General features: G+C 36.9%; 1 protein-coding gene across 1 annotated transcript; it reads left to right on the top strand.

Moving 5' to 3' along the window:
* Positions 1-3,786: 3,786 nt before the first annotated feature.
* LOC149153155 (putative ABC transporter C family member 15) lies at positions 3,787-41,139 on the top strand. Its single transcript, XM_089440554.1, has 4 exons — positions 3,787-4,123; positions 4,347-4,410; positions 40,282-40,521; positions 40,653-41,139. Exons 1-4 carry the CDS (start codon positions 3,986-3,988, stop codon positions 40,781-40,783), a joined length of 573 nt encoding a protein of 190 aa, XP_089296680.1. The 5' UTR covers positions 3,787-3,985; the 3' UTR covers positions 40,784-41,139.
* The last annotated feature ends 30,950 nt before the right edge of the window (positions 41,140-72,089 follow it).

The raw sequence follows: 72,089 nt of genomic DNA on the forward strand, positions 1-72,089 counted from the left end.
GACATTATAGTCTTTTCGGTCCCCAGATCAAGTCTGTATGGAAAAGGGTTGCCCAAGACCATACCAGAGCATCAGAACGACAGGAGTGTTGAATGATGCTGTAACAAAGTTTTTTTGGCAAAAAAAACTTCACTAAGGTAAGGGTTGACAACCTCAACAGATCGAAGGCAAAAAATCAACAAGAAGCATACGTTAAAGCAAGAAAACTATACAAACTACCAAAGTTGGGTTTGAAAGGAGTACGTAGGTCCTACGTTCGATGTCGATCCCGTAGTGTCCAAACCCTCTACTTCCTCCCAAGTGAGCAGACTTGCAGCACAGTTCAGGGAAGCATATACATAGAAAGTAGTTCAAAGTGTGTGCATAATAAACATGTTAGATCATCAAGCATAAACATATAAATCATGACATATTACACATGAATCATAAAAACATGAGATAATAACATATCGAAAACTAGATAGAGCTTCTTCACTGATATCAGCAAAGAGTAGTGGAAAGATACACCCTGATCCGACCACGGCACCAACGAAACCTTCCTCCAGATCCGTCCAGCCCAAGCCTCAAAGATCACCTCTCAAGCATGTGCAAAAGGATGCCATATAATGAAGGATGAGCATCTATGCAAGGGAACAAGGGTTTCTCATCACTGGGAGTGCAGGAGGCATAGGGAAAATCAGACTTGATCTGGGGACCGAAAAGACTATAATGTCAATATCCTATCTCCCTGATGTAATTAGGCCTTCCCATGAGGTTTATAAATACCACCATAAATCAGTTGATTTAGTTAGGCCACGGGCTCCTGTAGGTGGGTTTTTGGTGAAACCTGTAAATCCAGCCCAAAAAATAGATATTATTTTATTTTTCATATTCTAAATAATATACACAGGTTCTGTATTATGGTACCCGCATGTGTATGCGCTTTTTAAAAGGCAGAGTCACGTATGGAATTCAAAATATTGTTTTTTAATAAATGATCATGTCTATATGGGAAAGGGTTGCCCAAGGCCATACCAGAGCGTCAGAACTATAGGAGTGCTGAATGATGCTATAACACTTATGACAAGGTAACAAATGTATATTCTCTGTAGCTTATCGTAATATCTCTGATTTCATGATAACTCTGAAGTAGAAGCCAATAATTACAAGAGCCACATACAGGCTACTGCAAGATCAACAGAGAATATTAAGGGACTAGAGAGATTATACTATTGCGCAATTATCTCTGCTTCTGCAAATACCTTTAAACTAGGAATGCTTCATATTCTGATTGACATACGATGATACACAAAGCAAATGTACTTGCAGCCTCTGTCATCAAGGCTACACCTGAAACCCTGTTCTTGAAGCAATAGAAATGAAATTGGGTTTCGAGTATATCAAATCTTGCTTGTAAGCTCACTCGAAAATAAAGATTTAATAAATTCTTTCGACTTTGGGGGCTTCAAAGATTAGGACAATGCATAAATAGGTTGGGTCCAGCATTCATGTTATTTACCTCAATTGTCTTCCTAATCAAACCTGTAACTATGTCATCAGGCTGTATACCAGTGCCACTAATCATGTTATCCCATATATCCAATATCTTTAAAGTTTACAGTGAATACACCTCAAGGAGATGAGAACACTGAAGGAAGCTGGCATATTTCTGGCAAAGCTCAAATTTTTTTGTAGTGGGTCATTTTGCCAAGAAAATGTTACAACATCTCCAATGAAGTATGCCAAGAATATGCTCGACAAATTATTGATGATGTATTGTAAGCCTATTCCAACATCCATGGAGACAAGACTTCAGTTGTTCGGTTTGATCCATCATCGTAGGTAAATGTCACTTTCTATCATCAATTGATTGAGTCTTATTTACCTAACATACACTAGGCCAGAAATCAGCCATGTTGTTTGCTATTTTTTATGATTCACACAGTAACCAAAGCTGAGTCACTAGAAAGCAGCAAAGCGCATATTGAGAGATATTGAGGGTCCTATGTAATACAGCTTAGAGTACAAGGAAAATGATTATTTCTTCTTGACAGGATACATGAAATCAGATCATAGAGGTTCCTTTGATGACAGGAAATCCACCTCTAGATTTGTTTTCTTTTTAGGATCTAGTCCTATCTCATGGGGGAACAAGACGTGGAAATTTGTTTCTCAATCTTCCTCTGAAGCAGAATATTGCACAATATGAGGAGCTGTCGGCGATGCAGCTGCATTGCTACTTGCAAGATTGGGTGTACCACAAATACATCAGACGATCCTGTAGTGCGACAATTAAGGTGTTTTATAACTTGTTTGCAATCCACTATTTCATGAGCACACAAAATACATCAAGGTTCAGTACCAATTCAAATGCAAACATGTTCAACAATGCAACATTCAGCTCCAATTTTCTCCACTCGAGATCAGCGTGCAGATATCTTCACCAAGTCACTTGCATGTGAGAATCTTGAGGCATTCCAGGAGTCTCTCTCTTGTACTTCTAAGACCCTGAACTAATTGAGGGGGGATGTTAGAATAATTACATCATAGTATATGTAAATAAACCAATGCAAATGAGGCGTTCGGCAGTACCAAACTTACAAGTAGAATACATTTAGTCCATTCTATTATATTCTCAGAACAGTTTTGAGATCCTAATCTATAAGAACTAAGTTAACTTTTCTGTATAAAATATGCATATGCTCCGATGAATAAATCAAGAGTGCTAAGTGTATATTTGTGCTACGAAGTTTTGTATCCTACGTCACTATGGAATAGGTAGTGTTAGCCAACAGCAAAGTAATGTACATGGCAAAGGATTGTGTAAAGATGGGATGTCCTTTATTCATATTTGTAATTCTATGAGTTAAATTGTCTTGGAGTCCTTGCTCTAGCTTATAGAAAGATCTAAAGATTTGTCCATGATTAGATCTAGAGAACTATTATGCAAAAACATCTAATGGAATTGAATCTTAATCCTCATCAAACGTTCCTTTATCATCAGCTTTGCTCTTGAATTGGAAAGCTCTTTCAAACAGAGCTGTACAGAATATCTTATTCTTCTTATCTAATAGCCTTTGACTTTTCCTCCATCTCGCATTATTAGACTGTGCTGTGTATTCTATGCTTACTTATACATCTTATGGCTGGAATTATGAATATAAAAATATGGGGAGCATAAATAGTTGTATCAACAGTGTATGATCTAGTTTATGAATCTGCCACAGCTCTGAATTTCAGTCAGAAAATTGTAGTTCACGTTGACCCTGCAGATTTTGGGACTCATGCAAGCCAGCAGTAAGTTGTAACAATGTTTCCAACCTGGTAACTGCAATTTATGACAGTTCTGTTGTGTTCTGCAACTTTTATCATCAGTCACCTCTTTTCTTGACAATTGTCATTTTCTTTTTCCATTTTTTATGAAAAGGTTTCAATGGTCTTCTGAAGTTTGTGTGATTCTGTAACAAACTGACCATCAGACTTTACAAAGCAACATAAGCTGTTTTTTCCCATGACTAGCAAACTAGCCATAACATTCTTGGCATCCTATTTTTGGTTGAAAGTACAATGCATAAATGCAAAAAGAATGAATAGATAAAAATAATAATATATAGATATAGATGTTAAAAACTATCTATCAGTACAGATCCTGGAAAGTTTCACAAGGACCAAGGAAAAATAGATTTCTTGATTCTACACAAGGTCTATTTAAAGTTAACAATTTCAAGAAACCACTGCATGCATATAAGACTAGGTAAGAAGCCATACATGTTCTTGTATCTAGCCCTATGTAATTGAAGTTGAAACTTGAAACTTAACACTGTTCTGGGGCTCCCAGGTCCGCTATGCCAAACACTTACCATTTGTCTTGAGAGATCTCACATTAACATTCCCTGGAAGTCAAAAGGTTGGAGTTGTTGGGCGCACAGGAAGTGGCAAATCTACTCTCATTCAAGTTCTCTTTAGGCTTATAGAACCAACAGAAGGAAAGGTTATTATCGATGGCATGGATATCTGCACAATAGGTCTACATGACCTTAGATCCAAATTGAGCATCATCCCTCAAGAGCCGGCAATGTTTGAAGGAACAATGCGAGTTAATCTAGATCCACTTGAAGAATACTCAGATGTCGATATCTGGCAGGTAAGCACTATAAGCCCAAGCCCCAGAACTCATATGACATGAATCTTTGCAGTCATTTATAAGTATTTATGATAACTAACGTTTTGTAAGCTTATGTGAGTGTCTTCCCAGCAGTACTAGGTAAAAAGATACGATGAAGCATTGGGTATGTTTTGTAAAAAAAGACGGCAGTTACTGAAAATTGTTTAACTGGCTTGTTGTTTGTTTGCCAATTCTTTCTCAGGCTTTAGATAAATGTCAGCTGGGGGACATAATACGGGCAAAGGAAGGAAAACTAAATTCAACAGGTATCTTGCATTATTTTACATGCTTAACAATGTTTTTATTAAAATCAGGATATATAACCAACCTATACTATACACTCTAGCAATTACTCTTGAATCTCGAGTCTCAACAGATAGTTTCAATGTATCAAGTGGCCTGATAACAGACAATGCATATCATTGCACCTAGATAACATGATATTTCATTTAAATAAATGAATATTCGACCAATAACATATTTGATATAAATGAATGCTGGAGCAATGCAATCTATCAGAGACTCACATGATGTCTCACGTCACATATTTATAATACTCCCAAGGTAGTTATATTATTGAGTGATATTATCTTAACACCCTCTTCACAGAAAATAACATTTCTGATATTTTACCACGTCAATTGAAAGATTCCCAATGTATGAATTTTATATAATCAATATATTTACAATATCAATATCTATTGTGTCTTACCTTATTGGTACTCTATTGACTATCATAACCCTCATTTTGAAGGTAGACTCCACCTGACTTCACTAATAAATTGCATTGTCATCACCCACTTTTTTTTTTCAAAGGTACAGTGTAATTGCTTCCACTTGTTTTTCGAAGGTAGACTCTGGTTGGCTCCTCTAGCTAGTAACTTCACCCGGCAATCCTTTCCAGTAACATTTTATCTCAAGACATTTGCAGCTATTCAGAAAAGGTAGTCTAAACTGGCTTCATCATCAGTCTTCACTTCTTTTTGGCACCTTTTATTTTCGTGGATAAAAACTACTGATGGTGTAAACTGAAAAATGTTTCTTCTGAAAATATTTTCTGTGCCAATGGGGCAAATATTTTGTTCTGAAAATGGTGACTAAAATACAGCTTGATTAATCACCTCTGCTTTTAGTATTTTTTAGAAATTAAAAAATACATCTTTTCTTGTCCTCCTGGAAGAGGCCTGACGAGTGAATTGTGCCCTGAAAATATCTCCAGACTGCCTGGACATCTACTAAGTTACAAATCTTTATAGAAACTTGCATGTTTCTGCATAAATTACTTTCATAGAGAAATAGGAGAGCATTGTTTTCATACACACCAAAAACTATGTTGAGTGATCTCTGTAACCAATGTAATAGTACACATAAATACATCAATCTTGCCTTAAGATAGACACTATCTGAGCACTCTAACAAACTGTTGAGAGAATATTTCAACCAGACACCAAAATAAAAGCCAATTAGTTGGAGAGAATCTCTCTTATTCAACCCGTTCTAACAACTTAATAAAAACTTAGAATAAAACTATTCACATAGAGATAAAACTCTACAATGATCAATAATAATTATTAATAACAACTACAACTTTTAGTGTGACCAAGTATCACACATAAGACAAGTAGGAGTTACTCATCCCAACACTCCCCTTTAACGAGTACTTGTCTCTGTTAGGTCAAGCCTACATCACCAATCCGATGCATCAAATACTCCACCAAGAGTTGAAGACACCTCTGATCAGCAAAGTCTATTTGGTCCAACCTAGGACTTGCATCTCATACCCCATTCATGTAGACATTAGCAAACTGTCGAAGTCCATATAAAGGAACAACCATGTACCATAATACCTGGGTACCTAATCACTGCAATAATCGATCTAATAGGATGGCCTTCAAGTACATGATTCGATCAAACCTTTCGATGAACTTCCCCTAAATGTATATAACATTTTTTGTTTCTAGGCCTAACACACCTCCCAAAGTCTACAACCAAAACAATCCAATCATAGAGTATCCAACCAACACATGGCCCACTCCTCAAAGTGTTAAAAACTTGATCACAAAGGTCATACCAAACAAGACATCCTAATCATCAAGGACACATGACTCCATCTCATCGAGGCACTAGGCCCCAGTTGCAAGCTTTCATAATATCACCTAGGTACCATAGAATACTTCTCCCAAGTACCAATTCTAGATAAGATACAAAGTTAAAATTTTCAAGAACCAATATATACCATCTTAGATTTGTTAAAAATACAAGGTGTGATTCACGTTTCCATATGGTCGCTTGATTTTATTGAACACAATACATAAACTTTAGTGTAATGTTCCAAAATAGGAAAAACAGTGATATGCAAGTAAATAACAATTTTTCACCACAAAAAATTTAAAACAATTAGAATACTCCCATAACAATAAAAAATATGGAAGCAGTTGAGCCATTTTATTATAAATTAGTGCTAGAATAAAAATATGGAAGGAATGCACCTAGGCTTGCCTCAAAGGCAAGCGGACAAAAGCCCAGGGGAAGCAATGACAATCCGAAGCTACAAGAAACTATCCAACTGTTGCACTGCACAGTCCCTAGCAATTTTGCACCGTCTGCTGCAAAGATATGGCTGAAAACCCCACTTCTGGTGCTTAGAAAATTCTGCAAAATTATTTCTAGACTCCTCAAGCAAAACCCACAAAAACCCAAAAATGGTTTGGACTGGGTTTGACCTCCAAAATCGACCCCCAAAAGGCCCTACGCGCTCCAGAACTGTTGAAGCACACTGTCTGTCAATACACCAGCAAAATCCTCCTCCAACACTCCAGAAAGGTAGCAATCATCTCCTCTAATAATTCCCTTATCTCTCCCAGCAAGGAACAACTCCAATGGCTAAGTCTTCACCTCCCACGTGTGCCTAGTCTCTTCCTTTTGCACTGGCCCAGGGACTGCGAAATCCTCACTGAAGAAGGCTAACTTCATCCCAAAACTCACTCAAATGAACATCAAATCACCAAGGCTTCTTCCCGGAATTTCTCTTGACGATAGCTCCTTTGAAGAATGAAAAAGACCACAACTCGATTTCCCGATTGAGTCCTCCAGAGATACACGCCACTGGGAAAACTCTAAATACAGATGCTGGAAACCACACTGAAAATCACCTCCAGAAGATTATAGATGAACCTCTCTAGGGTAGCACTCGAAGTCCCCCGACGAAAGGGTGAGTTATCTACTCGGAAAACTCATGCTAAACAACAAGTGACTCGACTACACAGCTTGAGCATCTGAGAAGAAATTCGATATGCCAAAAGATGTCCAAATGAAGAGTGTTGCCTCCCTTTTATAGATTTCGTGGAGCCTTTGCCTTCTTTTTTCCCTCCTTCATGGGTCCCTCACCAAGCCTACAATTTTCTCTCTCGTGCATTTTGAACCATAGGCTTAGGGAGTGTGTATTTCCTTGTGTGGGTGACCCCCACATGCTACTAACAAAAACCCAAAATAACTTACTTCTAACTCCTAAGTCTTCTAATAAAAATCGAATGGGCCCCGTCTCCTCCAAAATTGGTCCCAAATGTAGAAATTAATTATGTTCCAAAATAATTTAGGAAGGGACATTAGAGTCTTCCCCTCCCAAATGTTGCTTGTCCCCAAGCAACTTCAATGTTGGCTGCTCAAGTATGTGCTCACCCTCCCAAGTAGCATCCTCATTCGGCAAGCTCTTCCAACGCACCAAATATTCTCTGATTGTCTAAGCTTCCTTTCCCTAGTCTCCAGGATGGCTTCCAGTTCCAAAATCAGATGCCCCTCATCATCAAGCGGTGGCAACTCCACAGCTGCTGTAACCTGTTGCCCCAACACCCTTTTGAGGCATGAAACTTGAAAAATATTATGGATCTTGCTCCCTGGTGGTAGCTCCAACTCATAAGCCACCTCTCCAACCCTCTTGAACACCCTGTAGGGCCCATAAAATCATGGTTGCAGCTTCTTAGCCCCCTTCTATTTCAAGTGGACCGTCAGTATGGTTGCAATCGAAGGTACACCATGTCCCCCTCCTTAAAATGCCTCTCAACCCGGTGTTTGTCAGCATATATATTCTATCGATTCTGAGGTGTTTTCAAATTATCCTTAAGAGCCTTGATGATGTCTTGGCTCTCTAGGATCCAATCTTTGACCTTTGGGGCCCGGCTGTCTCCAAAAACGATGTCAGCAAAAGATAAAGCATCATAACCATATAGAGCATGGAAAGGAGTCATACCAATTGACATTTGATGTGTGGTGTTGTAGCAGTACTCTCCCAACTGCAGCCATCGAATCCATGCCCTTTGTTGCCCTGTCACATAGCTCTTAAGATAACCCTTTAGCCATTTGTTTATCCTCTCTGTTTGGCCATCAGCCTGTGGATGGTAGCTGGTGCTCAGGGTGAGCTTTGTTCCACTAGCCTGAAAACTCCTACCAGAATCCCCCCCATAAATCAACTATCTCAGTCACTAAATATAGTCTTGGGGAGTCTGTGTAGGCGGAAGACCTCCCTAAAGAATAGATCTGCTCCCTGAGAAGCCGAATACCGTGTCAGAATGGCAAAGAAATGTGCGTAATTGGTTAGTCGGTCGACCACCACATAAATGCAATCCTTTCCCTGCACCGAGGGAAGCCCCATGATGAAATCCATAGAGATACTTTACCATTTCCCTTCAGGAATGGGGAGAGGCTGCAACAATCCTATTGGATGGGTCAACTCCCCCTTGTTCCTCTGACAAGCCTCACACTCCTGCACATATCTCAATATGTCCCCCTTGAGGCCCTTCCAAGTGAAGCGCTCTCTCACTGCCATGTAGGTCTTCCTGAATCCCTGGTGCCCAGACAAAGGGGAATCATGAGCTACACGAAGGATACGCTCTCTCAACTGTGACCCAGAACCAAAATATGCGCCCCTTGTAATATATAACCTCTTCCATCACTCAGTAGCGCTCATCTGTATAACTGCCCTTCAAGATCTCGCATGCCCGGCGATCCTTGGAGTACTCCACTAATAGTTGTGCCTTCCAGTCATGGCAAATGCTCATGAGTGAAAGTCCTACTGGTCTCCTAGATAGTGCATCGGCTACCACATTGTGCTTCCCCCGCACATACTCAATATCAAAATCATAGGCCTGCACCTTGTTGACCCATCTCTGTTGTCTATCGTTGAGGCCCTGTTGCCCCATGAAGTGGCGAAGACTGTTGTGATCTGTCTTCACCCGAAACCGGTTACCCACCAAGTACTGTCGAAACTTGGCCAATGCATGCATTATGGCCAACATCTCCTTGTCATATATGGAATACGACCTCTCATGAGGTAGGAGCTTCCGGCTCTCGAAAGCAATGGGGTGCCCACCTTGGGACAAAACTGCCCTGATCCCCTCACCCGATGCATTGCACTCCAATGTGAAGGGTTGCGTGAAGTTTGGAAGTGCTAATACGGGCAACAACTCATCACCTCCTTGAGGCGATCAAATGTTGTCTGAGCTCCATCTGTCCATGCAAAAGCCCCCTTCTTTGTCAGATCAGTGAGGGGTGCTGCCAACTGTGAGAAGCCCTTAACGAACTTCCGGTAATAAGTGCAGATGCCCAAGAACCCTCTCAGTGCTGTCACATATCTAGGTACTGGCCAATCCTGAATGGCCTTGATCTTCTCCTCATGCATCTTGACCCCATCTGCACTAATGATGTGTCCCAAGTAGAGCATCTTTGTCAGCCCAAACTCACACTTGGACATCTTGGCATAGAACTGCTACTCCTCCAAGATACGTAACACCGCCTCTAGGTGTTGCAAGTGCTCCTCCCACGTCCTGCTATAGATCAAGATATCATCAAAGAATACCAACACAAATCTCCTCAATTGACCTCTAAACACATGGTTCTTGCATGACTAAAAGGTGGCAGGTGCATTGGTCAACCCAAAGGGCATGACCAAGAACTCGAAATGTCCATAATGACATTTGAAAGCCGTCTTCAGGATATCCTGATACGTCACCCGAATCTAACGATACAGGACTACAAATCTATCTTAGAGAAGTACTTGGCTCCTCTCAGCTCATCCATCAACTCATCAATACGCGGAATGGGATACTGGTTCTTCAATGTCTTCTTGTTGAGGGCCCTGTAGTCAATGCACATGCATAGAGTTCCATCCTTCTTCACAAGCACGACTGAAGAAGCAAATGGATTGGAACTCGATCTGATGTGGCCCAATGCCAATAGCTCCCTGATGGCCCTCTCAATCTCATCCTTAAAGGCTTTGGGATGCCTATAGGGTGTAGTAATGACTGTGTGCACACCAGGCTCCAACTCTATAATGTGCTCAAACCCCATGCCAGGTGGCTGTCCTAGTGGTATATCTCCAAAAACTACCAGATATCTATCTAGTATAGCCTATATGTCTGGATGTGGTGGCTTGGTCTGTTCCCCAGCCTCTGAAATCCTCAGCTCTACTGCCCATGCTATGTCCCCATGCCTCAAATCGGCCTCCATCCTGTGGGCTGAAACTATCTGTGGAGGATATGAATGCATGCCTCGAAGAACTACTAGTTTACCATCCGGCCCGGTAAACTCCATCTCTAGTTTCCTCCAGTCGGTGGTAACTCGACCAAGGGAATACAACCATTGGACACCCATCACCACATTGGTGTCTGGTACATCCACCACGAAGAAATGGTCTGTCATCGAATAGTTCCCCATGGTCACTGTCAAAGTGGGGACATATCGAGTGCACTGCATAGTTCTGTCTCCTGGTACCAGAACTAAAAACCCCTCAAACTCTATAGTGGTGATGCCTCTCCTCTGGACCATCTGAGCATCAATAAAATTGTGGGTGGCTTCACTGTCTACTAAGACTGAGACACATTGCCCTTGCACTGTGCCTCTGATCCTCGTGGTCACAAAATTGGGAACCCCGCAAAAGGAGGCTAGGACTCACTTGGATGGTGAAAAAGGTGCTTCCCCATGTGGTGGTGCCCTCTCTGTCGGACTCTCGCTGTCTCCCCCACCAAACTCCAACACCACCTCATCCTCCTAATCGTTGTCCGAGAAGACCTCAATATAATGGGCCTTTCCCGCTGTGCACTGATGGCCCGATGCCCATGGCTCCCAACATGTAAAACACAACTTCCTCCTCCTGAGGTCTCTCCTGGTCTCATCGTCCAGCTGCCCTCACCCTTGGGCTATTCTCCGCACTAGAGGTACTCTAGTGTCACTCCCCTTCCAAGGGTAGGGAGTGCATGGTGGAAAGGGTGCCTAGATCTTGGGGATGGCCCCCTGCAAGTCTCTTGTACAAATCACAACCTCTAGTAGAGTAGAGGGCCTGCATGACTTCACCAGTCCACACAGTGGCTCTGTCATCCCCTCTACAAATGTGTATACTCGCCACGCATTCGACAAATCTGGTACCATGACCGAGACCCTCAGGAACTCCAAAATATAATCCTCTGGATGTCCTGTCTTCTTGAGCTGGATCAACTCACTAAAGTGAGCATCTAGATTCCTCCGATCAAAACGCTCCACTACTCTTCGTGTGAAAGCCATGAAACCACTAGTTGTATGCCTCCCCCTCCAAATGCAAAGTGACCGTTTTAATGACCTCTACCTCCATCATCTTGTTAAGCTGGAAATAGGTGTCCAGCTTCTCCACCCAAGCACGAGTTGTGCACTTGGTAGTGCCATTGTAAGTGGGGAAGTACATCTTCCCAATGGTGCACTGCAACTCATAGTTCTACGTGCCATGGCCTCCATAGCTCCTTCCCTTCTCATTCTGCTTGAGTTGGCAAAAATATTTGAAAGATAGTGCTTCTTTGAAGTTTGCTCCCATGGACTTCCACTCCCTGAAATGCTCCCCCATATGTGATTGATCATCAACTCCTCCCGGTTCACCTGGTGCCAAAGGTAGGAAAGAAGGTAGCGTGGCTCTAGTTGGCCCACTAGAGGATGGTGGCTGCGCAGTAGGTGAAGGGTGATCAAACTGTTGAGAAGCTCCTGAAGTCTCTCCAAATAGAAAATCTCGGTGAGTGCTTCGTTCCCGGTTCTGCATTTTGATCTCATCTAACATCTCCTTCTACCCCTTTGCCAAATCACTCAGGGCCTTCAAGAGATTGTCAAAGGCCACCTCTTCTCTGCTCTTGGGCTCCCCCATGTCTTCTACTATCACTGCCTTCCCACAATCCTCAGTATCTGGAGTGATCTCTAGCTCCCTCTCCCTGCTTCGGTACCTTTGCCTCCTGTAGGTAATATTTTGTCTGTCCTCCTCACTCATAGGAAATTTCCCCACGGCTAAGCCAATATCTGAGCTCTAATACCACTGTAATGTTCCAAAATAGGAAAAACAATGATATGCGAGCAAATAACAATTTTTCACCACAGAAATTTCAAAACAATTAGAATACACCCATAACAATCAGAAATGTGGAAGCAATTGAGCCATTTTATTATAAATTGGTTCCAGAATACAAAATATGGATGAAATGCACCTGGGCTTGCCTCAAAGCCAAGCAGAAAAAATCCCAAGTGAAGCATGACAATCCGAAGCTACAAGCAACTATCCAACTGCTGCACTGCGCAGTCCCCAACAATTTTGCATTGTGTGCTGCAAAGATATGGCTGAAAACCCCACCTCCGGTGCTCAGAAAATTCTGTAAAATTATTTCTAGGCTCCTCAAGCAAAACCCACAAAAACCAAGAAATGGTTTGGGTTGGTTTTGACCTTCCAAAATCAACCCGCAAAAGGCCCTACACCCTCCAAAACTGCTAAAGCACATTGTGTGTCAATACACCAGCAAAATCCTCCTCCAACACTCTGGAAAGGTAGCAATCATCTCCACTAATACTTCCCTTATCTCTCCCGACAAGGAACAACTCCAATGGCTGAGTCTCCACCTCCCACGTGTGCCCAGTCTCTTCCTTCTGCGCTGGCCCAAGAACTGCGAAATCCTCATTGAAGAAGGCTAACTCCTTTAGCCCAAAAACTCACTCAAATGAACAGAAAATCACAAAGGCTTCTTCCCAAGAATTTCTCCTGACGATATCTCCTATGAAGAATGCAAAAGACCACAACTCGATTTCCCCACTACGTCCTCCAGAAATACGCACCACCAGGAAAACCCTGAATACAAACGCTGGAAACCACACTAAAAATCACCTCCGGAAAATTATGGATGAACCTCTCTAGGGTGGCACTCGAAGTCCCTAGATGAAAGGGTGAGTTATCCGCTCGGAAAACTTTTTCTAAACAACAAGAGACCCGGCTAAGTAGCTCAAGCAATTGAGAAGAAATTCGATATGCCAAAAGATGTCCAAATGAAGAGTGTTTCCTCCCTTTTATAGATTTTGTGGAGCCTTTGCCTTCCATTTTCCCTCCTTCATGGGTCCCTCACCAAGCCTACGATTTTCCCTCTCATGCATTTCGAACCATAGGCTTAGGGAGTGTGTATTTCCTTGTGTGGGTGACCCCCACATGCTACTAACAAAAACCCAAAATAACTTACTTCTAACTCCTAAGTCATCTAATAAAAATCAAATGGGCCCAGTGTCCTCCAAAATTGGCCCCAAAATGTAGAAATTAATTCTGTTCCAAAATAATTTAGGAAGGTACATTACATTTAGCTTGTTTATCCATCATAATCAAATCTTCACTACTACCACAAGAACTATAACTAGCGTCCTTTGAGCTTAACTCTAAAACCTCTTTGTTGTTTCTAGAACATCTTTGTCATTCCTACTGCAATCTCACCATTTCGTGTCAAAATTAACTTTTCCATCATCACTTGGTTTCTTCAGCGAGAACAATGCAACTCCATTGTATCTTTAGCTACCACAATAACCAACCAATGGCTATTCACTTTAGCAACTTGCTTCCATATCTAAACCCAAATTGTCCATGCTTCTCCATTCATTTGCAAGACTGTCATCTCAAACAACTATACCAACTAGGAACCAACTATACCTTTGGGCCTGTTACCACCAAAAGTGGGTGACCACTAGGAGATACTTTTCTCCTATTCATATCTTCCATCCAACAACCCTTGAGAGCCACTAGTAGTCGATGAGGACGTGTCGTTCACATCTCCGCCACTTGTGTCAGTCATATGTTTCGTCACCCATTTGCCAAGAGCACATGTTGGAAGGTGGGCTTCTGATCAAAAGGTACTTTATTCATTTTGCAATCAGGTGCTTATGCTTGTTTGTATTTGGGAATTTTGACATGGATTATAAGGTAACTTGGAAGAAAGAAGGGTCTTGGTTGTGATATTGTTCCCTCACCTTAAATGGGGGGTTAATTTTCTATCATAGTCCAATGGGACCTCCCCTAATGGAAAAACGAGTATAGGAGGGGAACTACTTGGGAAGCCATGATTGAGATAGCGTAGCCCCATCTCTCCCTATTCCATACTTACCACATTCCATCTTACATTACAAGCCCCTATTCCACCTCCATTCTTCGGGTTCAACTAATCACTAGTTCATTGGGATTTGGCACCCACACATCCTCATACCTAAGTAGGACCTAGAAATGTACCCTAGAAGGTTGATGCAACTATGAGAAATAGAGAGAGCATGTGATGGCCACAAGAAAAACAAAACAAAATCAAAATGCAGAAGATGGTTAGGGCATTCAAATTAACATGTTGGAAAAAGCTAAGCATGAGCTCTACCTTACTCATATGGCCATCACCTAGTTCCTAGGCCAATGTTGCCCTATCTCATAGAAGACAAGGAACCCTTACATGTCCCAACCCCTAATGGGCGATGAACTGCCCCATCCCTAAGGGGGTAATAACTGTTATACATCATACAAAGCAAGCTCTCATTCCTTGAGCTACGAGCAGTAATACAAAGAAGAATCAAGAAAAAGTAAAAGGCATTTAGAGGGGTGGAAAAACAAAGGCTGAGGTAACTCATGCATCCACAATTTCTCCCTCCTCACATCTATACACCTAGGATGAGGTACTCCATCATAGTCGGTCCCTTTGACCATGGCACTTGGCCATGAAGTCTTTTCCCCTCCGTTCCATCATTATTCACATGGCACCTATCAATTGAAGGGTGGACCAAGGACATGTCACTTCCCCTTGGGGGTTGAGAACACCTAATAGGATAGTCTATTAACCACTCCTACCTAGGGAGGTAACACCATTACATGACTAAGGCCCCAATTTTGGAAGAGAAGCCTTATATGAAGTGTTAATTTGCCCATTTCTTTCAAGCTTGGTTCACTTAGATGCAATAATGATTAAATGTACCTAATGGTGAAAGTTGCAGCACTGGATATTGTGTGTAATTGACAGGTGGTTCCATCTATAGGTCCTGGCAACTTTGTTAGAAAATCAGAAAGACAGAAAGATTTTCTTTATATAGATAATTACTTCTGACTTTCTTTATCTTTATGTTCTTCTTTTATCTTTTAGTTCATCAAGCAATTACCAAAACAATAGCGCAAAGATCACAGACACCAGATATAGGCGGATAGCCAGGGCAAAACCACTATCTAGGGAAAAACCCAGTCAACAACTCTTCTTTAATAACTTCCTAAGATAAACCAAGACTCTTGACCTAGACTTCCTCCACACCAAGTTAGCCCTTTCTTCCTTCTTGCAGATGATAACCCTTCAACAACAACTTCGACCTAGTAGCAACAACTTCGACCCAACAATTAGCAGCAGTAGCAACAGAAACTTCAACTTGACAAAAGAGACTTCGATCTCCTAGAGGAATCCACACAAGAGAGAGATAGATAGCCCAAAATTTTGGTCTTACCTTTTTCTTCCTTCTTCTCCAACTTCACACTCCTTTTAGCCTTCTTTTCCTACTTCGCACTTTTACAGCTCTTTCTTCTAGATATCGAACGTGTGTGAGAGAGAGTGAGTGCTCCAAATGAATTCAAACTGCTCCAATATATAGGCTTTTGGTGAGGTCGAATTACCTAGTTTGAGGTCGACTTGGTGTGGAGGTGACAAATAGCTTATTTGACTCAATATTAATTCTTTTTACGTGATTCAAAAGCCCAAGAAGAGTCTCATTAAATGTACAATGACTCTAATGACTCAGTATAAATCCTAGAAGTCCTCAATGGGGACTTTGACTTAAAACATGATGACCCAAGCATGAAACTCATGCTTTAATAAGTCATAAAAATAATAAAATTCTTTTTCATTCTTTTGATAAATACATTTCATTGTGACTCAAATACATTTTATGAAGACCGAACCTAGTTACATTCTTCAACACTCCCTCTTAAGTTGGGGGGTATTCATAATAACAAGTACAAGGAAGATCTCAAAACATATGAACTATGAAGAGTTTAGGCACCGCAATGCCATGGACTAGATTCCTGACTAGGGCAATCTAGCCAAGGTCCTCCCACAGTTTAGGCACTCAAGGTGCCACAGACTAGATTTATGACCAAGGCAATCTATCTGGGTGGGACTAAGATGGACTAAAGCTTTTAGCCTCTCTAGGTACAATCAGTCTTACTTGCTAACCATCAACCCAAAGATCCAGGTGTGTATCCGAGGTCAAAGCTATATGACCAACGCCACCGTCCCTACTTCGAGATCTAGACATCAACATACAGTGTTGGCCTGATGTCCTCCCAGGCAATGTGTCACACACAAAGCCTTAATAAATCAATCTCTCCCAATCAAACAAATCGATAAAATCAAGCATGCTTCCAAAACTTAGAGAGATTTACCTGAATGATCACAACCCCAATCAGTGACAAACTTTCAAATACATAAGTAAACACAAACCTTTGGGGTCTTCAGACATCTTGATGCTACCTCATAGTTCATCACAGTAGGACTTCGAGGTTTCCCAAACAAAAACTTTTCAAAGGTTTATTTAATTATTTAGCTTCCTTTCCTACTTCACATGCAACAACCAAAACCAGTTTTCCTTCTTTCAGCAGCACCTCAAAATGCATTCTCTAATTTCTTCTTTCAAGGTATTCATCATGACTATGATATGCCCTCCCTCTTAACTAGAGGGATTTCTTTTATCCAGGCTCCCTTCTGTCTATAACATCGTAGAATATTTCATGGCTTCCATCCTTCTTATCAGAGTCATCGTGACCATCATCATTCATATAACTTTCTTCGTCATGCTTATCAACTTTTACTTACAAACATCTTCATTATCTTGAAAGATTATGTACCTACACAACTTATATAGCAAGTGTTGATTTTGGGTAGCATCGGATGTGATCTAGCCTTGAAAATTGGTGGAGAGGCTAAGGCACATGAGATCTCCAAGACCCAGAAATTGTTTGGAGAAATTTCACCGGGGTGAGAAAGTTCTAAGTGACGAGGATCAAGCCATTTCTAATCTTAGCCGTTGATTAGGGACTTAATCTCAGTCGTTGAATCGTTAATAGGAAAGTATAAGAGGAGGCTTGAGGTTCAGTTGGAGACACACCAAGAGAGATGAAGAATTCGATTTGCTGAGGTGAGGTTTGCTGAGGAAATCGAGTTAGTGATCAGTTGCAGCGAGGGGCAGTTCAACAAGGGATTTTCATCCAACGCTGAAGAATACATAGCAAAGAGGCAGTGAATTGTTGGTAGAGACAACGCGGGCCCAAGAAGGGTTAACGTAGAGGTCAAAGGAGGCAGCACAGAGGATGCAGAGGACCATAGAGGTTGACGTAGAAGCTGTAGAGACTGACGCGGAGGACGCAGAGGGCTTCAGAGGCAACGCTGGGAAGATTCTGTGGGGCAGACTGAGAGCAGATCAGTCGAGAGAGGATGACGCAGTTCCTAAAGAGTGACGCAGTTCTAGAGTAGTGCTTGGAGCAACTTTCGCTGTCTAGCACAAGGAACAGTGAGAGTCACTATGGGGTTGATCATCCGGTTGCTGATTTGCCGGAATATTTGTCTCCGGATAGAGGTACTACTACCAAGCACATGCTCTATTGGGTGAGCCAATTCTGGCACCCTACTTGTATTCAAGAATCTGCTTAATAATAAAACCCTCATATCTGTTGCACCGGTTTTCCCGCATTGGGTTTTTCCGGGGACGGTTGTCCAAAAATAATTGTTTCTGTTTACTTCAATGCATGATTTGTATATCTGTGAACGCTGCATTTATGTTTACTTCGATGTTTATGCAATTAAATATTTGTTAATGTAAAGAACAAGTAGAAGATAGTAAACCAGAAATTGCAATAGGGATTTGAGATTTTTGATGTGTTAGATTCAAGAATTTTCACATGGTATCAGAGCGATTGCAAATCAGAGGCGTCTGAAGACACCAGCCGAGAAAATCTGAGAATTTGCAGCAGAGAGGCAACTGTCCCGAGAGATAGCGCTGTTCCAGAGCCAGAGACGCAGAAGGAGGAGGGACGCAATGCAGAGAAGGTGACGCAGAGGCTCACGCGATGCCAGCGTCAGTACTCTTAACCCAGGTGAAGGTGACACAGTAGCTAGGAGGAGCCCACGCAGTAGCTGCGTCAGCTATCCAGGCCAGTGCAGAGGCAGAGGGGGGACAGATCAGACCTACGCAGTGCCAAGTCATCTTTCTCAGCCAGGAAGGATTGACGCAGTGGCCAGGAGGAGTTGATCCAGCTCTCATTGTGATTGCGCAGAGCTAGAAGGGCTCAGATTCTTTAGTTGCCGGGGCTAAGGGAGCTGAGCAGATTTTGATTTGTGGAGCTGGTGGGACGTTGTTTCTGTGAGTGCAAAACAGTGTCTAAGGAGATTGAACCAAGGTAGAGGGAAGCACTACCTCGACAGATTTCTAGCCAAGAAATCTAGATCCGAGTTGTAGCGGCAAAGGAGGATTGGAGAGGAGTGATTCGACAGTTGGCCAGAGGATTTCCGAGAGGGAAATCAAGACTCAGAGGGAGTCTAGAGAAGAGGAGCAGAGATGGCAGTGAATGGATTGAGGGATCAGGACAGATTGGACGGGGCTTCCAATTTTGTCATCTGGAAGGTCAGGATCCTAGCAATCCTGGATAAACATTGCATCAAGGACTATGCCTTGAAAATAGTTGTTGTACTAGTTGACCCTAATTCAAATGAGAATTATGAGGAGGCTGAGGCAAAGGCGAAATGCATGATTCTAGACGGGGTTAAGGATCATATCATACCACATATTGCTGAGAAGAACACAACAAGGGAGATGTGGTAGACACTAACCACCTTATACTAGGGCTCTTCCGTACAACGGAAGATGTTATTAGAGAATCGATTGAGGTCATATTAGATGCAGAAAGGAGAGGAGATAGATCCATTCCTTCTCAAGTTGCAAGGAATTCGTGACCAGCTTACTTCCGTGGGGTCTACACCGGATCCAGAGTTTATGGTCAGGATTGCTCTAAATGCAGTCTCCGAGGATTGGGAGACGTTTGTCCAAAGCATTTTGGGCAGAGCGACTCTCCCTAGTTGGGAGGAGATGTGGGCAGCTCTTTGATAAGAAGAGATCAGGAGGTTGACTAAGGCGGGGAGTAGCGTACGGGAATTCGGATCAAGAAAGAGGAGGATGCATCACTAGCATCTACGGGACAGCAGGGAGTTCAGAAGAGGAAGAAGAAAGATATCTCAAAGGTCAAGTGCTTCAACTGTGGGGAGCTGAGACATTATGCCTCTCAGTGCCCCAGGAAGAAAGGCAAGGGAGAAGCTTCTGACTCAAAGGCTACTCCAGCAAAGGCGGAGAAGGATGTCGAGACTAATGACGATTGTGCCATGAGTGCTCATGCGCCTCTAGAGAAGAGGTGGGGAGACATTGAGCTGTAGTCGAGAGGACTACAGAAGAGGGGCAGGATCCTTGAGGTGCCCAAACTCTTGGATCACATCTAGCTATGGGAGCCCTTAACGACAATAGCATGATGACAGGTGTTGGGTGGAGCAAGGTGTGATGGAGCGACAAGGCAGTGCTAGAGTGCAAAAGTCTGTAGTAGCGCAGTGGAGGTTGCAGTAGTGCGAGAGGCACAAAAGAGGTTGCAGCAGCGCAGTGGCAGCAGAGGGAGCACAGGATAGCAACAGAGGTAGCTTCAGCATCACGAGGCTTCCAGACTAACCAGGATGTCAGTATTTGGGTGAAGTCAGTTACTTACTTCTCGGTAACTGAGTTGTAGTGCAGTAGTTAGCAATGGCAATGCTATGGGCAACATGATGCAGCATGTTGAGAGGGAGCTGCAGTACAGATGTAGCAATGGCAGTGGCAGTGTCATGGGCAGCAGTACAAGAAGCAGTAGTGCAGTGGATGTGGGGCAACAGGCCAAGCATCAGCACAGAGGACCGATGCGGAAGATCAGTGTGATGCTTCTATGGTGAAGCATTGCTAGAGCACATTCCTCGCTAAGAGGGAGTGTTGATTTTGGGTAGCATCGGATGTGATCTAGCCTTGAAAATTGGTGAAGCGGCTAAGGCACGTGATGTCTCCAAGACCCAGAAATCGTTTGGAGATATTCCATTCGAATGAGGAGTTATTAAAATAATTAATATTTTTAATGGGATCCTAAGTCTAAACTTAGGAAAATAAAAATATTAATGTGTATTAATATAATATGGGTGAGAAAGTTCCAAGTGATGAGGATCAAGCCAGTTCTAATTTTAGCTGTTGATTAGGGACTTAATCTCGGTCGTTGAATCGTCAACAGGAAAAGTATAAGAGAAGACTTGAGGATCAATTAGAGACACACCAAGAGAGATCAAGAATTCGATTTTATGGGGCGAGGTTTGCTGAGGAAATCGAGTTAGTTATCAGTTGTAGTGAGGGGTAGTTTAGCAAGGGATTTTCATCCAAGGCTGAAGAATACATAGAAGAGAGGCAGTGAAGTACCGGGAGAGACAGTGTAGGCCCAAGAAGGGCTAACGCAGTGGACGAAGGAGGCAGCGCAGAGGACGTAGAGGGCCATAGAGGTTGACGCAAAAGCTGTAGAGGCTGACGCAGAGGATGCAGAGGGCTTAAGAGGCAGCGCTGGGAAGATTTTGTGGGGAGTACTGAGAGTAGATCAGTCGGGAGAGGGTGACGTAGTTCCAGAGTAGTGCCTGGAGCAGCTTTCACTGTCCAGCACAAGGAACAATCAGAGTCACTGTATCATCCAGTTGCTGATTTGCCGGAATATCTGTCTCCGGATAGGGGTACTACTGCCAAAGACATTCTTTGTTGGGTGAGCCAATTCTGGCACCCTAGTTGTATTCAAGAATTTTCTCAATAATAAAACCCTCATATCTGTTGCACTGTTTTCCCGCATTGGGTTTTTCAGGGGACGATTGTCCAAAAATAACGGTGTCCCTTGTGTTATTGTTTATGTTTACTTCAGTGCATGATTTGTATATCTATGAATACTTCCTTTGTGTTTACTTCGATGTTTATGCAATTAAATAACTTGTTAATGTAAAGAACATGTAGGAGATAGTAAACCAGAAATTGCAGTAGGGGTTTCTGCTGTGTTAGATTCAGGAATTTTCACAGCAAGTACAACCAAATCCATAGAAGTATGAAGTTAACCATATCACAATCATATAAAAGTGGAAGCGTTAGACTTTAGACACTAGATACCTAACATTAGTTAGGTTCATAATCATCGAGAGACACATACTTCACCTTTTTTCCCAAGTTTGGTTACAAACCCTAAATCACATTAGTAGCTTAGACAAGATATTAATCTCATTATATCTAGGGCCGCAATATCTCTTTCAACGATATGACAAATTCTTTTATAACATATAGCAAACCCTAGAAACAATTCAAACAAGTATAATTCAACAATGCATCTAACAACTTTCTGAATTCATATGTTAGATTTCTACTAGGATTTAGTGCAAGATCCTAGATTTCATACATGAGTTATTAAGCTTCAATAATAAAAAACAATCACAACTCAATTTCAAATTTCAACAATCTTTCATAAATCTCAGATTATCACAATGTCATCATATATTAGAAAATTGAACTTCTACTAAGGTTTAGTTACAAAACCTTAGAATTCACAAACACTATCATCCTAGAGTATCAAACTTCGACTAGGGCTTAGTTCCAAACCTTAGGACTTATGACCATCAACAATTAGGTCAACAATGAACACATATATCTAGGATTTCATCATCATGCACAAGCATATCATAACAACATATGTTAGTCAAACCCAATGACACAAACACATTCAGACATCTAACATATTTGATTAGATGGACAAACATATACCTAGGGTTTCATTCCTAGGACATTATCTAAAATAAGGGTCTTGCTTATACACCCTACCAAACCCTAACGATCTAGGGTTTCAATACATAACACAACAAACCCTAATTTATCAAACTTCAAAGGTTTGGGATTTTAGACATCACCATTCAACCCTATCAAGTTAGGGTTTTTATAACCATACCAAAACCCCAAACATGAAAACATTTTCTTTAAACTTCATCTATAACCCTAAGTAGGCTAGATACCCTTAAGTTAGGGTTTTACAAAGAACCTTTTTAGGGTTCCACAAGAATAATCAAAGATATGAGGAGGGTCGATTTATCTAATGATGAATCACCCGATCAAGAATCTTTATGATTCAAGAGAGCTAGGCACAATAATGTTAGTAATGTAGAATAGTTTATCAAGAATAAATATACCTTTGTCATGAAGATAGCGAAACTTGTAGTCTAAGATATACCTTTTTTTCTTAACAAACCTTGTAATTCCAATGCTTTGTCTTGTGAGGCCTTCTTCCATAATCCATGAGTATTCAGCAAGCCTTACAAAAATATGAATAGAAATGTGATTAATATTTAATGTAAAGAAACCTAGATAAGTAAAGAAAACCAAAAATGAAAAGGTAATGCAAGGAGTAAGATACTTATCTTTGGAAGTTGGTGAGGGCTCCCTCCAAACTCGAGGGATACCTATAACCTTATAAAAACAATTCAAAAATGTTTTTCCAAAATATGTTAAACCTACAAATACTAGAAATAAAAAATGAAACAACTAAAGCTTAGAGTAAAGGACTTAGTAGTGTAGGTCCCTTATATCTGATTCTTCGGCTTTATTCTTCTTTGGAGATGCTTCTTCAGCAACATTAGCTTGGTCCCTATTCCTTTTCTTATTCTTTGGATTGTCAAGACAATCACTTTTATAGTGACCCATTTTATGACATTGGTAGCATTCTATTTTGGACATGTCTACCTTCCTTCTTGGCCCTTTTGACTTCTTGAAGTTTCCTTTCTTGTGATAAGCAGAGTATGCATTTGAAACTTTCTCTTCTTCATTATTGGTTACTAATGAGATTCTCATCTCTTCTTGGTTGCAGGCATTCCATAATTGTTCGAATGAAGGAGTTTCTTTCCAGTTGTTGAGTCCTGAAGCAAAAGCACTCCAAGTAGGTGGCAATCCCAATAATGCAGTAATCACTAGCTCTTTTTCCAGTACAATCTCATCTATGGCTTAAAAGTCATCTCTAATTCTATTTATCCTTACAAATAAGGAAGCCACAATATCATCTTTTGTCATTTTTGTGGTCCTTAGTTCATTCTTAAGACTTGCTACTTGACCGATGTTCTTGATAGTGAACAATTTTGATAAGGCTTCATACATTTCTTGAGCATGGTCTATGTTGGAAATGTATGGGACAAGATTGTCCTTTATACCTTCTACCATTAGTGTCATAGCCAATATTTCTGACTCTCTAAACTTCAATTTATCTGCATCACTAGATCCTTCAATAAGTTCCTTTACATTTCCTCTGACCAAATCTAGGACTTTGTTCTTTTCAAGAATGAGATCAATTCTTTTCTTCCATGACCTGTAATTTGATGCTCCTAATTTTTTCTCTCCCTTTATTGTGTTAGACATTGTCCTTAAAGATAGTAAACTTCTTTCTTTATAAGTTCTCGTTATATGATCCCTTTCTCAATCCTTTCGAGGTTTCTTAGACTCCTTTCAGTAGATCCTTAAACTGCCTTTTTCCTTCTTTACCTTAGCTCTGATACCATGTTAGAAAATCAAAAAGGCGGAAAGATTTTCTTTATATAGATAATTACTTGTGACTTTCTTAATCTTTATGTTCTTCTTTTATCTTTTAGTTCATCAAGCAATTACCAAAACAATAGCACAATGATCACAAACACTAAATATAGGTGGACAGGCAGGGCAAAACCCCTATCTAGGGGGAAAACTAGTCAACAGCTCTTCCTTAATAACTTCCTGAGATAAACCAAGACTCTTGACCTATACTTCCTCCACACCAAGTCAGCCCCTTCTTCCTTCTTGCAAATAATAACCCTCAGCAGCAACTTCGACCCAGCAATTGGCAGCAGCAGCAGCAGTTGAAACTTGGACTTGACAAAAGAGACTTCGATCTCCTAGAGGAATCCACCCAAGAGAGAGATAGATAGCCCAGAATTTTGATCTTTCCTTTTTCTTCCTTCTTCTCCAACTTCACACTCCTTTTAGCCTTCTTTTCCTACTTCACACTTTTCCAGTTCTTTCTTCTGGATATTGAACTTGTGTGAGAGAGAGTGAGTGCTCCAAATGAATTCGAACTACTCCAACATATAGGCTTCTAGTGAGGTTGAATTACCCAATTTGAGGTCGACTTGATCTCCTTGAGGCCAACTTGGTGTGGAGGTGACAAATAGCTTATTTGACTCAATATTAATTCTTTTTACATGATTCAAACGCTCAAGAAGGGTCTCATTAAATGTACAATGACTCTAATGACTTAATGACTCAGTATAAATCCTAGAAGTCCTCAATGGGGATTTTGACCTAAAACATGGTGACCCAAGCATGAAACCCATGCTTTAATAAGGTATAATAATAATAAAATTATTTTTCATTCTTCTGATAAATAGTAAATACATTTCATTGTGACTCAAATACATTTTATGAAGACCGAACCTAGTTACATTCTTCAACAAACTTCACTGGGGTGCAGGTCCTCCAAAGGGTCATATTGACACCCATAGGTGATGCGTTGAGAGCCATGGGACTTCGAACAATTATAGAGCATCATTTGTATCCATGGGCACCTTCAACACCGACAGATCTCCTGCACTTTTCCCTATATCATTTATGTGAAGATGCACCCGGACCAACATGCTGCTAGTTAGCTTAACAATACTACAGGATTAGATAGTTGATCTAGGGCCCATATGAGGTTTGTCTCATACCTTGATACATGAGAGGGCTAGCACCATCTTCAATGCCCTCAAAATTGGAGCAAAGTAAGGCATATTGACCACAGGGAAACCCATGAGACAGATTTTGTGCCCCAAATCCAAAACTGGGGTCCATAGGATGATTATGACAAAGATCTAAGGGCCTGTTGACCACACATGTGTCAACTACCCCAAGATGCAGAGTACATGTCAGCAGATGAAATTTTTTCAAAGTCATCATCATCATCATGCAACTTCCAATTTGTCATTGTACTCCAATTTCTGCAACCTTGTGGGTCTTTATTGTAAAAATGATTCTAGTATGACTATAAAGCCATGTAAAAACATCTAGGTAAGTCTTTGATTCTTAGCAAAGAGTTTCACTCTAGGGAGTTTTTTACCTCGCCAATTATTCGCATTTTCTAACCCAAATAATCGGTAGAGTTTTTTCCCACACACACCCCAAAGCTAAAGTGGGGCTCGACGATAAGGTCTTAGATGAGTCCTAGTGTTATCAAGTCTATTTATTTATCATACAGATCATTTGTATTGTGTCACAAAATTTGGTTGAGTCTAGAGGTTGTGTTTTAATTGTAAATTTCCCCTTCTGGATGGGATGTCTATGTAATTTTGATGTAAAAAAGTGTTGTCTAGGAATATTTTAGGTGGATGATTAGTCATAATTAGACATCATCACCTAAATATTTTTTAGACCCACTTTGAGGATGAAAATGTGTAATCCCCTTTTGAGTCATGTATTTTATTTTCCAGTGAAAAATGTGAAAATAATTAAGCTGGAAAATCTGTCAAAAATTAAATTGAGAGAAAATTAAATTCTTTACAAGTGGAAAAATTATCAAAAAATTAATAAGGTCCCTTTTCAAAATCAAAAATAAGAAAGGACTCATTTCCAAGGCACAAAGTCCCACCCAAAAAATTCATTGGGCCAAAAGAATTATTTTCTCAAGCAAATCAAATATTTTGGCCAAGGTGGTTATTTTGAATGAGGGACTTTTGAGAATTCTATTTTCGAAGATTCTCCAGTGGTCCAAAACAACCCAAAAGTCAAAGATTGGTCCATCCAACATACCCATCAAGGAATTTGATTTTTTTGGATATCTGTCCAATAGTAATCAAGGGATCGAATTATTTTGACAAGGATCAAGCCATGGATCAAGGGAACTAGCCGTTTTTCCACTTGGAGGGGTCTCAGGTTCTCATTTTTTCAATATAAGGAAGCTATTTGCTCCTTATTTGATCATGAAAACATTTGTAATTAAGATCTAAGTCAAGTTTTGTTGGTCTGTACTATTTTTCTGGAATAATAAAGAAGTCTTTTGGGTTTATTCATGGTGGTGATCCTCTTCTGCTTCTTCTGGTAATGTTTTCTGGATCATTTCTTAATGCTCTATTGAATAACATTTTGTAAGTTATTATTTCATTAGCTAGTGGTTGGGTTAACTATTTACACAAGTAACTTGCATTAGTTATTGGGTTTAGAATTGCATTATAACTTGATTGATCTAGCAGGTATCTTTAGATTTTGAGGGTTATTATGTGTGTCTAGCCTCTATTGATCTAATAACTCGATCTTAAGTGTGTAGAGACTTTATGGTATTTAGATCTTGGGCGTGAGGGGAATTCTTCAGTTGGACCAGCCAACTCCCAAGACAAGAAAACTTAAGAGACCACTTTGTTGAATTTCAGGGCTTATCTAATGATTTGTTTTGCAGAGATCTTGGCTATTGCCCACCTATAAAATTATTTAACTCATCTATTCCAATTTATTCATGCATTAACTGAATAGATCTTCTTATAAGAGCTATAATCATTGTAAATTTTGTAAATAATTTTCTCTAACCCTTGTACATATTTCTCTATATTTATTATTTTGTACATAGCCATTGGGGTTTTTAGCTTGATTTTCTTGCATATCTTAAGAGGATGTCTAGGGTTTCTTCTTGAACTCATTTTACAGGTGGATATTCAAAGGATCGAGGAACAAATTGGATTTTTTGAGGGTTCTAGCCCTCACCTAGCCTAGACAGCTAGGGTTTGGGCTTAATGTCCTACATTTTTTAGGGTTGTCTATCTCCACTTCAGGGCTGCAAGGGTTTTAAGGCCTCTCTAGGCCTCTAAAGACTTTGATCCATCATTTTTGTGGCTTCTCATCACCAATGGAATTTGTCTAAAGAATCCGCTAGGGTTTGAGCCCTTGCTCTCACATCAAAATTCATTTTTGGCAAGGGTTTGAGCTTGAAAATTTTGTAAATTATTTTCTCTATTTTTTCCATCAAAATTTGACTTGGGTTTGGCATTGCAGGCTTATAGATCAAATTTTTGGGACTCAAGTCTGATTGCAAGGCTTGTTGTGGCTAGTTGCTAGGGTCATTGGCTATTCTAGGCCTAGTTGCAGGACTTTTGAGGCTTATTCCCTTGGCCGCAAACCTATTTAGGGTCTCTTCTTGTTGCATATGATTGGCGGACTAACTTTTGGTGTATTGTAGGCTTGTACTCATCGTTTGAAAGGGTTTTTGTCACTTGTTTTGGCTTGGAACTAGATATTTCAGATTTGATCACTTGGACATTACTTTGAGGGCTAGCCGCAAGGCATAACGGCCTCATATAGCCTAGCCACAAAGCTTTTCAAAGTTTGATCCTCGCCTCAGTTATTTCAAGACTAACACTTCTTGTGTGCAGGGGTATTGCTCCGCTGTTGGAAGGATTTTATTGTTGGTTTCTGACTAGGGCTTTGCCCTTTGACATTTCATTATGGCATGTCGTTATTCAAAGGTAGGTTGCAAGCCTCATAGGCCTTATCCCTCCTAGTCGTGAGTCTTAAGAGGGTCATATACCCTTTGATATGAAGATTACCTTTGTTGGAGGGTTTTTCACATTAATACTTGAAGATTAAAGGCTTGAAATAATTAAACTCATAAAAAATTTCAATAAATTTTCTAACCCTTTTCTCTTGCTTGGTCGTGGGCTCTAGTTGACTGATTTATCAAGGTCGTGAGGTCCTTTTTAGTACACTATCCATTTCCTTGTGCCTTCCTCTTTGGTGTTTGATAACTTGAGGAGTGGTTGTTGCTGTTAAGGTGCTCATCTTCTTGTGATCTCCTCGAGGTATTGGGAGGAGCCTCTATCTTCTTAGGTAGTTTCTCTTGTTTTGGATTTAGATACTAACCTTTTCTATTTGCTCTCATTGATTAGATAGGACTTCATTGATATCATAGTTAGATCTAGTCTTTGAGTTGTTTCTCTCATTAAATCATTGTAAGCGATCTCATTTGTCATTGGTTACTTGTGTTGGCATCATTAAATTTTCACTTGTTTCCATCTTAATATCATATAAGTGAAAATCATCTTAACTAACACTATAACTAAGGCATTTGATATTGTTGTAATTGTTTCATTGAGTAAGCCTAAATTGCTTAAGTTGTTTAACATTGGAATCTTGTAACCTTGTGTTTTAAAGTGATATTTCATAAGCTTGGTTATAAGTGGTTTATATCTCTTACATTGAAGCATATTGTCATTATTGTATCTCTTTGAAACTATCTAATCTCATCATCATTTTCATTATCATTTTAGTTTAGTTTTGCATTCCTAAAATTTACCTCCAAGCATAAGCTTGGTTGATAGAAAGTTAGGACCACCTTCTTCACACCAATTTGAGAAGCTTGATCCTTACTCAACGGTTAAAACAGGTGACTCACAGTTCTCTTGTGGGCAATCCCTTGTAGGAACGGAGGCACTTGGGTCGTTAGAACTCCTAGGTAGGTATCATTAATGAGGCCTTAGCCTCCTTCCCTAGGACTTCTTTCTACAACCTTGTTTAAGACTTGCTTCAAAACAATTAAGGAGAAGGCTTTCATTTAGATTAGGCATATAATTAAAATTAACCAAGATCCTGCATTTCACATTAGATAGATCTTGCATTCATTCATTATTTGATCATTGGTAATTGGAATTGTGAGCTTAATCTATAATTGCAAGCTTTACATTATTGTTCTTGTCTCTTCAAGTTTATTGTATTTTGAATATCATCTCCACTTGAAAGCACAAGTTTATTTTCCTTGCAATTGTCCTTTAAATCATTTATTTCTCATATCTCTAGTTATCTTGATCTGCTTCTTGTACCAACATTTCCTCCTTGCAACATTGCTTATCTTGTAGCTAGAAATATCTCTCATTATTGTGCAAGTCATTTAATTCATTTGGCCATTGTTATTAAGGCATGGGTCTCTTATTATTTCATCTTAAGTGTCATAATGATCTAATCGAATATATTTGTCTCACATTGCCCAATAAAATAACTTGAACTTGCCATCTAATCTTAACTCAAGTTACTAAGAGAATTGATTTCCTTTCCTCTTAATATCCTAGACTTTTTGTTCTAACAAGTTCTTCCTTAGTTTTCCATCTTTAGGGACTAGCCCCCTTAGCTTTCCTAGGAGAGAGCTTAAACAAAGTGAGTAGGGAATAGGTGACAACCCCTACTATGAGTGTTGCGCTGTAAAGAGTCAAGACTACACCTTGTGGGGTTGGAAACTTTTCCCACGTTTAGGTGTACATCTTGGGCAAAAACAAGGCCAACCCCTAGAAGGTGAATTTAGAGGGCCTCTACACAAGTCAAGGCACTTAAGGTCCTCAACACAAGCCCTAAGAAGACATTCGCTAGCATGGCGTTAGCATTTCAACTTGCACATGTGGCGATTTACTTTATTTAACAAAGGCTACTAGGTTGGCTTGTGACCTAGACTAGTGTTTTCCCATTATTTTATGATTTAGAGGGGCTAGTAGGCTAATTAGGCATTTGTATGCCTCATATAAATAGAGAAACATATCATTTTAACTTCTTATCATCAAAGCTTTGGATTTTCTGTCTCATAAGAGGAATTAAGAGTTGTCCTCTTGTGGATAAATTGGAGATCTTGGATGCATTTTGATATTTGGAGTTGATCTTGGATATTCTTTGGAGCTATTCTTTGGTCTAATGGATGGAAATCTTGCATGTTATCTTGTAAGTGCACTTAATTGTTGAAAATTTATTTCTTGATATATAATGTATGGAATGATTGATTCTAGGTTATGCTAAATTGTGCCCTAATTTGTTGAAGATTAATTGAATACCTATCTAGATGAGTACTGCATGCATTACTCATACATAACATGTGATGAATTGTCCTAGTGGTGAACTCCTAGAAGCTCTTCCATGAAAATCCATTTTTCCATTGCATAGGTAAATGCTTGAAATTTTGTTGCTAGGGCATCAAATTTCGGCCTCCTTAGAAACATTTTTGGCTAATCTATCTCATCCTAGACTCCATATTCCCAAGGGGCAAGGGATTCGTCTAGTTGGTTGGTGATCATACTCTATTTTTATCCATATTTTCCTAACTCGACCCTTTCAAAGCCAAGCTAGGAAACTAGGGCTTGGTGTGAATCCCTAGGAAAGTAGAGTTCAAGTGGTTGGAGAGCCTAAACATCAATGGGATATCAATTGCCACAAAATATATCCTTTTGGTGGGCATCCAATTCAATTTCATCCACAAAATTTCTTGCCCTAGTTGTTTTCCTAAGAGGGAAACCCTAGTTTTGCCTTGCTTCAACTTAAGGGCTTTCTTGAAGGTTTCATGAACCTTGGCCTTGCTAGTATACATTGTTAGAAACCTTTTCTATTAGCCTTGACCTTTGGAAACCCCTACACTCGTCAAATTTATCAAACCCTAGGTCTTGTGCCTTCTTTGCTAGGCCTCATCATAAAATGTGAATTGTCTCTTTATGGAGCCGTGAACCTAAATTATGCCTTTCTAGAAGAGCTCATAGTGAGGTTATCTTACATATTAACCTTAGAAAATCTGTCATAAGTGATCTCTTTTCTACTGGGACTCCTCCCATTTGCAAAAGTCCATAAAGAGTAGGGGGTTTTGGTTGTGTTGACAGTGGGCCACTACCCCATTGTTGTCACTTGGTCTAGTTTATGCCTTGTAAGGTTTCCCTCTCCAAGGCTTGCTAGATTCGCAGCAACAGGGCCAATCACTAGTAACACATAGTTGGACTGAGAATTTGTTGCACTCCAAGGCCTAACATCACTATAAAGATTGAACAATTGGCTATCCTATGGACATATTTTCATCTACTGAGATACCTAGGTACTCAAACATGGTGCCCATTAGTTCTCTAGGAAAACAATTTGGATATAGGATGTATCCAAGTCCATCCAACACTTTATGCACCTATCAATGAGAAATTATAGCGCAACAATTGTTAAATAGTATTTTATCAAGGAACAATTAATGGCAACAAAACACAGTTAAATTTTCCTTCCAGCTACAACACACCTTACCAAGTAGACTCAAGAATGAATTTTATAGTGCCATGTAGGTTGTGCCCCTAGGAGAAATTTTTTCTCCTATTGTTTCAGCATGACAGCCAACAACCCTATCATGATCCATTGTAAGCTAGCCCCAAATGCCTCTCATCCTTGCTCTGGTCAGTGTTTTGTTTCATCTAGCCTACTCATCTAATAAAGGTGGATCATCTATTGTAAGGTACATTAACCATTTTTGTATTCGAGCGCTTTCTTTTAATGTTTATGGGCATTCTAGTATGTGTCATAGATAAACTTGGAGGATAGACCACTTTTGATTGTACATTTGTTCCCATGCTTCATCTTAGTGGTTATCACTTGCCCCTAGTCCAGCATGACCTTCCTTGAGGCCTTTCTTTCATTGTCGAGAAGGGGCACAAATAGGAGGCTCTAATTGATGTTGTGTGTCCATGGTAATCCATACTTAACACCTTCTATCTCCCCCATTTGTCTACATCATATATTCAAGTTGATTACTATCAATCACCATTATTGGTTCCCTGTTTTCTTCATCCTTGAGTAGGGGCCTTGAAACTTTTCCCTAAGAGGTTGATGTAGTAGGAAGAAAAGAAAATGCATATGCCAAATGTTGAAATGCCAAAAAGTGGCAAGGATAAAAGAAAGTGCATGGAAAAAAAATCCTAGCTTGAGCTCTATCCCCCTCATTAGCCGTCACCCAATTCTTGGCTAAAGCATGAACTATCTAAATGAAAAGAAATCAGAATATCCCAACCTCGATGAGCAATGAAATGCTTCATCTTCAAGGGATCAATGATGAATTAGTGAAAGCTTGTAATCCAAGCTATGTATATGAAAAAATTAATGAAAAAGGCGCATAAGAGGGGTTGTAAAAATAGTTCGAGGAAATGGGTAACTCAGGTCCCACTATTGCTCCTTCTTCACATGTTGGAATTTCATTGCTAGTACATGATTGTGGCATCCTCAATAAAGTGAACCCCATATCATGTCATTGATCACTTACACCTATTGATTGATGGGTCAGTCTAGGCACTGATTTTCCCCTTAGGGTTGGAAGTAACTAATATGCCCTTATGATAACCCTCCCATACTTAAGCAAGGTAATTTGTTTTCAAATCATAAACTAGGAAGATATTTGAAGATGATGCTTGTGTGAAGTATTTTGATGCTTTTAACATTGAATATGGCCCACTTTGATGCTTTAATGGTTTGTGCACCTATGATGTCAATCTCACTTGATTTTGTGTGTGTGTGTGTTGTCAACTCTTTGCTCCCAGATACAACTACCATCCCTTGAGTGATTTGATGATGCTTATCCAACACTTCATAGAGGACGTCCAACCCCACTTGCTGACTCCAATGGGCATGACCTAGGATGTTGGCTACTTGTTGACAAGCATTGACCTTGGGATGCCACAACATAATTGACGATACTCTTCTCTCTGTCCAAGACCTTTCATTTCCCTCCAGAGCCAGAACATTACCGTGAGAGTTGATGTACCCCCAAGTTGATAGTACACCTATTTTATGGATGTTTACCTATTTTTGAGGAGATTTGAATATGATAATGGGGCCCCTTTGTAGGGGATGGTAGACTACTCTACATGATGACATCATACCCTAGCTCCATGGTGTCCCCTTCATGATGCCTAGATTGATGACGTGGGTTTGTTTGAAGGTGACGTTTTAATAAGGGAGTCGTGCTTGATGATTGGACACCATTTGATGAGGAGATATGACCTTTGGGATGAGATGCACCACTTTTGAGCCATCCGTTGCACCTTTTGATGAAAGACACATCTTTTGGAGGATGGAGTCACCCTAAGAGGGTTTCTAACTCACATATGAGGTTAATTGAGTTAGCTATCTTTGGGGGTTAGTTAGTGACTTATCCAACTCATAATCATAATTAATTATTATTTTAGGGCTTTTAGACTAAATTGAGAGAAATTCGACTTGGTTGCCCTCATATAAATAGAGGGAGGTCAAATTCTCTTCTTATCATTGTGACACACTTGGAGATCAATTTGCACTACTTGTCTTATCTCTCTTGTGAGCTATGGAGCTCCAGTGTAAAAAGCTTCTTGGGGAGGATATTTTGTTGGATGGTTCTCTCACTTGATGATTCTTTGATGATATGTGCTAATTTATTGTGTAAGTATCTTCTTCCATCTTGTACATGTTGAAGGATTGGGGCTTAATGAAATTTTCATCAAAGTGTTGTTGATGTTTTATGGCTCTAACATATCCTTGAACAAGATTTTCATCAAGTTTCTATTGAGGAACCTAGGTTTAGCTTCCTCCCTTTCAATCTCCAAAGAAGCCAAAAGGACGCTAGGGTTTAAGGAATTATCTTCTCTTCCTTTTTCTCCTTGAAATCGATTCCATTGGTCTTCTTCCATCGATTCATTTGTTTTTAGACTCCATTAGGCCTTGATTGAGAAAGGCACTAGTCCTATCTCTTGTGCCAACCCATAAAATAAAAATAAAACCATAAATTTTAATTTCATGTTTTCTAGGGTAAATTAAGGTTAGATTACAAAAAAATCATCATTTTTCAACAGTGTTTCCCTCGGACGTCATTGGACTAGGGTTAGACTTCTTATGCATTTATCTAAAAAAGTAAAAATATCATTTTTCAGCTATTAATTGGGGCTAAAGTCTAGGGTTTCTATTATTGTTGTATGAGTTTTTAACCACTGGAAATTGTTGTAATTTATATCTTGTTTACTCGTTGGATAGCCCTAATTTTATGCTTGTTTATCATAGATTCTGGGGTTGTTTTCTTATCGCTGTTATAAAATATTTGCATCCTATAAATTATTGATTAAAACCCTAGTTTATAACATCAAAGTGTATTTTCTTGATTGCATGTGTTTGGGTACCTATTTGAGCCTCTTTAGGTCTAACTAAGCCCTCTAGATTTAGCCATAGAGAACCTTTGAACTCACTCTCTTGAAATTACACCTTAAAATCACCCGAAATCCTAATATTGCATACTTGTCCTTGGGTGAATCTTGTAGTAGAATCCTTGGGTATTTAGCCTAGAATCATTTGGGTTACTTAATCCTTAAGATTTGTTGGGGAAGCCTCCCTTGTGGGGATTGTATCCAACGATAGAAATGAGGAGAGTAGTTTTTGAGGCGACAGTGGTAAATAATCGCATCGTTGCTGTCAATCTAGATTGCTTAGTCAGGCTTTGCACTAAAGTGCTAGATTTTGCAATAACATTACCCACCATTGTGTTGGTTACTATATAGAAAATCTGGCCATGATTGTATGGAAGACACACATTTATGCATGGAAATGTTTGGAGCTTTGATCCACAAAATGTTGTAAAGTTTTCTCTAGTAATGTCTAAAATGGAAGGTGGTTGTCCACTTTACTTCAATACAAGTACAAAAGGATTCCATCCAGCGGGAGCTGGACTGAATGGTAGGAGAACTTGGAAAGTTGTTGTTGATTAACCTTCTACAGGATAGATAAATCATTTCTTTGATTGTAAATATTCAACATTCTTCTCTCATATTGGGAAAATCATTCTACCTGTTTAGGACTCTGGGTGTAAATGTACAAATGATTATGACACCGAGGCAGAGTCCTGGGGCAAGACCCTTCATCCTACATTTTTTGGTGAAGGTGATTAAGAGTAATACAAATGGTTGCAGCTGATTTGGAAGAATTGGTCACTGCAACAAAGGACCAAATGTTTGCTACACACTTGAAACCCATGCTAGCTGAGATCACTGTCATTTGTTGAGATAATGGCATATTGGAGAGGTTGATTGTTGAGTTTTGGTGATGAAAATTTACCTTCATATCACTTGAAATCAGTGGTGGCCGCAGTCGAGGAATGGGTGCTCAATCTTCTTGTATGTGAACTATAATTTTGGCAGAAGAGAAACTTAAGAGATGTGTGGGTTCCAACAGCAATGTTTTTTTCACTGGGTATCCGAGCTTTTTTATGGGACACACATTAAGCAACCCTAAGAATGGCAATAATAATAATTCACGATGCACACAGACCTCAATATCTGCTCAAATTAGAAGAAAAGTGATACTTTTAAAAATGGGCATGGTAGGAAGCATGTCTCTCCTTTGCTACAATGGCTATTAACTTCCAGCAGGTTATGTTGCAGTAAGAAGACCTCGTACAAGTGGCAGCAGCACCTTAGGTGTTTCCCTTAGCCACTTTAGCAGCAAATTTTAGTGTCTGTTTACAGATCTGACCTGAGGCAGGGTGCGCTCCCAACTTGGCCTGCTTTTCTACTCTAAAATTGACCAAATAAATGACATAGCACACACAAACACACTCTGGCATGCTCTCTACTCTAAAATTGACCAAATAATGGCATACACACACCAACATACTTTGGCATGCTTTCTACTCTAAAATTGACCAAGTTAATGACACACATCCACATGCACATGCACATGCACACACACACCCACACATATATGCAGCACTGATATAAAGATTTTTGGAGCCGACCAGTAAAGCAAGATTGGAGCTGACCTGTGTAAGTGATGAAATATGTGGAGGACCGACTTGTATATGTTCTAACGTGCTTTTTTTTAATTCAAAGGTGACCTATACAACTGTGGAATTTTACTGATCCGAGCCACAAATTTGTATTTTGTAGCTGACCTGTGGACTGTAGATTTGTATTAGCTGATGAGTATCAAAGCCAACTTGATGGGGACTTTAATATGGTTATATATTTAGTTCTTTTGAGAGGTTTTACTGGCTGGTCTAGATGTTGAGTCTTTGTTATGTAGGCCTAATTTGCCCACTTGGAGCCCCTCACATATTCGTACTTCCATTTGAAGGTATGGCTCACTGATTTGGTGGAAAAAAAGAAGCTTTAGCAAGCCTTGAAAGGTTGGAAAGCGCCTTTTGGAAGCCCATGTCCAAATGTTGAAGAGTCGTCACTTTTGAAGGCCTGTGTTTGTATGCTTGAAGGGTTACTTGTAGAAGGCTACATTGCAAAAGGGCCTTTGGAGGCTGGATGTTGCGCCAAAAGCCTCTCTATTCCCTTCATTTATGGAGACGGGTCTCCCTATAGGGGTCATGCCCCTTTAGAATTGTACATGTGGCATAAAAGCCCTTTGATTTTGTATTTTTGATTAATTAATTATAGAAGAGGGCCATTTGCCTCTCCATAGGCTAGAATAGGAAATTTTAGCTTAGAAAATAATATTTTAATGTAAAGGAAGGTGAGCACCTTATCTATAAATAGAGGTGCACTTCATCCCATTTTCTCATGGTTGGATTGGGAGAGAAATCCCTTAGCAAGTCTGAAATTTCTGTGAAGTTTGTCTTTTTGTAATTTGGTTATGGTTGGATGAGTTGTGTGACTTTCCTCGGGACTTTGTTGATGTGGATTTTGATCTCTTTTCATGGATGATTTATGGTGAAGCTTCGATGAATGCATGATAAACCTAGTAAGTGGACTTCTTTTATCTTGGTTTAGTGTTTTATTGGATGATTATCCTTCTTAAACAAACCGTTCTTCCAAGTCTTTGAGGAAGTAGCAAGTGGGCTCCTTCCTTTATCTCATTTTGGAAGATTGAGAACCTAGATTCAAAACCCTAAGATAAGTGAGTGGACTTACCCTAGTCTTTTGTGTCTTGTATCTACCCCAAGTCATTTCAAGTGTGTTGTTCCTTGACACCATATGTCCACAAGAAAAAACAATATTGGCAAGCCAGGTCACTAATCTTCTATCCTCCATCATCTATTTTCCTTATAAATTATTAAAACCATTTTGTTGGGGATTTGCTCTCCTTGTAATTCCTTGGTTGTGTGTGGTTGGACTCTGGAGACATCCCCATTGAAATCAAATCTTGGAAAGTATACTAAAACCCTAGCAATCCTATATTCAAGAACCACCTTAAACCCTAATTGATCCATCTATTTACTAATGGTGGTAGAAGTAGAAGCCTTTGGGGGCTCTTGAATTGGTTTGACCATGCCATTAGATCCTTGAGATCTATTAGAGAGAACCCTCATTGAGCCAAAGGAGAGCTGGCCAAAAGCCAGAAGAGGGTTGTTGAGGTGACAGTGGGCTCTCCTGTTGAGTACAATGGATCTCGCACTTGAGCTTTTGGACTTTATCTCAAGAAGTGCAAGAGTTTGTTGTAGCACAGGGCTATAAAAAATCAATCAGAAAGCAGAAAGATTGACACACATGATAAAATGCTTCTTGTATGTTTTTCTCGGGAGACACACATATACTGGACATCTTAGTTTGCATCTTTGGCATCTTGGTTCAATCTTCAACATCATTATCCAATATTCTTCTTGGAGCTTCCATACTTTCACAAAGCAATTGTTAGGGTAGTCAATTCTAACAAACTCTACACTTACATATTGAGTTGACTAGGCTCAATATGTTGTTTTTTAAAACAAACCCCAAGAAATTTCAAGGACACATATCACTTCTCCCATGATCTTTCTTTCTTTGATACCCTTACCATATGTAGAAATTTAGATCAGTGCTTCTAGATCCCAATTGAGTCGCATGTTCACATCATCAATATTAATGGCACCTATTACCCTACCAGCTATATGCAATTAACATTCATGAGCCCACCTATTCTTGTACAAATCTTTCATTCAACAACTCTTCAATGATATATTGATGAGGACTTTACGAATCCAAACCGCTCCAGATGCATGACCACCAGGTTGCCGCAGTAAAACCATGTGCATGAAGCTCTCCAAGTTGACCTCCTGGTTCCGAAGGTATCCCTTCATCATGTTGTTGTAGATTGAGGTTTCTCTTTCACAAAAAAGTGCTCCTAGAGTTGCCGTAGGCTTGCTTAGTCCAATCTTCGTTTCATTCTTACTGCGGCTCCACCAACTTTCCCAATGAAAAGATGTCAGGATTACTTCAAAACCCACGGCTAATACGGATTCATATAGAAACTCAAAACGTTCCTGTCTACGACAAGACCGGCCCGTTCCTGCAATTGACGGAACTCATTCTGTTCAAGTTCATCCCAAACCTATTTTTTTGTTTCTTTAAATTTCTTCTGCTTGGCTTCGTGTTTTTGTTCAGCTTTCAATACATTTTCAATGTTGCAGAGGCTCTCGGTGGCCACTCTTTCTTGTTGCCATCGGATCTTTCCAGGTTCCACTCCTTGCCTTTATTTCGATTTCGACGAGTCATTCATGTTTATTATTTCATCTTCTATCACATCAAATAGGTTCAAGGACGGCTGCACTGGCATCACAGACAATCATATCCACCTCTTCCATAACACATATCAACCAATTAGATCCACTCTTCATTGTACCGAGAGGCTCATTTTAACAACCCAGTATGATGTGTAATTTTGTGGGTTGGTCATCAAAATTATCAAAATATTTTATTTTTTTTAAATCTACAAAAATTAAATAACTATACAAAACATTTAAATAATGTCTACTCATAAAAAAACAAGTGAGAAAATTGGATCTATCTCGCCTCATGTTAGATCCGTATTTTTATACTGATTTAATTTTGTTCAGCACCACAACATTCCAAGCAATACTTCTTTGAGCATGCCATTCCAAACAAGCTCTCAATGAATAATACTGTGAGAAGCTACACAACCTCCACAATTGTAACGTAGATATTAGGAAATGAAGGACAAATAAACCATAATGCTATAGACAAATCATAGCAAACCTTAATGCGATAGACAAATCATAAACTACAGACAAGCAGTAGCAACACTCCCAAAAATTAGTCTACTCTCTGTACACTAATCCTATACGTACAAAGATGGACCTCTCTGAGAGAGAGTCAGGCATGTAACAATTTTGATATTAAAGAAATAGGAGAGTAAACATTGTTTCCACACACACTTCTACTATATTTGTATGCTAATTTTTTTCCCATGTGACAAAGTACTTTGCTGGAGTCTGTAAGCAAGAGCTATTCAAGAACAAGGTTCAAAATCATTACAACAATATACTTATAACGTCATTTGTGAAAATGAACTTAAGTAAGAATGATAGAAATCATTCCTCTCAACCACCCAAGACAAACCCCATTAACCATGTCTATAATTACCACTATCCCCGCCTTCAAGCACTGCAGGTTGCACTTGTTAACATTCTCCGCCCGTTGTGTGAGTTTCCTCAAAAACCATTGCTATTGGGATATGCAATTTCTCCTTGGTCCCCTGGCCTTCGCAGGTTTTAAAAAACAGGCGGGAGAATAAGTAAATGAGGGGACATACATTACTTGCAATGAGTGAGGCACAATGAATAACATATTCCATTAAACGAATGTTCCAGCAGTACAATCACACACCCACTCGATGGCTCGAGTTACATCTTCATGATATTCTCTGTAATAAGGTTGTCCAACCACCTAGCTGATAACAATAGATTGAATTTATACTGTGTATGCGGTGCATTGAATCTAGATGCTAAATCAAAACCAGTGCAATGAAGCTACACAACCTCCAGTTTCCTGAGCTTCTCAACCTCGAGGTGCTTATCAAACCCCTGTATAGATGGGTTTTGGCTAGTAGAATAACACTGTTAGAAAACCTTATAACTGGCATATTAGACACATACAGCCTAAATGGACGATAAGAAAAATCAGATAAAATTCTAATGTACATTTAAAGAAGGATAAATTTGTGCAATACTTACAATGGTTAAAAGCGTTTATTGAATGCAGTTGTCGAAAATGGGGAAAACTGGAGTGTTGGCCAGCGGCAGCTGGTGTGCCTCGGACGAGCCCTGCTCAAACGAAGTCGCATCCTGGTGCTTGACGAGGCTACAGCTTCTGTGGACACTGCAACCGACGGTGTTATACAGCGTGTAATTCGTTCAGAGTTTGCAGATTGCACTGTCATCACCGTGGCTCACAGAATCCATTCTGTAATTGACAGCGATCTGGTTCTGGTACTCAGCGAAGGTAATTGAGTTTAATACGCTTGTTTTTTTGGCCTTATATGCATTTTTTTCCATACCCAATTGAGATCCAGGGCGGGCCTCATGGCACTGATCAAGATCTATTGTAGCTAATGGTACTCGTTGCTTCAACAGGAAGAATTCTTGAATATGACAGTCCACTAAAGTTGCTGGAGAACAAAAGCTCGGCATTTTCAAAGCTCATTCAGGAGTATTCTGTGAGATCAGCCAGCGTCTCTAACTTAGCAGCATTAAACTGCAATTAGATGTCGATTCTATCTAGATATATGGCTTGTAAAAGCATTGAAGAAGATGAACTCTAGATGATCTAGGCAAAATATTTCAGCAAATCCAGTTCTAGAGACTTTAGGCAATGGGAGCTACAAATGATGTAGGGAAGTTTTCGTTGATCGGATGACATTGTTTTTGAACTTGCCATGAATGCAAAGATAGTTATTACGCGGGTGTTCAGTTATATAGATGAAGTGAGAGTGGAAAAGATTGAACTACAGAAAGGAACTTTTCGTCTACTGCGACACTGTAATTTTAACGAAAATTATGAATGGCTACTTTTAGTTTTTTATTCACTCTATATAAAATTAAATTATGTGGAGCGTACAAAGTAATGTCAACCCATGATTCAATTGTCTTTCTTATGGATTCATTTTGTCAGGTTGGCCCTGGGAAAACGAGAATGTGATATTTAACTATTTTGGAAAAATATATTGCAAACAAAGGTACAAGCTTACATATTGTATAATCATGAACAATAATCATAGGAAGGTGGACACTCGGCCTGGCATATACACAAATATTGTCACAAGGTATCCCGTGACTTAAATCCGTCAGATTCCACGAAAAAGTGGGGTTTAAGACCTCCTCAGATTCCACGAAAAAGTGGGGGTTTAAGACCTTCCCGTCTGCGTGCAGCTTTGCTGGAAGAGCTTGGTTTCATTCACTTTGGCTGGGGATTTGAACATTTAGTTTTAGCTTTGAGTTTGGGCCAAGCTTTTTATAAAATTTTCAGGGTTAAGATTTAGATAAGTTTAATTTGTTTATATTGATATGATTTAGTAAGTGTTGAGAGGGATCAAATTTTTTGAATTGCAACTTAAAAAAATATTTGCACTTTAATAAATTTGATCCCTAGGAATATTTAATAGATTTATGGTTAAAATAAATCTATACAAGTTATATATATAGAGAGACACACAAATCACGTGTAAATAAATTTTCATTGTTGAAATTACATTTTTAAATATATAAATAAATTTAATGCCTTGAAAATTTCCTTGAGCACTTGGATTTGTAGACTCTATAGCTTAAACTTGCAATCCCAACAAATCTTTATTGAATTTTAGACAAATTAACAAGAAAAATATATTTTAGAAAGCCAAATATAAAATAATAAGATTATTTAAAATATTTTAACCCTATATATATATATATATATTTTGCTTTATGTAATATATACATAATTTTTTTAACCATATATAATATACACAAAGTTTATATTAAAATATTTTAGTTAATATGGACATTGAATATTTTATTTATGAACTTTATTGTCCACATTTTTTTGTTTATTATAAACATGTTTTTAAATCAATCTTATATATGAAAAATTTATAAATAAATTTTTTATTAAAATTATTTAAATGTCGCATATTAATTTTATATTAAGAATTAAATAAATTACAATTTTTTTATTACTTTGATTACAAAGTAATGAATTTTTTATTATTAAGATATTTTATTAGAGTTAACATTAAAATAATATTTTGATATAAAATTATTTTATTACAACAAAAGACACATTTTACAATAGAGTATAAGAGCCATGTGTGATTTCGTCTATACTCAATGTGGAGTTAACATGTGTTCTTTAAAAAAAATAGTTAATAAGAAAACAAGGTAACACTAGGTTTGTTGGATTCACTCAAGCATTCAAATTGAATACTATTTTCATTCAATAGATTAAAGTATCAACTTTAATCAAAATTAGTTTAGTGATATTTAACATGAATTGATTTACAACCAACCGCTTATAGTTATTATAAAACTACTCTTTTTATTTTGGATATGAATCCTACCAAACATTATTATTCAATTTATAAAACGAATTATAACACAAATTTTAACATAATTAAGATTATGTGAGATTTATATTTTTTTATATATACTTGCATAATTAGTGACTTAAGATTAAAACCACTTTGTCATATTAATCTTCTATGGGGATAAAGTTTTATGAGCTAATCTTAAGGAAAACCATTATGATGGTTTCAGAGATGGGGTTTGCATTTTAACCAAAAGAAATTTGAATTGACATTATTCTTTTTCATAAATTTGAGATTCTTCTTTATTTTTCTTTCATATCATTAGCTACAACCCACCATACTGATAACCTTACACGGTTGTAGTTGGAGCCATCATTAATATACTATTGACATAATACCTTTTCAATTTAATAAGAAGAATTTGTAATTAGAAAGCACACTTATTTGCAAGTGTCCACTTTCAGAGATTGAATTCATATGAAATGTTGGAAGAAAAATTGAGAAATGAGTGTGAAATGTCTAATATTGAAGAGAGATGTTTCACACTTATTCCACATTTCTTCCAAAAATAGAAACATTTAATAATAAGTATAATTATTTTTTCTATCAAATATTTAAGATTATTATTATTAAATGAAAAAACAAATCGAGGGAGTGGAAAGAGGGGTTATTCTCAACCGAGATGGAAAAATTGAAATTGAGTATAGTTGGGGGTTAGGCAATTACACAAATAATGTAGCATAAGCATATGCACTACTGCAAGGGCTCCTTCTTGTCAAAGAAGCAAACATAAAAGATTTGGTGGTGTTGGGAGATTCACATCTACTCATCGATCACCTTATGCATGGATCTTTCCCTAAGGATTGCAAGTTGTGAAACATTATTGATCGAATAATGAATCTGAAACTAGCCTTCTCTACTATTGGTTTCTTTCATGTGTTGAGAATGAACAATTATGTTGCAAATAATCTCCCCAATAAAAGTTTAAACTTGGATGTAGGAGTCCTAATGAGAAATGGTATTCCTTCCCTAGCAGTTATTCCTTAACAATGGGTCTGTTATGCAATGTAAATTATGCTTGTATGTTCAGGGCTTTTGGAGAATCTACACCTCCAAAGACCATGGGTCCTTTATGATAGTAAAATGGCTAATAGGTATTAAGAATAAAGATTGTCATGAAGTTACAGGTATTGCTAGCCTCTAAGGATTTTCATTGTACTCACCTTGATATTATTACACCGCCAAGAAATAGACTCAATACACTTTTTGCATTTAACTTCTCGATTAAATATCTACGAAGATTAAAAATGCCAAAAAAAAATTGAATAAAGGCTTGTGTGATTCATTATCGTATATCAAGTCTCTTTCGATCGATGCGTTTTGAACTGCTTATTGTGGTTCATCATCAAAACAAAGATGGATAACTCAATTCAAAGAACCAATAAATACAATAGAGGTGCAACAACTAGTTCCCAACACAAGAAAAATAAATAATATTATATTCAAAATCAACATTAAATGGTAAATAAAAACTATTAAAATTATAAATTAAAAAAAAAATAATAATAATAATTTGAAAGTCCATAAAATCGAAGAAACTAATAATAATTAATAATCATAAATTTATAATTTAATAATTTATATTGAAAATATGTAAATAAACAAATAAATATATTTGAGATTAATCAAAAGAAATCAATTTTTTTTAATTAATTAAAATCAACACAAACAAAGAACTAAAATTATTAAATAAAAAAGATTCTATACTAAAAAGTAAGAAGAAAGAATTCAACAAATCAATAAATCTTAAATATATAAATGATAAATGAAAGAAATATTTATTTATTGATATTTATAGTTAGAGGAAAATTAAGATAATTGGTGACAAAGTATTTCACTTTTATTATTATTATTATTATTATCCAGTACCAAGCTAGAGATCAAACTGGTGTATAAGATCCCCTTATTTGTGGGACAAGGGACTTGGATAACTCAATTCAAAGAACCAATAAATAAAATAGAGATCCACAACACAGGAAAAATAAATAATATTATATTCAAAATCAACATTAAAAACCACCAAAATCAACATCAAGCACATAACCTCTATTTTTAAGGATATACGATACAAGGAAAAGGATATTAAGAAAGCTATAAAAAGCGCTGAAGGAAAGGTCATCTCCAAGGGCCCTAAAGAAAACCACGGGATAAATTACCTTCCATTCATTCAAGGGGCTACGGATAAGATCACCGAGGTTTTAAGAAAGAGAGACATATTCATTGAGTTTACAACATGTGGAACAATTAAACAAAGAATGAGATCTGTCAAGGATAGCATCGATCAACAACAACTTAAGGGAGTTTATAAGATTGATTGTTCTTGCGGCAGAAGTTATATTGGAGAGACAGGGCGTTCCTTAAAAACAAGACTTAAAGAGCGCGAAGCAGATATCAAGAATGGGAGGTGGCGCACTTCCCCTTCCAAAGCACTCCTCGAAAACCAAGCATCATGCTTGTCTGGAGAATGCAAAAATTATCGCCAGGGAAGATCATTATCAAAAGAGGAACTCAGAGAAGCGCTTGAAATTAGGAAATATCTGAATAACCTCAACAGGGATGGTGGTAATGAGATAAGTGGAAATCATTATCAAAAGAGGAACTCAGAGAAGCGCTTGAAATTAGGAAATATCTGAATAACCTCAACAGGGATGGTGGTAATGAGATAAGTGGAAATTGGCTTCCCCTGATTAGGCTTATAAACGCTTCCAAATCTTTTAAGGTATAGTATTACAGGTATAGACCCTCTCTCCTTACCTTGTAGCTCTTAAAATTTATGAAACATTTTTAACTAATATTAATTAATAATTTGATTAAATTATTAATTAATAATAATCTTTTAAAATTTATGAAACATTTTTTAAATTATTAATTATTAATAAATAAAATAATTTATTATTAATAATTATTTATTCAATTAATAATAATTATTTATTTATTCATTAAAAATAAATAAATAATTATTATTATTAACTAAATAAATAATTATTAATAATACAATATATATTAATATTTATTAGTTAATTAACATTCTTAATTAATTAATTATTTCTTTATTTAGAGTAAATAAAGAATTTTTATTATTTTTAATTAAAAATTAGTTCTTAAACATTTTCTAAAAATTTATATATAATTTCTTATTATTATTAGTTAATTAATATTATTAATTAATTATTTCTTTATTTATAGTAAATAAAGAACTTTATTATTTCTAATTAAAAATTAGTTCTTAAGCATTTTCTAAAAATTTATATATAATTTCTTATTATTATTAGTTAATTAACATTATTAATTAATTATTTCTTTATTTATAGTAAATAAAATTTTTTATTATTTCTAATTAAAAATTAGTTCTTAAGCATTTTCTAAAAATTTATATATAATTTCTTATTATGAGTACATATTAATTTTAATTTATTAGTAATTATACAATTAAATTTTTTATTAATAATTATATATTTCAATAATAAAATAAAATTTATTTAATTAGGTTTTTCATGCCTGGTATTAATCATTTATTACTAAAATTACTTATAAATAAATTAATTAATTTCTTACTATTAATCAGATATTAATAATAATTTATTAATAATAATCAAATTAATTTATTAATTTATTTGATAATAAAATACAAGATTTTACTAATTAAATTAATTTATTTCATAATAAAATACAAGATTTTACTAATTTTAGGTTTTTTTTTTTAACTTTTTCATAAATTAAAAAACATTTATTATTAGAAAATAAATAAATAATTTTTTTCTTTTTCCTTGGAAAAAATCGTAATTTTCATTATAGTGGAAAATTACATGTTGTAGATGTCATCTATAAGCAGAAAAGTCTATAATAGTCTATACAATAAACCTAGAAAGTGGATGTACCATCATGTGTCTATATGCATATACATATATGTTACAAAATTTCAAAAATTGATCAAAAAATTCACCATCAGTAAGTCACTGTTCAGTTTTCTTAAGATAAAACTATAATAAGTTAGGGCCTATCAACCCTAATAAATTAATTTCTTATTATTAATAAGATATTAATATTAATTTACTAATATAATAAAATAGATTTATTAATTTATTTCATAATAAAATAAAAGATTTTATTAATTTAATGTTTTAAGTTTTTATCTTTTGCTAAAATTAAAAATTATTTATTATTAAAAAAAAAATCAAGTGTTACTAAAATTATTTATTAATAAAATAACTGCATAAAATTATTAATTACTTATAAAATAATTTAAAATTTTTAGTTTATTAATTAATTTCATGTAGGCTTAGGATTACTTTTGAAATTACTCGGCTTTTTGTGTTTTTGTTTTTTTGTTTATGCATTATGTATTTATATGTTTCTGGTCGCTTAACTCCTCACTCAATCTATCACTCAAATTTTTGTCATGAAGATGGATCCCTTTTGGGATTTGAAACGTCGATAAAATGCACATATTATGTGCTTAACTCCTCACTCAATCTATCACTCAAATTTCCGTCCTGAAGATGGATCCCCTTTGGGATTTGAAACATCGATAAAATGCACATATTATGTGGATGATTCGAATCACAATTTTCCAAATAAAAACTATTAAAATTATAAATTAAAAAAAGAAACAATATTGAAAAACCATAAAAACACGAATTAAGGATAAAGAAAAAATAAAAATAAATTTATATTGAAAATATGTGAATAAACAAATAAATATAATTGAGAGTAACAAAAAAAAATCCATTTTTTTAAATTAATTAAAATCAACACAAACAAAGAACTAAAATCATTAAATAAAAAAGATTTTATACTAAAAAGTAAAAGAAAAAAAATCAAGAAACCTTAAATATACCAATGATAAATTAAAGAAATATTTATTTATTTATATATATTTATATTTTGAGGACAACTAAGATAATTGGTGACAAGGTATTTCACTTTTATTATTATTATTATTATCCACTCTCAAGCCAGACACCAAATTGGTGTATGAGATCCTCTTGTTTGTGGGACAAGGGACCCACCACGCAGCGATTTGATTGCTAAATATACGAAGGCATACATACTCTACCCCCTTTGGTTTTGAACATGTGATCTCTTAGGAGGAAACATATGCTCTTAACCATGAAGCCCACTCTTAACCATAAAATGAAAAGAGAGACAATAAAAATAAAAATAAACTAACATTATTTTAATTAATAAGAGTTGAGGTAAAAAACAAACTAAATATATTAATAATATTAGGCAGTAATTATTATTGAAACAATTATTATTATTATTATAAAAATATATATATTTCAAATAAGTATTACTATAATAAATAAAAAGGAAAAGAGGAAAAGATAAATATAAACAGAAGGAAGGAAACAATAAAAAGTAAATTGAAGTAATAAAAAAGGCATAAGAGAAATGGACCAACCATACCTTTAAACAATGAGAGAAGGGAGAGCACAAAAGAAAGGAAGGGGAAAAATAAAGGATGAAAACTAGGAATAAAGGGATGGGATCCAACAACTGCTATCCATCATCCCTATTTAGCGTCTTAGACTTTTTCTCAATATCAGAGGCCTCCCTGAACTTATGGTGATGGAAATGATCAATCCTAGTAATGACCTGGGAATCCTTTATACAAATGCGGTGCTTTGTCTTCTCAACATGCTCAGCTAAATCTAAGGAGCGAGTCCTACAATGTTTTATGTCAATCACATGCTCCTAAATCCTTTGATCAATGGAACGACCAGTTTCCCCAATGTAGGGGGATCAAATACACACCTTTCATGTTTCTAAGTTCCACCAGGTCTTTGTCTGATCTTAGGGAGCTATGAAATTTGTTCAGGGGTCTAAAGGTGGAGGAAACATTGTATTTCCAGATAATATGAGCAATCTTGTCGGTATTCCCTTGGATAAAGGGAATTTAAACATTAGAAACCAAATCCCCAGGTTCTTTCTTTATCTCAGGACCTTTGCTCGCCTTTAAAGAAGCCTTGATACCTTGGGATCTGCTATAGTAATTCTTCTCGAAAACATTAAGGAGATGGGTTTTCTCTTCCTCCAGGTGACTATCGTGCAGACCTGCAAAGCTCGTGTAGTTAATGTGTTTAGAACTCCCAGCTTTTGGTTGGATAGTGATGGGAGTCAACATGAAGATATTGCTCGGTGTGAGTTTTCTTATGAAAAACTTGGTGAGAGAAAGAACCATCTACTTTCTTAGAGATAAGAATGTCAAGGAAGGGTAGGCTACCGTTAACCTCAGATTCCATGGTGAATTTTATGGATCTTGATTGACTGTTAAGATGTTGCAGAAACAAATCTAACTTATCACGACCATGAGGCCATAAGATAAAGGTATCATCAACAAACCTTTTCCAAAGTTTTGGCCTAAATTGAGCTGAGGCCAAAGCCTTAGATTCAAAATATTCCATAAACAGGTTAACTACTACATGGCAAGAACAAAGAACCCATTGCAACACCACATATATGTTTATAGAATTAACCTTCGAAGCTAAAAAAAGTAGAGGTAAGGCAAACCTCAACAAGCTTGGTTGTATCACGATCAATAATACGATTGATAACCTCAATAACCTCATTAATAGGGATATTAGTGTAAAGAGAAACTACATCAAAACTAATCATAATATCAAACAATGTAAACTTTGAAACAAGAACTGATACGATTCCCTGTTTCGTTGAGGTAGCAAAAAAGTGACTTGATTTTGAAAAGTGGTGATGCGAAATACACATATTTGTTTTAGCATAGTTTGTGACACTTTAAATTTTTTAATGTACATTAGTTTTTAGAATGTTAGTGATTTGCATGTTGATTTTAAAAAGTGTTAATTCTACATCGAGCCCTTTTTTTAAAAGACCTATTTTTGACTTTAAATTTTCTAATGTATTAAATGTGAATAATTATTTTCTAAATTTAACAATTTTTATTTATTTATTTATTTTATTTATTTATTTATTTTTTTTTTATTTTTTTTTCGCATAGTTAAAGAAGAAAGTCGATATTTTAAAGTTTCGATATTCTACATATTTATATATCGTTAATTAATTTTTCAATGCACATCAAATAATTGTCTCTAAAAAACAATAATTTTTAACAATTGACATAAAAATAACCATTTTGAACATAAATATAACTAAAAAATTACACATTTTGATCATTTTTTGCTAGAAATGACATGTCAAAATCACAATTTTTATAGGAAAAATTTAACAAAAAATGGTTAAATAATAGTTTTTTTTAATGAATTTCATGTCAAAAAATAATAATAATCACTGTTTTTTTTCAAAAAATAATGATTCACATAAAAATTAAAGCGAAAATCACATAATACAAATATTGAACACATAACAACATTAATTGAATGCTTATTCTTCTCATAAAATGTCAAAGTCAAAACATTACAAGTATAACTAATTAATAGTTACAAAAAATGAGCTTGATTTCCAAGCATAACTTAAATTTAATCAACAATATCACGTAATCCAAACTCTTCATCCTCTAGAGTTTTATCATTGTCTTCTTCCACAATATTTTTTGCTTCAGTTTGCTCATTTTCCTATTCTAATGGATCTTTGATGTCTGCGAATCTCGCAATGTATGCCTTTCCAATCATTCCATGTAATGGTGGTTGAGGTTCCTTTGCCTTTTTTTTTCCACACGTGATTCACTAAAATCCCCTTTCTTCAACCCAATCTCTTGCATTGCATCTGGAAGAAATTGAAGAGCATTAATTCTTTGCGGAATAAATTTGCACTATACTGGATCTTTTTCAATGGCAATGCAATTTCTTCCTTTTTGTAGGCAACATGTTAGTGTTGTACCTAATTATCAAGGACAAAATAAATAATGAAGTAAATTAGTATAATGACATATAAATTAAGAAAGAAGATAATGAAATTCAATTCTATATAATAAAACTTACCTGAGCCAGAAAATAAATCCAGAACCCAATATCCTTCATTTGAACACATGTCTATAAGATAGTTAATCAATCACCGTGGTTTTTGATAAATGTTAACTATCTATCCTTTTGCTTCTTTGTCTTCCTATGTTAGTTTTTTCACAACAACATCATAAACCAGTACTTGGCTATGACTCTTTTTATCTACCCGATTAAAAAGCATAGGCATATAACTATCATCTTTTGTCCAACTATCAATATGGATTAACTCACAATCATTTGTAAATAGTCGATCTTCATGGTTAAGAATATTTGACTTTTTCCTGTAACACGAAATAATAAAAGTTTAATTAACTTGTACATAATTTTTTTTTAACATTAATCAAACATACATTTTCAACGTCTTACCATGTAAGCTACATCCTTGAGTTTGTTTTCCCCTTGAAGCTTGACAATAACATTGCCAATTGTGTGTCTAAATGAAATGTTACAAATCTTCATAATGGTGATGATGTGACTTCTACAAATCCCACAACCACTTTACTAAGAGATTGATAAGTATAAGGGTCACTATCATAGTCAATGTTTGGAATATTGAAACCATGGGAATATCTGCAATAACTAGGGAATAATCCCTTTTAGGTATGAGTTTAGCAATGTCTTCACAATCACCTTGTATTACTTGATATTAAATAGTGTGAAGCCCATTCCAAATGAAACGAGTAAGATTTGGATCAAGTTAAACATTCATAAGACACTGCTTCTTCAGTCTTTTGATCTTATTTTTTTCAATAAAGGTTTTGAAACTATTTGGTGCTCCATTTGCATCCTTCCTCATCTTTAATAAAATAAACAAATATATGTATAAGTTATACAATAAAAATAGTATACATATGAATAAAAATGAATGTATAAATCAACATACCTTTTTAAATGCAAAATAAAAATATTTTACTGTTGATGTAGAACTTGAATCTGGATAGTTGCTTACAACATCATCCCAACTATCTTCTCCAATTTGACCATTTGTTCTTGTATTTTCATGTAAACTTTGTGACTGGATAGATAACGTAAAAAAAGCTAATATAATGATATGTTTAACAAATACTACCAAGAACAATATGTTATATTTAGAAGAAAATTATAATCTAGAAATAAGTAAAAATAATTTAGCAAACTTACTTTTGAAATTCCTCAGACATTTCCTCGAATGATAATTCCCCTGACCTCACACGAGATAATATTTCTTTGAAAAGCTTTTCATCCTTCACTCACTGCAATGCTCTCCAAGGTGTGATAGTCATATCTTCTGGAAGTTGCTTCTTTTCAGGCCCTGATTTACTGTTGCTACATATCTATGGTTTAGACCTTTAGACCTTTTGGTTTTTAATACCAATGTTATCCCACATGCTAAAAATCTCATTAATCAATTCCCATATCTCTCCAGTTCTAAATACCAAATGGAAAATGTTATTAATACTTATGAATATATTAGTATGTACTCTATCACCTTTTTAATTGATTTTCTCCTCAATTTGATATCCTATTTCCATACAACATTCCTTTCAAAATTCTACAGTAACATTTATCTTATCCCCACCACATTTTTCTTCAAATTCACTATGAATAAATCTAACCCTTTGGATGAAAGTCATAGACATCCTATATTCAATATTTGAATTATGATCCCATGCCAATAACTTTGCTTCTGTATCTGATAAACCAGCATAAATGATGCATTTCATTGTTTCAAAATGTGGGTTATTGGGATATTCATCCATCAATTGCCTTTGAGCTTCTACATAATGGTTCCCCAAGCACATAATAATTGTATTCAAAACATTTTGACTTATCAAAAGCTTCTTTGTTGGGAACTTGAACTGGATCAACAAGAAGCAAATAATTAACCACATGAGCATATGGATTATACCTCATCAATATCTTCAAGTTGTGAACATGCAGGTGGTGTGGCTTTCTGATTTGATATTTACATTGTCTTTCACTTGGCTTATAGATTTGTCTCACATTAAGCTAAATGTACGACCACCCTCAATTAAGTTTCTCTTTGTCAAGTTCTGTTGAATGGCATTTTGTTTTGTTTTAATAATGCCATCCTCTAAATCAGCTCCTGGTGTAATGATTTCCCTACTTTCTTTTGAATTTTCACTAGGATCTTCACTATTGGCAATGACTACTTGAGAATGTTCAACTTTAATTTTCTTCCTCCTAACATTCTCATCATTAACTAGAACAGAGACATTCCTGGGCATTGTTACTTTTGGTCTTTTATGGCTCTTCTCCTTTCTAACATTAGTTCTAATGTCATCCTCAGTAATGGAAACATATTCTTCAGCATCAGTTTCAACTTCCTCATCTTCAAAAGTAACCTGTCTACCTTTGCTAGATTTATCCACTAGAGGCATTTTTTTCTGATCCCTTGGATGTAGTTTTGTAGCATCATGAATTACTACTTTTTGCTTGTTTTCCATATCTTCTTCTGACCCTGAGTAGAAACTGTTGACAACATTCATAATATCTTTCTCTATGAAATGAATGCCTCCCAACATAATTGAAAGATTTTCAATAAAATTCTGTCAAACAAAATATCATATGTCAATAAAAACTAAGTTATAAAAATATAATGAGACAATTACAATAACGCAAAACACAAATATAAATAACAATACTTACGATATCTTGTGCAATCTCATTTATGATTTGTTTACACAACTTTGTAGATACCTCTGTCGTGTCATACAATGACAATGATAACTGATATTTAATCTTGTCATGTGACTTGGGCGGTTTTGTAAGTATATAAACAACTTCAGTGTCCAGTATCAAACACATGTCTATGAACTTTCCCAGCACCTCATAAATTCCACTATAATTAGGGATATCAACATATAGATATATTTGCACATCTTCGCCTTCTCTATCTTTCACATACCATACATTTTCTGGAAGCTTCACTTCTTTTGATTTCTTCCAGTATGAAATCGTCTTCTTATCATTTGATACACTTGATAGATTTGTATTTATCAGCTCAAGTTTGGTTCGTTCAACAATGGTTTTTGAGGATACACCTTTAATTTTAGCAGTCTTTGGTCCAGAAAGATTCACAAAAATCTTATTTGATGTTATTTCCCTGCAAAAAAATACACATATATATAAATTAGAAAAAAATAATAGCTTAAATTAACAAACAAAACAATAAATGATAAATAATTTTGTAAAACATAACCTTTTGAAAAAATAAGAAATTAAAAAAATGCAGCCCTCTCTCGCCCCATCCCCGCGGCCCAACGGGCCACCGGGGGTGGAGGCCCGATTATGAGTAGCCCCTCGGAGGGGGCTGCATGCAGCCCTCTCCCTCCCCACCTCAGCAGCCCCACACAACCCCTCTTGCACCACCCCGACGACCCATGAGAATCGGCCCGCCACCTCGAGCAAGCCGTTAGGCTCCGCGGGTGGAGCGGAGGGGTTGAGCGCTAGCCTCTCTGCCCCGCCACCCCCGGGGCTGCTGGGCCACGTGGGTGGAGCAGAGGGGCTGGGCGCTAGCCCCTCCACCCCACCACCCCGGGGCCGTTGGGCCGCGCAGGTGGGGCGGAGGGGCTGGGGGGGCCGTTGGGCTGTGCAGGTGGGTAGGAGGGGCTGGTGGGGCCATTGGTCCGTGGGGGTGGGGAGGAGGGGCTGACACCAATTAGAACTCGACCTCGACCTAAGACATAATCACACAGAGCTTGTAGAAAAAGAGAGCTCCAAAACCCTGACTCCAATGCCTAAATGGCGATACATTTTCTTTATTTATAGGATTTCAAGACAACATCCAGTCTCTTCTTGAAATCTTACATAAAGTGTACAAACTATAGATCTCAAATCTAAACTTTTCCATAGATTCCATGAAATGTGGGTCAAGCCCCATCAAAAGTCGGAGAAGTTCTCCGAGTTTCAGATATTTGTCTGGAAAGTTAACCTAAGATTTTTACTTTGGAGGACAGACCCCTCCACTTAGTCATTTAAACTGTCCTAAAAAATATCTTCTAAGATTTATATAGTGGAGATTTTATCTGAATCCCACGATATTGGTCACACTCACTGTTAAGTGACTAGACATACAACCGACCATGTTTTCTTACAAAGATTTTGTCAGTTTCTTGGATATCCATAATTATCACTGTCACTTGAGTAATATAGATGTTGTGGGCTAGGTGACAAATGAGCTTCTGCATGAGGTGGCATGATATTATAACATGGAAAGAAAGGAGATCCATACATACTAGGTACCCTCTCATATATATGATTACAAATCGATCCAAAGAAACGAGATATTTCCTTGTAGACGGGTTTCTCTCGTGGCTAAGTAGTATGTACTTTAAGTGTGTTGAACAAATGCTCTATCTGGAAGCAAAACCATGCCTAGGACTGTGTTATTGTTCTAATATCTTCTTGAAGATAATCAATAGATTCATGTCTTATGATGGTCCAAAATATTCCTTCTCTTGGGCACCATTCATGTAGCAGTATTTTGAACCAGGGTGACTAGTGATTATAGGGGTTACACATAGAACTACATTCGAACATCAGCCAAACTCTCTTGGCATATTTGGTGTACAACAATATATTACAATAGTCTGCATAGCTCAATCATGGCTCATACAAACAAATATATCTTTGTCTTGCAAAGGTGCAAATCTAATGGCATCTTGAAACATTATGGGCGATTCTATAAAATACATAATATTACTTACATTACTATGGCTACTATTAGCCCATTTTTCAAGGATGTATTCATATGCAGGACTCTCCTTGATCCTATCTGTGAGACATTGAAAGCAAAATGAAATATGACAATATTTACATATTAGAACCCATTGAAAACCCTCTGGAGTAGAGGGAGGTGCTCATGAAGTTGAAGCTGATGACCAACTGAACATATTGATTTCTTTCGAAGCTGCTTCTCTTGTAAGAAAATGTGTTAAACAATTATCTTTTCCCTTTTTATACTCAATCTCAAAGTCGAATCCATCCAACCATAAGCTCCATCTTCGTATCCTATTATTTCCTTGTTCTAACAATCTTTTGTTTCTAAGCATCCCAACCATTTGTTTGAGGTCTGTTCTTACAATGAATCTTATTGGCTTTAGGAACAACCTGAATCTCTTGATTCCATTTTTTACAGCAAGGATTTCTTTGAGAAGATGGATACCTGAGTTTAGTGTCATTAACACATATTGATGCATATGAGCAAACTTATTCCCTTTTTTCATGATTTTGCATCAAAACTCCTGCCCATACTTCATTGGATGCATCTGTTTCTAAAATATAGGGAAATTCATGTCTTGGAAGAACCAGACTTGGCAGATTTTAGACCTTTTGTTTAATAATTTGAACTGTAATCGTCATAGATGGGGTCCATTCTATTCCTCTGAGCCTCTTCTGTAGGACCTTGACATCTTTGGCTTGATTTTCATAAAACTGCCTAATCTAATTGAGGCTTCCCAAGAACCTTTGCCATTATCTACGATCATAAATGGCATCTAGAAATTCTGTTAAAGCTTTCAACACATGTTCTTGTAATTCAACTTTGCCTTGGAATAGTATTAGTCTTATATATTCAATTCTAGTTTTTGCAAACTCAAGCTTAGGCTTGCTGAGGACTAACCCATGCTTAAAAATCTTGTGGTGAACTATCTCCAAGTTCTTTCTATGTTCTTTTAAATAAAAATAACATTTTAATAAGTCATCAATATAAACAATAACAAATTTCAATCCCCAAAAATAACTTCCATTCTTTTTTGGAATTCATAGGGCGCATTCTTCAATCCAAAGGGCATTACTCACCATTGGAACTGCCCATGTGGTACCACAAAACCAGTCTTGCATCTGTTAGATGGTTTGATCCCTATCTGCCAAAATCCGCTCTTAAGGTTAAATTTGCTAAACACATTATTATCACTGATTTTATAAAGCTTCTTTAGATGGCAGAGGATACCTGATAGGCAAAAAAGCAATCACCATCCGAGGTTTACCTCTCTTTTTCTCTGAATGCTTGTTGAAATAGAATGTTGGCCAAGCCCAAGGGCTTTTGCTTGTTTTGATCAACTTTCTTTCTAATAGTTCAACAATCTCTTTTTTACAAAGTTCGAGCTCTAGTGGGGACATCTAGTTTGCTCATGATTTCTGAGGTGTTCCAGAATAATTTTCTTTGTAGGGAAGATCCACAAAGTATTGCTCTCTTTGCCAAAATGCATTGGGTGCATCTTTTGTACAGTCTGCTTCAATTTTCTCTTTTATTTCTCTGATGTATTATGGACCTTGGATCTCATCATTTCTGGTTACTTTGTTGATCTTTGCTAGCTTTTCAAGAGAACATTCAACTAGATCTAGGATCAGGTCTACAATTCTATTTACATAGCTCAACTTGCTCTGGATTTTTACAATTCTTCCTCGGATGCTAAGGCAAATATGGATTGCTTCTACAACAAGAAGGAGATGTCTCCTTACAAAATCTTATCCCAACAAAATATCACTACCTGTATTAAAACTGTACAAATTTACAAAAGTAGGAATTCCATTAAGAATAATCGGGAAATCATGTTAGCCTCACTCTCTTAAAAATCAATAATAAATCCAATTATTAAATTAAATGAATAAAATCATGAGAATTACTCAAACTAAGGAGTCTACTTTGGATGAGAGATTCTCTCCAACTAGCTCTCCTAAATTAGTGTGTAAGTTGAGAAATTGTCTCAACCAAGTGAGTCTAAGATAGACGCACTATATTAAGACCACTTACTCATGTATTTAAATGTATTATTAAATTATTTGAATAATGAGAATGTGAATTACATGAGTATGAGAGAACACATGATGGCTCTCTGCCTTTTCCGCCAGTTTACATTTTGTGTGTTAATTTGTTGTACATATGGTTATATGGCTTTGTGATTCTTCTTCATGTGGTATCAGAGCTTATGGTTTTCTCTTTGGGAGTGAGAGAGTAAGTGAGTAAAGAATGGTCTATTTCTTCATTATAATCTGCGTAGAGGTGTAATCTCAAGTGAGCAGAGGATCTGTAGACTTATTGTCGTGGTGAAACCTATATGCAATGAATGGAGGGCTGAAGTTTGTGTGTGAATATGCCTGGGAATCGAGAGTGCGTAGGAGTTCGATGGAAGCTGCGTGTGATACCACTTACATAATCGCAGAAGCATCTTCGTCTGCTAATTTTTAAGATGGAATGGCAAGCATAAGGTATCAGATGCTTGCGTCCTTGGATATTTGACCGCTCACTGTGATAGGAATCGCAGGTGAGCTTCTTGAAAGAAGAGGATCTGCTTCTGTAATTGCACCATAACCATGATACATCATTGGCGGTATCGAGACTCATCTTGATTTCTCGTTTTGGGTGCTTCCCAAGATGGACACGCATGATAAAATTGGTGCTGTATGAGATCCCTTATGCGAGAGCAATGGTGGTTATGGCACTGGATCACCCCATGCTTCTACCTGTGCAAAACCTTCCAGGCCAACCCTGTCATATAGTGATCGTTTTTCATCATCTTTCAATACCTCATAAGCACGTTGAATTCCCTGAATTTTTTTTCTCTGCATCTGGATCCGCTTTATTTACATCGGGATGATGCTTCTTAGCAAGTGCATAGTAGGCCTTCTTGAATTCTCCTGGAAAGATAATTTGTGGAGTCATCCGACATCTTGACAGAAGTGGAGTCATTGACTGTAAAACAAAATTCACCGAGTGGAGCCATCAAGTGCACCGATGCAAGAGAATGTTGAATGCTTCGCTTGACATAATATGCCAGCCGAAAGCGCTCATTCCATTTTTCAAATTTGAGATCTTGTGGTATATGCAAGTCGTCGCCGTAAATGAAGAAACAGAAATAGGCTCCTGAGTTTCGTCGATGGTATGTTCGCGATCTTCTGGTATGTACATAGAAAAAGTTACACCATCTCATACCTATCTGCAACTTGACATACGACTTCTCAGATTTATTGAGGCCGTCTCTTGAGAGACTGTAAAGTAAAGTTCGTCTGCTGATCCATGCTTAACATACAGTTACTTCATTAGAGATTTCATGGTTGTGATCAAATGTCTCATTACCAACTCCAGTTTCTGGAATTTTGATTTAATTAGCCTGTGAGAAAAGAATTTGTTATGCGTGACACAACATTGATTGTAGGGACAACAGTAGCCATAGTTGCATTGACAGGTAGATAAACTGTTGCAGCTGGAGGACCGACTATCAGTTTTTGTTAATGTTGGTGCAGGCGTATAATCATTAGATAACGATCTTCCTTCTCCTCAGTGTTATCAACTTTTGTGTTGCGGATGCTAGATGGGACGAACAACAACATGTTCTCCAACTCTTTGAGTTGTTTAGATGTAAAAAGCTTACGAGCTTCATTGTTCACAAATTGCAACAACCTTGGAAATGCACTACTCTTGTTTTGATTCTGTTGATTACCGCTCCACGTATTTCAAACAGCATATGTAGCTTGAATACCCACAAAGATTTGTTTAACAAGGCCAGCTACACTGCTTGCCTGAGCAAGGGGGGTATTTTCATTGAGACATTCCAAAGCTTAATGCAGTTGATGGCAAATGCTAACAAATGATTTCTGCGCGCCCTTGACAGATAGCCAATTATAGAGTGAAATGCCCAGCATGTTTGACTGATATGCATGGATTATTTGGCCTGATACTGCTCACTGTTGACCTGGAGCCCTTTGGTGATTCAAAGATTGTGCGCCTCATAGTAGACCGACTACTGCGTTGAAGTGGCGAAAATTTGCATTGTGGAGGACTTGCCTAAAGGTATGCGCCTAGAAAATTACAAACTTTTTGATACATATGGTGAATATTATTCAAATGCATTTTCCCATTATTCACGTATGGTGAATGTTTAAAGAAAAATTTTAATTCACTTTTTTCAAAAGTGATTTAAAAAATCAAGGAGAGATAAGTAGTGTTTGTATTTTTTTTAATGTAACTTATATTTTGAAGTGATGGAGAGATAAGGTGTAATAGTTTTAAACATAAGTTTTTTGGAGGTGTAATAAGGTGTAGTATTTTGTATGAGATTTTGGGAATGGAGTTTAAATTTTATGAAAGTAAAAATTAATTTTTTTATTATTGTGGAGATATAAGGTGAGGAGTGCTAAATGTAAATATTTTATTTTGGAGTCATAAGGTGAAATGATTTTTTTGTATTTGGAGTGATAAGTGAATTTGTTTGAGAGAAATTCATTGTTGTAATTCAAAGTATTTGAGAGAGATTGAGTCAATGTAGGAAGTTTTTGAAGAAAATTTGACGCCAAGGAGTTCTCAGTCTGTGCTTGAGACGCCTCACTGAAGACATTGTCATGATGATGTATCTTGAAGGTTAATAAAAACATATCTTTTTGTGGTGATCGTGTCCTAGATCCGCCCGAAATTGAATAAGGGGATCATAGGTACACTCTGTGTCGTAAATGTGCTTGCATGATTTGAGTCAAATTTGCAGAACACTCTCTTTATTATGCTTAAACAAAACAAGTCATCGATCAAGCTCGGATAATCCATTAAGTTCATAAGCACAAAGCGTCACATCATCGACTTAATAAAAGTAATATTCTGCAACAACATTTCACAATAGCTAATTCACACCATCAAGTTAAGGACGCTACAAATCAAGCACTTCAAGCCTAATGACATCAACATCATCAACACTTTTTGTATCACTTGCAGATAAACTGTTCTTGAATTTTAAGGGTGCATTTTCGGTTGTAACCAACACCCTCATTTGATTTGTTACAGTGAATACATTCAGTCAAGCAAGTCTTCAATTGAGTCATCAAGATTGAACTTGTCATTTGTATCTTGGGTGCATTTTCAACAGTGTTCGACACCCTTTCCTTTTTTTTTACAAATCATCACATTCAATGAGTACATTCAAGAAATCCCAAGTGTTAGTAATCAATCACGAAAGTTCAAGCAAGCCATCTAACAAGCAATCTTCATTCAAACAATCAAAGCAAGCGAGCCTGTGTAAAGTTCATTAAAGCATTCATAACGTTTCATTCAAGAAAAGCGATTGTCATCAAGCGAGCGTACAATCAGCAGTTCAAGCAAGTGTTTAAAATCATCAACAATCAACAAACAATACAAGTGAGCGTGTCATTTCAGTGATCGACTCAAGTGAGCAATTTTTTTAAGCACAAATTCTACGACAAGCGAGCCTGACTTCAAAGTAAGCAAGGCAACATGGCAACACACATTCAGTTGTCCCAAATTATTAACAATTTAATGTTATCATCAGCTGGTGACATGGTGCACATCAGCAAAACCACTCTTGTTGACATTCAAGTGCATATTCAACATGCACATGAAACGATTGAGTTCCTTCAACTAGAGTCGTAACTACAAAGAAATGAGTTGCAAGAGAAACGTGTTGCTTCCAAGTCTTTGACCAATCCAGAGACAGCTGATCATTCGACTTCATTCATCCAACCAGCTTCAAGTGTTGAAGTTGTTCCAGTTCAACTTTCTTCCAAACCCATCATCAAGCCATGGGAAGAAATTCAAAGTAATCGAAATCGACGCAGCTTAGGATATGTCAAAGATAATGACAACTTACATATCCCTGATTATTCAAAGCCCATTCAGTTCGTCAGTGCCGGATTACTTGAAAAATCACCTCAGCAAGTTCTCAGCCACTTGCAGACCGACGTCAATGCACACAAACTGAAGTTGCAAACAAATAGAAATGCACACAAACTCAAGTTGCAGACAAACCAAAATGTTCTCATTGTCAAATAATCGGTCATCTGGAAGATCAGTGTTTTGATCTCCTTCCTTGTAGCCATTGCGGCAAGTCAAATCACACATCAGAGAAATGTTGCAACCAACGACAGTCAACCAGATTGAAGTTAAATTATTCATGGATTGATGCCTGGGAATGGCCATCCACAACCAGAAGATTGTACAAGTTTTACAATCAGATTCACTCACACATATTGCAGCCAACAGTCAAATGAAGATGGTACTCTCGTGCAGTTGAATGGGGGAGTACACCAATGAGACACTCCTACACCTACAGGGGGGGAGTTCAGATATATTTTGGAGAAGATTTCCTCTCCTTTTAGCTGACAAAGGGGGGAAAATGTCAATGAAATTAACAAGTGGTTGTTAGACTAAAAGTCTCGACAACATCAGCAAAGCAGCTAGTGGGTGATCATCAGCCAGTGGGTGATCATCATCAGCAAATACACCAGTGGGTGTTCATCAAATTGTGTCAGTGGACACCAGATGTTGTTTTCAAGCAAAGGAAAATTGGATCCTTTTGTGGCTTGGCACGTGATGGAGTTGTCAAGCGACATTCAGAGATGAATCAAACATGCAGATGATTCATGTTCTCTTCAGATTTGAGTTTTTTTTTCAGCATCCAGCTTTGGCGGTTTTTAAGGCAAATGTTTTTGAGGATCAACTTGAGAACTTGGAAGATGGTTCCTTGTTCATTTTGGATTTATCATTGGGGGGGGAATGTTAGCGTCACTCTCTTAAAAATCAATAATAAATCCAATTATTAAATTAAATAAATAAAATCATGAGAATTCCTCAAACTAAGGAGTCTAGTTTGGATGAGAGATTCTCTCCAACTAGCTCTACTAAATTAGTGTGTAAGTTGAGAAATTGTCTCAACCAAGTGAGTCTAAGATAGACGCACTATCTTAAGACCACTTACTCATGTATTTAAATGTATTATTAAATTATTTGAATAATGAGAATGTGAATTACATGAGTATGAGAGACCACATGATGGCTCTCTGCCTTTTTGTCAGTTTACTTTTTGTGTGTTAATTCGCTGTACATATGGCTATATGGCTTTGTGATTCTTCTTCAAATCAAGAGCCATAACTATGATAGTTATTAACGTCTTATTTACATCTCTAAACTACAAGTTTGTGGGTTGCCAATAATATTCAAGAATGGCACTATGTTCTGCACAGGAATTCATAGCTCATGTGTCTAGTTGTGCATCTAGAGAATATTGTTTATAACCACTTACTTTGACATCTACTCTAATAACAATCCTACCCTCAAATCCCTTCATCTGGAGAATAGATGTACCTGGTTCTGATTGGTGGTCTTCTGGTATGCATTGTAATGCTTTTTGCTCCCGGTTATGATCTTCGTCTTGTTTGAGCATATCTTCAAATTCTTCTGTCATCATTGAATCTTTCAATTCTGCAAGCTGTTTTTGTTTTTCGGCCAATTCATTTTGGTCAACTCTCATACTAGTTAGAATTTCTTTAACCAAACCTCTTTTTTCTTCAATGGTGGTTTCTAGATGCAATATTTCTCCTTGTAGTTTACTACCCTGGTTTAATTCTTCTTCTTTGTCTGAGAGATTCTCAATGATGGAAGTAGCTTTCTTAAACCCATAGAATTTCCTATGATGAAGAAAGCTTACTTCTTCTCTACTTACAGTAGACCTGCAGGGAAACTGCTTCTTTGGTGGAATGTTGGATGAGGGTGTAAAGGAAACCTATGCAGATGTGGTAGGTGTGTCACTTGGATAGTAGGCACCAAGATTCACCATGCTTGGCTGATTGATTTTGGCAAGTTGGTGTTGGAGGATTGAGAGACGTTTCGTGAGTCAGTGTCGGATGGCAAAATCTCCTGGTGTGAGAGAAGAAATATGAGATTGTATAGATGCAATTTAAAAGCAGAGGTCTACGGGTTTTTCTAAATGAAACATCTTGGCATCGGAAATGAAGTTAAGATCTGAGGTGGATTTAGAGCAGAATGAGTCTTTAGGATGTGGAGATGGAGGGTTGGACTCATTTGAATCTGTGACTGAAAAATATTCTTCATTTTGTGGGGGCTGATATACTTTCTCCCATTTAGTCAGATCATAAATATTAGAAAAAATGTCAAACAATTTATTTTGGAAATGTGGTTTACCCTTCAAAGGACATTTTCTTGCCCAGTGGCTCGACTTCTTGCAAATGAAACAAGTTCCTGATTGTTCTCTTTGGGCGCCTTCTTTCCTTTTCTTGAAATATCCTTTTCTCAGTCTCTGAAACCTTTTTCTTCTAGGGTGAAACCTTCTAGGCTGGCTTTTCTTCTTGCATTTTCGACATTTGCAATCACTTCCACATTATCCTTTGCTAGCATTCTTCTTTTTGATTTTGCAGCCAAAATGATAGGTTTGTGCATTGATATCACAAACACTTGCATTGAAGTCGAGTTGTTTCTTCACTGATTTGGTTGTCTTCTTTTGGAGGCATTCTTTCTGTAGAGTAAATACAATTTGTTCATGGGCTCCTGCAAGAGAAATATTTTCAATATCTGGCCCTGACAAGGTCTGGGATCCTGCCAGGCATTGCAGAAAAATATTTTCTCAAATAAGTTGTATTATGTGGGTCTATTGCCTTACAAAGAAGATCCTGCATTGTACAGAAGAACTCAGGAAGTTCTTTTATATGAAAATGTCTTTGGCTCATGAACATATCTGCATAATGATGGCCATCAACCTTAATTTCTCCATAAAACTCATGGAAAATTCTCTTGACAAGTTCAACAACTGGCTTATCACTATTCATAATATTGAGCTTATAGAATTTAGACTTGTGTGGTCCATATTAATTGTAACAACATTTTCGATAAAAATCACATAAAATAAAATCTCGTCGACGCATTTCGAACCTACCAGTGTGGTTCATCTTCAGGACAAGATGAACCACATTGGTTGGTTCGAAACGTGTCGACGAGATTTTATTTTATGTGATTTTTACCGAAAATGTTGTTACAATATTGAGCTTGTCAGATTCATGCATTCTATACCACCATAATTCTAAGTTACCTTGGAAACCCCAAGTTATCCTCAAAGCTAATTCTGACCATGAGACTCTATTTCTGTGAATGGACTTTTGAGTACTTTCCTATGCACTCCAAGTATGGATTTCCATGAGGATTTCATTTTTAGATTTGTAGTTCAGATTTGTCATTGGAGCTTGATCTATGTTAGCTCGACTAAGAGTAGTGAACTCATCAGTGTTTCAAGGATCATATGGAGTTTTTCCAGGAGAACCATACTTAGCATTACACCACTATTCCCATGCAAATTCAAAAGGTTGGTTTCATCTATCACTATCTGCACTTTGGGGTCTTTTACGGGATCCTTCTCCCTCTTCTTTTACCATTTTTATTTATGATGTGTTCTGTTGTGGCATATCAAAGACTGAGATTTGTGATTGGACTAGAGCTAATTTTTCTCTAGCAAATGAAATAACATTTTCAAATTGAAAAATTCTGGGATTATGTACAGAGAACTGTTTGAGAAACAATGGAGTATTTTTCTTTTCAGGGTTCTTTTCTTCTAGCTGGAATGTTTGGCTATAAACTTCTGCTGCAGTAAGTGCTTCTTCTAACTTGGTATTTTATTTCTCCAGACTCAGCTTTAAATCTACTACTACTTCCATAATTTTCTCTAACTTCATATTTACATATTTTAACATATCAAAATGCTCAGAAGCTTTTTGACTCAAATCATCTAAACTAGAATGGAGTCCTGACACATGGGACTGCACTTTCAACACTTCTTGTGATATGTCATCTAAATTATGTGCTACACATGTTAGCTGATAATTGTTTTAGTTTGAAGCCTTATAATCTCTTGGAGCTTCTCATCTATCACTTTCCTATAATGTAGGAAATCCACATAAGTTACAACATTCCCATCTTTGAATTTTTGTACAAAATTGCCAATAGCAAGCCTCCTTTCTGGGAGTAGAAGCTTTTCCAAATCTTCCCCTGTCTTTTCTCTAGGCAGTGTGTATCTCATGAACTTAATATCTCTTAGAGAGGCAATCTGCAAATATTCATGACATTCTGTATGTTGGCCCAAATGTTCCTCTTTCAAGGTGGACTGAGGTCTGTGAAAGACTTGAATTTTTTTATCTAAACTTGGACTTCTAGAGGCAATACATAATTTGCATTGAGAGGATGATTCATACTTGTGTTTTTCCAAATGCCTACTGAGGTCTGAAGTATCATGGCTTCTGAGAGAGTGAATTCTAACAGGGCTTTTGGGTAATGTGGTTTCATTCCTTAGTCTAATGACTGGTCCTCTACTCGACTCAGAAATAGACAATATTTTAGGTTCTAGAGTCGGAAAATACCTTTGAGACAATGGATGGTATTCTGTAGTCCACTCATCATGGATTTTTAATTGAGAAAACCCTATTGTGATAGGAGTGACATTACCAGGTCCAACCACCGCTCCTTATGTTGTGGCTCTCTGAGTAAGCTGAGGATTGAGTGCTGGTAAAGTTTTCGAGACAAATTGTACACAAACAATGGAATGTAACTAGGCAATATCAGACTGCTCAATCATATTAAAGCCAGAAAAATGGATGTAATCTTGAAGTAGTTCATTAATATGGGGATCGGTTAATGAAACTTGTCAGAGGCAAATACTAGATTTACAGACTTTAATCAGAGGCACGGATCGACCTTAGCAATGTCTCAGACTCAATACTTCTTAAGAGTCCCGCCACTTTAGGTTCACATATGCATCAAAGTGCACATGCGCAGGCTTGTCAAACTCGACCTAAGACAGAATGACACAGATCTTGTAGAAAGAGAGAGCTCCAAAACCCTGAATCCAATACTTAAATGGCGATACATTTTCTTTATTTATAGGATTTCAAGAGAGCATCCAGTCGCTTCTCGAAATCTGACTTGTCTTCATAAAGTGTACAAAATATAGATCTCAAATCTAAACTTTTCTGTAGATTCTCTGAAATGTGGGTCAAGTCCCACCAAAAGTCGGAGAAGTGCTCCAAGTTTCAGATATTCATCTGGAAAGTTAACCTAAGATTTTTACTTTGGAGGACAGACCCCTCCACCCCACCCGTGTGGCCCAATGGCCCACCGGGGGTGGCGAGCCAATTCTCAGCCAGCCCCTCCACCCCACCCACGTGGCCCAACAACCCGTTGGGGGTGGCGGGTTGTTGGGCCATGCGGGTGGGGCAGAGGGGCTGCGAATCGGCCCGTCACCCCCGACGGGTTGTTGGGCCGCGAGGGTGGGGCGAGAGGGGCTGTGTGCAGCTCCTTCCCGCCCCTCCCCCATGGGCCTGTTGGGCCGCAGGGTTGGGTGCCGCCAATGAGCATGATCGGGCCCACCATGCCCACTACGAACGTAGTGGCTTTCTGCCTGCCATGAGCTTGTCAGGTAAATCTGGCTCATTTAAATTTTTTTATTTCTAAAAAAAAATTCATTAAACTTATTGAATTTTAAAACTTGCACACAACAAAAGGGAAACTAACATTTCAAATGCGATAAGATTTCGTTGAATATGTTGTTGATAGCAATGTCGCTGCTCCACAAATTCGCTCCAAGTCTTTTAATGAACCTCGAAAAACCTTGATGTGATGTGAGGAATAGTGATAATGAAATTTATGATATAGTGGAAATTACAGAATTGTTTTACCGCACGATTAATGTGGGATTAATTTGTTTTTATAAAAACTTTAACATGTAAATTTTATTATGGCGATATAGGGAACTATGATAAAATAAACATTACGGAATCGTTTTACCGCGCGGTGAATGTGGGATTATTTTGTTTTTATAAAGACTTTAACATATAAATCTTGTTATGGCGATATAGTAAATTATGATAAAGTGAACATTACATAATTGTTTTATTGCATGGTGAATGTGGTATTATTATTTTTTTTATATAAAAACTTAACATATAAATCATGTTATGGTGATATAGCAATTTATTTTAAATGTGTGATATAAGATTTAATAAAAAAAATTAAAAAACATAATGTTATATAGTTTAAGTAAAAAATTAATTTAGGTAAAAGATTTAGTTTACAATTTTAATTAGATTTAGTTTAAAAGATTAATTTCATAAGAAAATTTAGTTAAATTTTTTCAATAGATTGTAGAAGAAAATTATGGAGCAAAATACATGAAACAAAATTTTACGAGGGAAAAATTTCGGCCAAATTTTTTGGAGGGAAACTTTGGAGGGAAATTTTCATTCTTTAAGCTATATATTATCATTAGGAGAGAGTGCATTTGTATCATTCAACCTCTTCTGTTTGAAAGGCATGGATTCTTCTGATAGTGAAGTTTCGCTTTGTGAAGCATCAACATCTTTGTCACGTAACAACTCTATTCATATTGATGAATATAACGGAAATTATTCCACTATGAATAGAGAGTCAAATCTTCCACTTAGTCCTAATCCTAAGGACTATGAGAGAAGCACTGATGAAAGACATGATGAAGAATTTCAAATAAATAAAGAGTCACGGTTTCCACTTAGTCCTAATCCTATGGACTATGAGAGTAGTAGTGATGAAGAGCATGATGAAGATTTTCAAATAAATAAAGAGTCATGGTTTCCACTTAGTCCTAATCCCATGGACTATGAGAGCAGCGGTGATAAAGGCTAGGATGAAGAATTTCCAATAAATTGAGAGTCACATTTTTCACCTAGTCCTAATCCTAAGGACTATGAGAGCAACAATGGTGAAGAGCATGATGAAGAATTTCAAATGAATAGAGTGTCACAGTGTCCACTTAATCCTAATCCTATGGACTATGAGAGCAGCAGTGATGAAGAACATGATGAAGAATTTCAAATGAATAGAGTGTTACAGTGTCCACTTAGTCCTAATCCTATGGACTATGAGAGCCACAGTGATGAAGAACATGATGAATTATTTCAAATGAATAGAGTGTCATGGTGTCCACTTAGTCCTAATCCTATGGACAATGAGAGTAGCAATGACGAAGAGCATGATGAAGATTTTCAAATAAATAGAATCGCATTTCCACTTAGTCCTAATCCCATGGACTATGAGAGAAGCATTGATGAAGGCTAGGATGAAGAATTTCCAATAAATCGAGAGTCACATTTTCCACCTGGTCCTAATCCTAAGGACTATGAGAGCAGTAGTGATGAAGGATAGGATGAAGCACTTAGTCCTAATCCTAAGGACTATGAGAGCAACAGTGACGAAGGGTAGCATGAAGAATTTTCAGTGAGTAAAGAGTCACATTTTCGACTTAGTCCTAATCCTATGGACTATGAGAGCAACACTGACAATGCACATGATGAAGAATATCCATTAAACATCGAGTCAAATTTTCCATTTAGTTCTAATTCTAAGAACTATGAGGGTAACATTAAAGAAGGGCAAGATGAAGAATATCCTCCAAGTCAATATTTCAAAAGCATAGATGATCATAGTGAGGATAACATTCCTCATAATGATGATGAAAATTCTTATACAAATGATGATCAATGATGGATATGTTGCCAGGAAATATTGTATCGAGGAGTAGGAGCAAACCTTTTCGTATCAATCCAAGATGTTCTAGTTATACAAGGGGTAGAGAAGAATATATGACGAGAAGAAGTTCTATCAATTCTCTCATTTCAAGTGAATGTTGTCAAAAAGATTGCTTGAAACATATGGATTTCAAGTTTGCATTAGAGAAAAGGAAGAGATATTTGTCAATGAATAAAAGCATGCAAAATTCATATTTAGTGGGGTGCATGAAATCTACATTGTCAAGTTATGATTATCATATTGGGTCTTTATTTATTTGTAGAAAGGCTTTCAAAATATTTCATTCAATGGGTAATTTTCGTCTGTCAAGAATCCAAGAAAATTTGGAAAAGGATCCCACATTTTATTCAGAAGTATGTCATAAATGACAGTTTGGGCCATTATCAAATACTGCAATGTCATGGATGAAATATTTCTTTTCAAAGCATGGAGAGTGTATGCCAAATAGAGAGACAATACATATTCCAGATAATTTCTCAAGATGAGAAATCTACAACTTATACAAATAATATGCAGAAGGTGCTGAGGGACATGGTCGATTTATTACATATCAATATTTTGTGAAGATATGGAAGAAAGAATTCAACAATGTCCATATTCCTAAGAAGACAAGGATGGAGGTTTGCAGTACATGTGCTTCTCTTAAATAAAAAAGGGATAAATGTGAAGGGTCAGAAAGAGGTAAGCATTCATAACTTTAACTTTTAAAATTGTATAGTCATCAACTATGAAAATGTATTTCTTAATGACTTTCTTTTATGTTGTGTAGATTCCATTGTCAAAGCACTTCAAGAGCATTGTGAACAACAAACAAGTGAAAGGAAAAAGTTGTACAAGCATCGAAGGAAGTGTTATGATAATCCAAATAAATATTTGGGTTTGATAATTGATGGTATGGATGAGAAGAAAACACTTCTACCACATTTTGTTCGCACTCCCAAAAATTTACAATAGGAAAATTTTATTCAGTATCACTTGGTCGGTTGTATGGTCTTCAATGGGAAAATGTTGCCAAGGGTATACTTCATAGCTCCAAATATTCATAATGATGCAAATCTGACAATAACCATAATTCATGATGTGCTTTCTCATTGGTTTGGTAATCTTCCTAAAGTTTTGTATCTACAATTGGACAACACTTACGTGAAAACAAAAATCGGATTGTTTTTGGATATCTAAACATGATTGTTGAATTGATAATTTTTTAGAAGGTAAAGGTTGGTTTCCTTCTTGTTAGGCACACTCATGACCATATTGATCATATGTTCAGTCATTTTTCAGTCACATTAAGGAGGAAGGAAGTTAGGAGCTTTCCATCATTAATTGAATGTATTAAGAAATCATACATGCCACAGCCTACTTTTGATGTGTTGGAAGAAATTGTTGACATGCGAAGGTTTATTTTGGGATCACATGGTGAGGAGAAATGCATTGAACAACTTAATGGCATTAGCTTCCAACATCAATTTTGTATCAAAAAAATTGATGGGAAAACACTAATATGGGGCAAGAAGTATTCAACTATTGTAGAATGGGCACCATCATCAGGTTTGGCATTTTTGAAGTTCATTCTAGATCATCCAATATTTGCATCAAATATATTGTTATTACAATCAGTTGTTGAAGTTCATAATGCACGCAGGCAGAATAGAGATATAAATTATTCTGATTGCCTAGAAGAAATTAAAAAATGTATTAGATATACATATGAGTACTTTGATATTGTTGATTCAGTTTGGTGGGAGTCTTTTTTCAATAATCAAAGTGATATCATTTCAAGAACAACAAATGAAGATATACCTTTGAAAAATCCATTTATTTGGCCATAAAATGTGTCAAATGAACATGAGGAAAGAAACATTGTTGAACAACAACAATCTCAAGGTATTATTAATTCTTCACAGGCAGAGGAAAGAGAAATGTATATTGGTTCTAGAAGATCTCGTGCACAACGTGAAGCCATGGAATACCTTTACAAGGGTTCAGTACAGGATATTAAGGAGGGTTACATGATCGCAATGCTAGCAGATGGAGATCCCAATGGCTATCCATTCTGGGTTGCTAAGGTTATAAAAGTCATTACAGAAAATGAAGATGTTGCGGGTGTTGAAGTACATTGGTATGCCACAAATACACACCCATTCAATGGTGTGTATAAGCCAACGATGGTAGTTGATAAAAAAATTGGCGAAAATAGAAAAATAAAGAGTACAAATATAAATCGTCGCCGCACAGACCTCTTAAAATTGGAGGATGTTGACATACTTGTTTATGACTTCAATTTAACAAAGGGAGGAACTCTTTGGTTCAAGACGATAGAGATTCTGAAGAGGTTATTACCAGAAGGAACAATGTTGAGATGGGAGTCTGCTGAAACCAGTCGTAGATCCAGAAGAATTTTGAAACCTGGAATGGTGTGCATGCATGTGGACTCAGATGGGGCACTAGTTGATTAAAGAGAATAATATGGAACATCTTCATCTTCATCTAGTCATTCATCTAAAGATATGAATTCTGATGGTGTGCAAGAAAATATGAGTGATTTTGAATAATTTTCTAAGACAATTTATATAACTCATGTTTGCATTGTATCTTGAAATAAAAATTTTGATTTCCATATGGTGTTAAATGAAGTTATGAGTCATTTATGTTTGTTGGATTATATGTTTTAATTATGATGATTTTTATTGTTTAGAATATTTGCAATGCAACAATAACTTAGAGATATAATGTATGTTTCATTCAATCTACAAGTAATGACATTTTGATTAATTTAGTCATGTAATTTGTTCATAATGTCATGGTTTTTTAATTTTATGGATGAAAATTTTCCATTTTTTTGTCTCATTAATGTTATGGTTGAAAACAATTAGAATTTTAGCGATCTTTAGCATCATGTTATTATATGTTTAACAACATGGATGAAAACTGATAGGATTTTAATGTGTTTCAGATCCCATTATTTTATCTTTATCGTCATTACTAAAAAATGTTGAAATTATACCTAGTAAAGAAAAATATTATTCTACTAAAAACATTAGTGTGTTTTTTTCCTCAAAAACAATTGTTTTTTGCACAAAAAAATTCAGTTTTACTGCCATTTTTTAAAAATGTTGAAAATTGACCCTAAAAAAAAACCATTGTTCCAGTATACACACTTTTCATTTCTAGC

This window comes from Pinus tabuliformis, chromosome 9 (assembly GCF_031772625.1).
Source record: "Pinus tabuliformis cultivar Carrire ecotype Pingquan chromosome 9, CPIR1, whole genome shotgun sequence".
Taxonomy (NCBI): Eukaryota; Viridiplantae; Streptophyta; class Pinopsida; order Pinales; family Pinaceae; genus Pinus; species Pinus tabuliformis.

What these genes read in the sequence shown, in the direction of transcription:
- LOC149153155 (XM_089440554.1), top strand. Translation starts at nt 3,986, where the DNA reads ATGGATATCTGCACAATAGGTCTACATGACCTTAGATCCAAATTGAGC. An exon ending in AGGAAAACTAAATTCAACAG is followed by an intron (nt 4,411 to 40,281) that starts GTATCTTGCATT and finishes TATTGAATGCAG; the next exon opens with TTGTCGAAAATGGGGAAAAC. An exon ending in GGTTCTGGTACTCAGCGAAG is followed by an intron (nt 40,522 to 40,652) that starts GTAATTGAGTTT and finishes TTGCTTCAACAG; the next exon opens with GAAGAATTCTTGAATATGAC.